Here is a 71,840-nt window from a genome sequence, read left to right as displayed (position 1 = left end):
CAAGAGAGTCTTTTGGCTGGAGACTTGAAATTCAGTCCTTGTGTGGGCCGAAGTAACTAGATGCTATCTTGAATTTATGCTCGATATGAGGCAGTGCTCAATCTGAAATGACGCTCAACTAGAAGTAGCACACGTTGCGAGGTTGATCGGCTTGTGGCTTATGTTGCCTTGGTTGGCTCGGCTTGCGGTGTTTGAAGGTGAGGGAGTCCTTTTTATAGAATAAGGGTTCACTCCTTAATACATGAATGATGGGTTATGAGTGATGCTGGCGGCGAGGCGGTTGCTCAGCTAGCAGCGATGCTCTCTAATAAAGGTAAGGGAGTCCCTTTTATAATGGGCTAAGTCCCCCAAGTATTTTTCATGAGGCCCAATATATGGTACATAATGTAGTCCCCCAAGTCTTTGGTCAATAAAGGCTATTGGCTGGAGACTTCAAATTGAATCCATGTATAGGCCGAAGTGGCGGTTGTTCGGAGGCGGTATTTGTATACCCTGCACTGAAGCTTTGTGGGTGAAGCTTTGCAAGCGAAGCTTTGAAGTTAGAGCTCTGTAAATGAAGCTTTTGAAGCTGGAGCTTTTGTAAATGAAGCTTTTGAAGCTAGAGCTCTGTAAATGAAGCTTTTGAAGCTGATTGACATGAGTGATGCTCATGGATGTTGTCATGAGTGATGCTCATGAATGTTAACATGAGTGATGCTCATGAATGTTGACATGAATGATGGTTATGAATGTTGATGTATGATTGTCATAAGTGATGCTCATGAATGTTTATGTATGAATGACATGAGCAATGCTCATGTATAATTTGGAGTACTAGGCGTACTTTTGATCACCTGGTTGGTGGCATGAAGGGGAGTACAGGTTGTACATTTCATCACCTGGTTGGTGGCATGAATGGCTAGTTGCCAAATTAAAGTACGGGTTGTACATCTCATCACCTGGTCGGTGGCATGAATGGCTAGTTGCCAAATGATATTAGAGTACGGGTTGTACATTTCATCATCTGGTTGGTGGTAATAGCGGCGGGTTGCCGAATAATTTTGGAGTACTGGGCATACTTTTGGTCACCTGGTTGGTGGTAATAGCGGCGGATTACCGAATAATTGTGGAGTACTGGGCGTACTTTTGATGACCTGATTGATGCTATTTTAGGCTTATGGGCCTTCGCTCTCCACAACATGCCAGCCCATTTATTTTGGGCTTTGCCTTTTTTTTTTTTTTTTTTTTTACCCTCTAATGGGGTTTATACATATTACCCTGTAATGGGGTTTATACAGATGTCTCCGAAAGATAAAAATAAATTACATCATTCTAAAATAAAGGTTTCGACAGTTATAGATCGTTGGTGTGTATTGCACCTACTGCGTACTGGGTTGCTTTTGTTGGTAGCGTTCGTTGGCTTGGACGGTTTTTGAGAGACTAGGAGTAACAGCTGCTGTCAGATCTGAATTCGAATAAGCTGGCTTGTTGGCCCATCATCATCACGGTTGTAGACTGCACCACCCCACTATGCACCCCATTAATATTATCTGCTTTTGCTTTTGTTTACTTTCTGCTTTGCTCTTTCTTTTTCTGCTTTACTTGATCTTTCTGCTTTGTTGTTGCTGTCTTTTAGAAAATGGCAGACAATAATAACATGGTTAATGATAGAAAATCCTTGTAGATCTTCCCTAAGAGCAAAAGCAGAGTCTTCCCCAGCAAAGACAATAATAAAAGTGGCAACAAATTCAGCTAAAGTGGCTCTGATGGAGTTAGAGTGGGTGGTCGACAGAATAAAAAATCCAATCCTGACTTTTTCGTTTCTGTACTCTTTTTTTTTTCTTCAATCTTTGTTTTAGTTGGTTGGGTTGCTGCGGAAGGATCCCAACACCTTGAGTGCCGCTGCCCTCAGAATGTACTGGTGGTACGCCACCGCAGCCAGTGTTCCCACAAATGGTCTGACCCAAAAGATCCAGTGGTCAGCCCAAATTTTATCGTTGTTATAGATCATAACGGCGTCGAAGCTCCTTGCTGGGTTGATTTGAGTTCCAGTAATGGGGATTGTTGCGAGGTGCACAATAAACACAGCAAAATCAAATGGGCAATGGAACCAAAACAGGCACGTGAGAGTCGCGTGCGCTCCTCTTGGGGTCGGTGGCTTTCGCGTCTCTGTCCCTTGCTGAAAAGTTTAAAGAAATCATGAGCAGTGATGTCCATGAAAGCCTCAGCAAACACATCACCTTCTCCATGGCAGTCAACCTCGAGCTTCTGGTCTCGGTTTTTTACTCGCATATGTCGTAATCACAGACGAAACGCATCGTTTTAACCGAATTGAATTCAAATCAATGAAAAACAAGACATAGAAAAGAGGATTGCGATCAGTGATTGAACAAATAGATCGGCGACCAACTTGCCATGTTAGATGAGAACTAGGTTGTCTCACAGAGCAAGGTAATGCTTCTTCTTGATTTTGGAAGCGGAGGAATGAGCCACACGCGGCGGCTGTACGGGCATGGAGGGTGACGAGGATGACAGGATAGTGTGGAGATCGGTGGCTGCTGCATTAAACACGTTAGCATTTTCTTATCGATATCCACCACTCCCTAGAAGCTGGAAATAAGCCTCACGAAGATCACGTCCAAGGAGAGACAGCGCCTAACTATTAGGAACAGCAACTCTACGCAATCTGCGATGTCTCTGCAACTTGAACAAGTGTCCGTGCTGCATTGTGATATGACCTAACATGCCTCGTGCAACTTTAACGGAGCAAATGGGACAAACGGTGGTTTTAGATTCGCAGGAGTGCTCGTCTTCGAGATAGGAGCACAAGGACACGATGTCGAAGTCCTCGTAGCAATACGGGCACGGGAAGTCGTGTCGGACCTCGTTTTCTACCTCGAAATCATCGATGCTTAATCGATCGAAGTGGGAGCTCTGGTGGGTACATTTACAGAGAGACAGAGAGATAGAAAGAGACTGAGTGAGAGGAGGTGGCTCCATGGGTTTTTTGGAAAAGTTTCTATGTGTTTTCCAGAGAGAGAGAGATGAGTGATAGTGTTTAAGGGATGAGTTTTGGAGCTTAGTGAATGTTTTTTCTGGAAAAATCCAGTGAGGTTTGTGGGTTTTTGCAAATTGACGGCGGAGGTGAAAAAATGAAAGAGAACCGACATAACTTTTTGTATCAATTCCCACAAATGGCACCAAATGTTGATGCACAAAACTGGAGGTCTTGGAACAATGTAAATCCGACCGTGAATCTGCATGAAATGTAAATAACACAAGATGTATCGTGGTTCATCCCAAGGTTTGGATTACGTCCACACTGATTGTATTTCTCTGAGAGTATTTGTGAGGGAGAGAGTGTGAGAGCTTTGCTCTAGAGAGGAGAGACCTAAGGTTGTGAGGGTGAGGAGGCCCTTTTATAGAATAAGGGCTCTTCCCCTAATTACATATTTGCCCCTTCCTTTATTACACAATTACATTTAAGTCCTCCGAGTATTTATACGATGTCTAAATACGAGACCCTAAGTATGGTATAAATAGATTACATTGCATTCCACTTAGGATTTGACATCTAATTTGGAGATGGTCAAAGAAAAAGGTGATGTTAAACAACTTTTAATTATTTTAGTGTGTGGGTCCCATTATTGTACTAATTATAGATTTTTGAAAAATTATTTTAATTGATTTCTTTTTAAAATAAGTCCTACAAATATCATTTATAACAAAAAGATATATCGGTTGGAAAAAGAAAATTCTGACATTGCCATGTCAGCCGTCAAATTAACATTTGACATTTATTTTTTGACATAATTGTAGAGTCCCCCGATGAATAAGTCCGCTAGATAAGTGACTGCCCGTAATGATAGTAAGCCATCATTCGACAGGTTATTTGTCAAGTTTGAAGTAATGTTACTTCAGTTTTCAAAAACATTATTTGAGCAGAACTTGATCTTTGAACGTGCGGAGTTTATCGGGAGTTGATAATAGTTTTTTGTATTCATGTAAAGGTTAGAGAAAATACCAAAAGAAAAATATTCTTCAAATGTACAAGCTGAAAAGACACTACGAAGAAAGGCCACTTGCCAAACAAACTTTATTCGTCATGTAAAACAGGGTTTCTTCGCCTAAGTTTGGGCAACGAAAACCGTCGGGCAAAGTTTGTCGCACAAAAGCTGTTACTTGAAGGTTTACTCGGAGAAATGTTGATTCTATCGGGCAACCATACTTTACTTGATGACAATGTTGACGAACTTTCGTCAAGCAAACCTACATTAACCAACGAGACCCAACGAACAAATTCTTGCGCAAAAATTAAACTTAAAAAAAATAAAGTTCAAACTTAGAATGTAGACACAACCCGGCGATAACTTTCATCGGCATAGATTATTTAGTATTAAAATATATTAAATTATGTTTAAACTTAATTAATTAATTTTAATTATATTAATATCATAATATTTTTTAAAAAAAAAACTTTTTTTTAACAAACGGGGGAAGGGTGGGCTTAACCTCACAATGTGCTAACAATAATGTGGTTCAAATTCACCTTTGATGAGAATAGAATTTAAGACCTCTCACTTACAAGTGAGGAATATCACTATACTGTAGTACTAAATGGCAATATTTTAAACAAATAAAAAAAAAACATTAAAAAAAAACTTTAGGTGATCATTAATAAAACCACAATGTTCGTACAATTACGTTGAAATTGTAAAACAAATTTATTCCCATGGAAAACTGCTTCCCTCATTCAACTGCTTCACCTCGGAAGACATCCATTCTAGAATTGATAAATTCTTGAAATAGCCACAAAGACAGTGCCACTCGTCCATCCTATGCCCAAATTTGCACACTGCCGTAGATGGTGGACATACTCAAATTCAAGTACTTGTAATAGAACAAACAGTTGTGGGCAAGGTTCACCAAAAAAAAAAAAAACAGTTGTGGGCAAGCCAAAGGTTGGGGTGAGTGTGCCGATCAAAGGCTTTTTGACGGTCAAGTTAGTAAGTAATATTAAGACTCAAGTAGTAAGCAAAAAAAATAAGTATGCAATAATTGTGTTCAAGAGTGTATTTATACCATTCAAGAAAAGGACATTTTAGGACAGTATAATCCTTATTAAACCGGAGAATCTCAGAGGATATCTTGGAAGTAGATATTGCATCCTCTTAGGAGTGTGATTACTTGTAGCGCACACCAATCCTTAGATTGTAAGGACTTTAAGATTATAGGAAACCCATTGATTTCTTGCTGGATTTTCCGCTAATGGAACAAGCATTCGATTGCAGAGAAGTCGTCAAACTTCGCCCACTAATTCCAAACAGAATGATGGTGACATCGCTGTTCTGTTTATTTAGCATCGCCCATTGAGTTCATGACCAAACTTCTAAGGTATGTGTATTCCGATCCGCCTCTCTCCGGCCATAGAAAATCATAGTCCCACAATTGCCCCTAACTATGTATCTAAAAGGATTTGTTCCCCTTGAGGATGGATAGTTATCCAAAGACCATTTCTTTCAGAGTAAGTCGAAATACGTACCGTTTTAATTCTTTTGACGCGTGGTGTTTTGACTTTGAACCTTGAGACCTTTGGACATTTTGGATTCAGACGTGCGGCCTTGAGAATTGTAGAGAGTATGCAGCAATGATGAGGGATGTCATTTATTTTGTGCACATTTAATAAAGGATGGTTATTTGCATCACAGAGCAACTTCAACCTTTGGGCACACGAATCTATATGTAAGACTCTTCGAATTCAACAGTTTCTAGTACTGCCTCTTTAAATAGCTAGTCTTGGCTTAGCCTTTTCAAATCTCTGAGTTTCCAACTTCGCCATGGAACTTTTCTATCCCTTTCATGCTTCAGTTCCCAAACTCAATTTCTACTTTGAACCTTCGGTGACTAGGATTTGTAGTCAAGAAACTTACCATATCCATATATATTGTTACCAAGCAAAATCAAATGAAGTATAGATCATCCATAACCTTTTAATGGCTAGCCTTGCTCCCCTTAATGAGTGTCGTAGCTACCATCCTTTTCTTTACTATTGGCAACATCCTTTTCGCAGTCTTAGCATACAAATTCAATTTCAAGAGGGTGTTGAGATTCTTTATTGGGTTCTTCTTCTTGGAGCCCTTTGGTTCTTCTTTGAGTAGAGCTTTCTGATTCGCTTGACGGCATATTGGTCATCATCATGGTTGATGATCCTTGTTAAGTCAGTCCAGTACCATCCTTAGGAAAATTTGCATGCTAGGGGTGAGGGTTTGTCTCCCCCAAAGAATTGTACTCCTCTTGCCCTATTCATGAGACTTTGATAATAAACATGTACCCATACGTCTTATTGGAATTTATAACTTTATTCAAGTCATAAAGTGTTTAAAACTTTTCATCATTTGCTTCCTAAGCATGGAATAATATTTTAATCCAATAAATCTTTGTGAAATTTAACCCTGGAGCAATGAGTAATAGAGTAAAACATGAACAAGTTTGCAGGCTCGGGAGAAAGATCAAAGCTCCCCTAGGTAACATTGATTTGGAAAAATATTACCTCATAAACTTGGTGTTCATAAGGATTTTCACTGCAATAATCAGAATACCACCTTACGTCCCAAACTAATGGGAGATGACTCAATCGTTAATTACATGCTAAGCTCAAGGTGGGAGATAAACCTCAACCACTAATAATGGAATAAAATTGTTTTCCATATGTTTTAGAGAACAAGTCTCAAATCTCAAATTGGGAGAAATCCATCGAATTCAAATTCATGTGAGAATTGTTAGTTTGTATCAACCATTTTTCATTTGTTTTTAATCGAGACTTGGTAAAATTACAAGAGAATTTATCTTAAATAGCAAAAGTTAGCCCTTAATTTCAAATATGTCAATTTTTATAAAAACTTTCAAATATATCCAAAAATCTCACTAAAATAGACACGAATACCCTCAAATCTAAAAACCAAAAAAACTAAAAAAACCAAAACCCTATTAGATGAGAAATTAGAGAATATGATGGAAAAACCCTAGACATAAGAAACGGTGGAGACCTGTGCATAAGAGAGTGAAGGCATCGCCTGCTAGTAGGAAATGATGGAGAATTGTGCAGCCCTAAAAGACGGTGAGTGTAGATGATCACAACTTAATATCTATACATTGTGGGTCTATCTTCTTCTCATAAACTTGTTACAAGGACATGGAATTTAGTTTGAAGTTGAACACATATAGTGATGATGACAATTCGTTGTTAACAAGTCCATGTTTATGAATTTTATTAGTGCAAGCTAAGCTTGATCAGGACAGTTTTTCAATGACGTATTTGTCAGCAGAATCAATCACCACCATAGTCCTCAATTTCATGGTCAACAACACTTGATTATAGCACAAGAATTCTTTTAGTTAACAACTAGTTATTCAAACAAATTGAGGGGTATTTTGTCTATTTAAGTGAGATTTTAGATATATTTGAAATTTTTTATAAAAATTGACATATTTGAATTTAAGGATTAATTTTTTTACTATATTTGATAAATTCTCTTATAAATCTCTATTCAGAGCACCAATTTACAGATCACCAAGTTTGATCATCAATCCACAAGATTATGTAACAAAACTTATTTTAGAGGGCATTTGAGTTATTCAAGGGACATTTTTGCTATATATGAAATTCTTTATAAAAATTAACATTTTTTAAATTATGGGTTAAATTTTGGCTATTAAGGATAAAAACTTGTCCCACAGTCGTGCTCTATTCCTAATTGCAATAGCATAAGTACATCCACAAAAAAATATTTTCTTGTTTGATTATGTAATTAATACTCGAGGAACTTTAACCCTCAATTATTTCAAATCAACGACCACTAGATTCTGATTCAATCAAATAATTTGGGCACTAGGATGTGCAATTAAATTTCTAAGAAAAGGCAAATGCAACTTTCTCATCAATGTCGGAGAAAAAAATACTCACGGTAGGTTGTATTTACCGAGTCCTACATATTCGTATTCTCATTTGGGTTATATAGAGGCTATAAACTATAGGCTTTATCAATTATATGTTAGAGTATGAGTATGATTCTTACATGTTTTGGGATAATTAACATTATCATAAAAGAAGTCTTAGTCATGTTGGCTGGAGTAATCCTATTGTGGGTAGGATATTGAGAACTCCTGTATTTGCACATGTATAGAACTCATATTCCTTATTGGATTGTAATAGGGCAATCGATATGCTTAGTATATATACATAAGCCATTGCTCTCACAAAGCTAACGCTCTCATCTTTGCACCAATAACCTATTTTTGGGAGAGCATTGAGATTTGCAGAGAGGAGAAGGGTTGTGTAAGTGCTGCGATGGCCTCTTCATCAAGCAGCATGTCTGCAGGTTAGTATTCTTTTATGTTCTGTCGATATTTTGTTTTCATCCTTGTTAATGTTGTGATTTGATCACTTGATTCAATGCGGTTCATAGGAAGAGACTGATCTAGGTTTTGATGTCTCTGAGTTATTCTAACATGTGGTATCAGAGCCAAAATAAATCTTGTGATTAAATTCAATTGGACAGAACACGAACTGCAATTGAGGAACTAATTTGCGTTGGCTTTTCTATATAATAAACGACGTCGTTTTTCTATATAATAAGCATTTTGACCGTTGGTATTCTGCAAAGAAAGGAATTCTTCAAGCAACACTTGGGTTTGCATTCAACTTATCGGTTTTTCGAATTAGATCCAAGTGATAATCTAGGAAACACATCTCTTTTGGATTCATGTTTCAATTTTTACATTCCGCTGCGTGATCTCTTGGATCGTGAATTTAAGGTAATTCTTGACAAGAGTTATTCGATCCTTGAGATTGATTAGTGAAGAATATAGTGTTCTCTAATTTATTCAATAGTAGTTCAAAATTGAAATTTTGAATTTATGCATGATTATTCTGCAGAGATTAACTGATTTATTTCGTTTATTGTTTTGATCTATTGGAATTGGAAAACACCATGGGTTGTGAATCTACAGAATACAACGTGTTCATCACTGTAGGGTTGTTTGATCTATATATGCTTTTCGAATTCATTGAAAAGTCTGTATATATGACTAAATTGATTCATTACAGTGATGTGCTTAGTAATTGTAGACTGAAATCAGGAACTTAAAGTTCTTTTTTGTGATTTCATTTTGACATGTCTGCAGTGCCTCTAAAGACTCTCAACCTTGCTAGTGTTCCCATTCTCACTGGGGGTAGTAACTACAAAAGATGGAGGTGTGAAATTGGCCTATTGCTTACTCTTAATGAGTTTGATATAGCATTAAATACGCCTAGACCATCACCATTGATCGACAAAAGTACCAAGACAGAGAAGGCTGAGTTTGAAAGGTGGACTAGGGCCAACAAAATTGCTTTATCCATCCTTGAAAGTGGGATGACAGATACTGTGAGAGGGGGAATCAAAAAGCATGATCTTGCTATTGATTATCTTCAGGCCATTGAGAATAAGTTTAAAGAATCTGAGAAGGCAGAGATCAGTCAATATATGTCTATCTTGACAACCTACAAGATTGAAGGTAATGCATCCATTAGAGATCACATCATGAAGATGTCGGATGCAGCAGAGAAACTCAATTCCATGGAGGTCAACATCCGTGAGAAACAACTGGTTTTTATGATACTGCAAGCTCTTCCAGTGAAGTATAGCCAATTGAAAGTGTCATACAACACTCAAGACAAGACTTGAACTGTGGATGAGTTAATTGCTCAATATGTGCAAGAGGAAACTTGGCAGAGGCAAGAGAAAATGAGAGAAACAGAAGATGTGAACCTAGTGCATGTTGGAAATCAGGAGACCACTATTGCTTCTTGTAAGGCATCTAAATTCTCGAATCATGCTGATAAGTCTGCTAAATCTGCAAAATACTCAAAACCCTCTAAATCTAACAAACTTAATGTGAAAGATGTGACTAAAGTTAGATGTCATCACTGCAAACTCAAGGGTCATTATAGAAAAGATTGTAAAACATTCAAGGATTGGCTAAGGAGTAAAGGAAGAACTAATGTCTATGTTTGTGTAGAATCAAATTTGATTGAAATTCCTGCTAATTCTTGGTGGTTTGACACAGGATGTTCAGTTCACATTACAAACACATTGCATGGATTTGAAAAACAAAAACAAACTTATAAAGACTCCTATAATGTTTTTGTGGGGAATGGGACAAAAGTAGGTGTTGAAGCAATTGGGGTTGTGAAACTTAAAATGAAATCAGGTTTGTTCTTCATTTGAAAGATGTTCTTTATGTTCCAGATATGAGAAGAAGTCTGATTTCTGCATCAAAATTGGTCAAACAAGGTTTCGGTTTTCTTTGTGATGATTCATGCGTAAAATTTTTTCAGAAAAACAAAATAAATTCCTTACTTTGGACAGCTATTTTGCATGATGAATTGTGGGAGATAGACTACATATTTGAAAAACCATCACTTGTTTTGAGTACTACTGCTAAACGAATGCATGAATCAGAGTCTTCATATAGTTTATGGCATAAAAGACTAGGTCACATTTCAAAAGAAAGAGTTTTACAATTAGCTAAGGCAAACTTGATTCCTGCACTTGATTTCAAAAATGCAAAAGAGTGTGTTGATTGTATGAAAGGAAAGTTAACAAATATCAGAAATTTTGAAGCAAAAATGAGTCAAAACCTTCTTGAGATTGTGCATACTGATGTTTGTGGTCATTTTCCTGTTAAAACCATATAGGAATAGCTATTTTGTGAATTTCATAGATGATTTCTCTAGATATGGTTCTACTTTTCTCATTAGTGAAAAATCAGCCGTACTTGACTGTTTTAAAATCTTTAAGACTGAAGTTGAGATGCAGTTGAATAGACAAATGAAAATTGTTAGATCAGATAGAGGGGGAGAGTATTTTGGCATGTACACTGAAGCTGGACAACAGAAGGGCCCTTTTGCAATATATCTCCAGCAACAAGGCATGTGGCGCAGTATACTACACCAGGGACACCACAGCAAAATGGTGTTTCAGAAAGAAGAAATAGAACTTTAATTGGGATGGTTCGAAGTATGATTTCAAGATCAAAACTGCCTAGTTTTCTCTGGGGTGAAGCACTCAAGACTGCCAACTATATTTTGAATCGAGTGCCCACTAGATCTGTGAAAGGAACACCTTTTGAAGTTTGGACAGGTAGAAGGCCTAGCTTTGGGCATTTCCATGTATGGGGATGCAAGTCAGAGGGCCGATTTTATAATCCGAATGAAAGGAAGTTAGATGCCAGAACCACAACTTGTTACTTTATTGGATATTCTGAGAAATCCAAGGGCTATAAATTCTATTGTCCACAGGCTAATTCACGAATTCAAAAGACTCATAATGCTGTGTTCATTGAAGACCAAGATGTTGCAGATATGGTAGCTGAAACTTTTGTATTTGAAGAAATTGACCAAACAACTAATAATGCTGCAATAAATGACTGTCTGCAGATTCCCATTTTCTCAAACACACCATCTACAATTAGAGATGAAGACACTGAGATGACTGAAAATGAGTTGCAGCCTGTTGCTGAGGATAATCTTGAATCTGTAACTGAAGAAATTCAAGAACTCAATCATCAACCTGTGAGACACTCAACAAGAGTGAAAAAACCGGCTTTTTCAAATGACTATGTATACCTCCAGGAGAATGAATTCGATCTAGGAGATATTGATGATCCACTGACCTATTCTCAGGCAATGACAAGTCCACAAGCTGTATTATGGAAGAAGAATTAGAATCCATGTCCAAGAACAATGTTTGGACTTTGGTGGAATCTGATTCTAAAACTAAACCAATAGGTTGCAAGTGGGTTTACAAAACCAAGAGAGATGCTCAAGGTAGAATTGAAAGGTACAAGGCTCGGCTGGTAGCAAAGGGCTTTACACAGAAGGAAGGGGTTGATTTTAGTGACACTTTTTCCCCAGTTTCTTCAAATGACTCTATGCGGATTATCATGGCATTAACAGCCTATTTTGATCTTGAATTACATCAAATGGATGTAAAAACAGCTTTCCTCAATGGTGAATTAGAAGAAACTATTCATATAAAGCAGCTACCTGGATTCATTGAAAGGGGGAAGGATAGTTTGGTCTGCAAGTTTAATAAGTCAATCTATGGACTTAAACAAGCTTCTAGACAATGGTATATTATATTTGATAAAGTTGTGACTGCACACGGGTTTACTGAGAACAAGCTTGATGACTGCATATACTCAAAGTTCAAAGGTACCAAATTCATTTTTCTGGTACTATATGTGGATGACATTTTGATAGCTAGTTCTAATTTGCAATTGTTGCATGAAACCAAGACTATGCTCAGTTCTAACTTCGAGATGAAAGACTTGAGGGAGGCTCATTATGTCATAGGGATTGAGATAATCAGAGACAGAGCAAAGAAGTTTCTGAGGCTATCACAAAAGGGATATATTGAGAGAGTTTTGATTCGGTTCAATATGGAAGATTGTAACTGTGCTGATGTACCTGTGAATAAAGGAGACAAATTCACTCAAGATCAATGTCCTAAATCCGAGTTGGAGAATAGAAAGATGAGTTCAAAACCGTATGCTTCTCTGGTGGGCAGTTTAATGTATGCCAACATATGTACTAGGCCGGATCTTGCTTTCATTGTTGGCTTGCTGGGCAGATTTCAATCTAATCCAGGTGAAGCACATTGGATGGCTACTAAGAAGGCATTAAGGTATTTACATAGAACAAAAGGCTTCATGTTAGTTTATGGTGGAGCAAATGAACTGGAAGTCGTTGGTTATACCGATTCTGATTTGGCTGGTGATCTGGATGAAAGAAAATCAATTGGTGGCTATGTTTTCATGTTTAATGAAGGTGCTATTTCATGGAGAAGTGCCAAGCAAACTATGATCTCTACCTCTACTATGGAAGCAGAGTTTGTGGCATGCTTTGAAGGCATGAAACATGCAGTCTGGATTAAGAATTTTGTCAGCGAGTTGAAGATTGTAGACTCAATACAGAGACCAGTGAAGATGTTCTGTGACAATAATTCTGCAGTGTTCTTCTCCAAGAACAACAAAAGGACTTCAGCCTCGAGGTTAATAGATGTGAAATTCTTGAAAGTCAGAAAGAAAGATAAGCAAGGTGCAATAGTGGTGGAACATTTAACTACTGATTTGATGATTGCCGATCCTTTAACAAAGGCATTGCCAAATAGAATTTTCAAGACTCATGTAACTCGGATGGGAGTATTGGAAGCTTTTGAAAAGTGGGAGTAATTGTTGCTGTATTCAACAGTATGTTAGAACTACTGAAAGATGACAGTAAAATGCTTTTCAAAAGGGAGGTTTTCTGCAAAAGTTTTCTGGAAGCTAAGTGTTTTAGTTAGTTTTCTTGTTTGTTTTGTTTGCAGTTTGTTATGGTTTTTATTCAGTGCAATTTTTCCAGATATTTCTGTGATTGATTGTTCTAGAGAATAGTTTTTCGATTCAATAAAAGCTTGTGAATCATTTTTAGTACTGATAAAGCTGTTGAATGTGTCATAACTGTGTTGTTCACTCTTTAGTGAGTGATTTTGAGTTAACAGTTCACTGATGGATATTTTGATATTGATTTTGGGCTATGTGAGTGGGAGTATACGTTTTTGGGTTTACTCTTGTATTGAGATGCATTGCTATAAGCATAAATTGGACATTGTGATTTGTAAGATGATTTTGTATTTTGTGTTACAAAGGAGATTACAAATTCATTGTTTTGGTTTGTGTAAGCTGGATGTATCTGTGCACTAGTGTAATGATAAAAGACTTGTGTGATCACCTTTTTGATATATTTGAGATAATTATCTGTTGTGATGAATCATACTCAAGTGGGAGAATGTTAGAGTATGAGTATGATTCTTACATGTTTTGGGATAATTAACATTATCATAAAAGAAGTCTTAGTCATGTTGGCTGGAGTAATCCTATTGTGGGTAGGATATTGAGAACTCCTGTATTTGCACATGTATAGAACTCATATTCCTTATTGGATTGTAATAGGACAATCGATATGCTTAGTATATATACATAAGCCACTGCTCTCACAAAGGTAACGCTCTCATCTTTGCACCAATAACCTATATATACAACCACATAATAAATTTTATTTCCAACACAGTAATAAACAAGGGCTTAAAATTCAAATAACTAATTTCACCACAACCAGGTCTAGAATTTCACTAGAGCGTAATATCCGCGCGTTGCCGCGGGAATTTGGAAAAGCGTCAACTGGAAAAGGAGGATTACATTCAGTTACAAAACATAGAAATTCCTGGTACAAAGATACAAAAAACATAAGAATAACTGAATTTCTTCTAATAACCCCATCTAATATACTTTGTGTTCCAGCTTTTGCATACAAAAAATGAGGAGATGCTGTTGTATGGGGATGCAAAAAATATTGTTGAGTTTTGGGCAAAAAAAGATATGTACAGGTTTTTAAACATGATTTAATATACATAAACATTCTTGATCGGAGTAGTGAAAGGTGTCTTCAGCCCTTGTTGTCATTGATAAGGCAACCTGAACAAAGAGGAATAGAACAGAACATATTTAGATAGGAATGCAGAAATGGATAATTATTTGAGATGTTTTATTTTAAATAAATGAAAGAGTAAACTGTCGGTTTACCCCTGAACTTTCACCTCACTTTCGATTTCTCCCCTGAACTTTTCCATTGGAAAATTAAGGACTCAAACTAATTTTTTTAGCTAATTTGCCCCCTACCGTTAGTTTTTCATATATTCCATCCATATTTCCGTTAAGTGAGATCATGTGCACAACATGTGAGGGTAGTTAAGTTATTTCACTCTTAAAAATGATTAAAAAACTAAAAATAATAAAAAAAGCAAAACTTTCCCTGTATTTTTTCGCGCTAATTCCTATCCTCGATTTTATTTTTCCCTCTCATTCCTATGCATGAGAAATGACATATGGTGTTATTATCTACCATTTTTATTTTCTCTAACAAATTAATAATTTGACAAATGCTAATGGTGCTATTGTCTCCAAAGCAGTGCATTAATATAAGAAACCCTAGTCTTTTTTATGGACATGTTTCTTATATTAATGCACTGCTTTGGAGACAATAACACCATAAGCATTTGTCAAATTATTAATTTGTTAGAGAAAATAAAAATGGTAGTACATGCTTCAAAAAAAAAGATTAACTTAGCTACTTATGAAGACAATAACACCATATGTTATTTCTCATGCATAGGAATGAGAGGGAAAATTAAAATTGAGGATAGGAATTAGCGGGAAAAAATAGAGGGAAAATTATTATTATTATTTATTTTCAGTTTTTAATCATTTTTAAATTGAAATGACTTAACTATCGTCACATGTTATGCACATGGTCTCACTTAACGGAAATATGGATGGAATATATGAAAAACTAACGGTAGGGGGCAAATTGGCTAAAAAAATTAGTTTGAGTAAGTTCATGAGGGAAATCGAAAGTGAGGTGAAAGTTCAGGGGGTAAACCGACAGTTTACCCTAAATGAAAAGCCAATTAAAACTGAATTAACATGTGGTTTTCATACGGAAAAAATGATGGCCTTTGTGTGATGCTTGCAAAGAATCTCTTTTTCATCCTGCATATACAAAAAGAAGATAGTGACTATGTTTAGCACTAATCAGAAAATTATAGATAAATAGCATTGTACATGTTTTTCAATCATAGCTTGAGATCAATGTCATTTGATTATTCTATTGCTGACTAAACAAATTAGAACACCACAGATAATAAGCATGTGTCCTCACGTACAAAACACCACTGCTATCGATGAAAGAAAAGTCGATTCACCAAGAAAACTCAACAATAAACAAAGCTGTTAAAACATTAGGAATAATGGAATTAAAACATGCATTAATCAATTAGTTCCCTGCTTTATTTAAATAGGAAATCCATATACAATTAGGAAGGAATGAAAGCAGGGAATACATACCCAAACCAACAGTAGCCTTCGAACTCCTGTTAAATCTCAGATTTATCAGCGGAGTAAACCAAACGCAAAATCCACTCTTAGCCGACAAAGCCTCAACAAACTGCCATAACTCTGCATAAAATCAAACTGTTAGGGTTTCGTTCAAATCAATGCAAATTCGAAATAACAACTCTCATATAAGGGTTGCTGAACTTACCTGAGTTAAATATAAAAAAAATACGATGATCTGAACAAAGATCGCACCCAGACTGCACCAAAAATTGGTCGGAAAGCCGATGACAATTGGGGAGAAACGATTTACAGAGATGCAAAACTTGTCTCAAAACAGAGAACCCAAACAAACTCTAAAGAAGCAGAAAAAGCAAAGGAAAATTTGAGGAAAGAAAGAGATAAAAATGAAACAAAAAGAGAGAAATCCTCTCGGCAGAAAGTTCCCGAATGATCAACACGTGGAAGACAGAAAGCAGAGCAAAACAAAAAAATAAAATAACCAAAGGCAACTTAGGCAAGGCAGAAGACAGCAGGGCTTCTCACAACTTTTAAGCTTTGTTTTTCATGCATTCAAAAAATTTTATAATTTTTTATTGTGTCATGTGCCACAAACTTGGATTAACTAATTTTTTAAAATATTTGTTGTCAATTTTGTTATCATCATTTTATCTTTCTTTGTGCCCACACTCTGCAAGAGACTTTGCATGCAGATTTTTTTTTCAATATTTGTTGTCATCATCATTTTATCTTTCTTTGTGTCTACACTCTGCAGGAGACATTGCATTCAAATTTTTTTTATAATATTTTATCCCCTTGTGTGCCACAAACAGTGTTCCATGCGAGCTACTGCAGGAGACTTGGCATGGAATGGGAACAGGTGGGTTTCTCACAATTTTTAATAATTATTTTGTCCATGCATTCAATATTTTTAGAATTTTTTATTGTGTTGAGCGCCACAAACCATGTGGCCTGGGTGAAGTCATATTTTTAAAATAAATTCTTGTCAGTTTTATAATTAATTATTTTATGTTTCTTTGTGCCATAACTCGAGGATCATAGACACGTAACCTGAAAAGGGAAAGGATGATCAACATGTGGCAATCATGGGCAAAACTGAGATTAGAGTAAACCTGGGAGGGTAGATTCGGAATGACACTGTTACCTTCACTGTTCATGAACAGTGTTTCACCCGTTTGGGTTTTAGTATATATACTAGCTAGTAATGCCCGTGCGTTGCTGCAGGATTACAAATTGATTTACTAGCAGTGTATAAACTTGAGTTAGCATTAGTGTAACATTAATTAATCTAAACAAAATTACCATAGTGGAGGAAATAATTTTATTTGCTATAGAAAAATTATAGTTTTGATACCTTACAAAGGTAACTTGTTTAAAAAGATTGAAAGCCAGCGGTTTTCAATCTTGAAATTCCACATCATCCTTTAAAAAATAGCGACCATCATTGGATAGAACTATTGTACCACCTAGAAGAAAGAAAAAACAATGAGTTACTAAGATATTCTTATACACAAAAAGAAAACACTTGAAATTGAATGAACAAAATATTCAAACATGGAAAGCACATCATGAGGGATAATCTATTGTTTTTGGCCAAGTGAGGAATGATATCCTGAGTACCGAGCGAAAGAAAAAATTAGTTAAATAGCGACCATCATTGGATAGAACTATTGTACCACCTAGAAGAAAGAAAAAACAATGAGTTACTAAGATATTCTTATACACAAAAAGAAAACACTTGAAATTGAATGAACAAAATATTCAAACATGGAAAGCACATCATGAGGGATAATCTATTGTTTTTGGCCAAGTGAGGAATGATATCCTGAGTACCGAGAGAAAGAAAAAATTAGTTTTACATTATGTTATGATACCTGTTGGGTTAGACCTAGTTTGGGAGTGAGGTGCTTAAAAAAAAAAGCACCTATGAAAAAAAGCTGTGAGGGTTTTAGGTGTTTGGTAAACTGAAAAAAAAAACTTATTTTGGAAGCTGCTATGAGAATAAGCTGAAATCAAAGGAAAAAGCTGAAGCTGCTATTTGCAGCTTTGGAAAACTGACTTTTTTTCAAAGCACATGGAGCTACAGTGCTCCTTTAATGAAAAGACCCACTATCAGACTGCTTTTTTTCCAAAAGCACTTTTACAAAAAAGTTTACCAAACGCTCTGCTGCTTTATTTCACAGCCGCTTATTCTCACAGCAGTTTTTTTTCAAAGCACAGCAATACCAAACCAGCCCTTAGTCTTGTATTTCACTTTATTTATAAAATCAACTACTGATATGGTTACAATGCTGGTAACATCACCCCTAGTATTGCGTGTCCATCTAATTTAACTTAAAGGTTTCTTGTTCAATTTTGGATATACATAATGCTTCAGTTTAAGGTTTACCATACAAAAAAATTGCGAGTCTAAATGGGTTTTATAAATAGATGATAAAACTGCAACTCAGTAGAATCGAAGACAATGAAAATTGTATATTATTTACCATAAACTGACATGCAAATTTAAATGCAAGACTGCAAATGAAGAGAATTTGTTTCATCATGTTCAGCAAGGAAATAAATAGCAATGAAAATAGTATGATTTGGTGACCCTTACCTTTTAACTTATTCCGACAATAAGGCATTAAAGGTTGACCAAACCAGATTCTGCAAGTAATGAGGTTGTATAAAAAAGCGAACAATTTTGGTCTCAAATTTTTTCTAGAATAATTGAAAAAAATAAGAAAATTAACAGGTAGGAGTGTTTAACGTTATTTAATTATATGGAATGACAATAGTGAAGACCTAAGAGCTGCATCACGTGTGACAGCAAAAGAAGCTGTATCTAGATTTGGGAAAAAAAATACATATAATTATAGAAATAAGTATATAGAATTTTCAAATGCTCTCACCTGCGAGGCTTTGAGTCGAATATAACTGGTAAGCCCATTCCATTGGGGAAAGTTACGACCGATCCTGATGGACTCATCACCCATCAGACAGAATCTGGCAGAAGTTTAAAAGCATTTGCTGCCCTTTACAGCAAAAGAAATGAATTACCATAAATCAAGAATCTATACCATGATACACAAACAGAGGAATCATAGCACCAAACCATTTGAATAAACAATATAAATAGATAAAGAGAGAAGAGATTGCAATACCTTCTCAGTGTGTATTACAAATGAAGCAAGGAGGATGGAGCTTCGATCTGAAACTGCTATAACATACGGGAGGGAGGGTTAGGAGCGAATCGCTAATTACCGCCTAATTTGACAGAATCTGGGCCAAATTGAGCTTGCCTATTCTCTGTAAATTTGCCAGAAAAAGCAGTAGTTAGGGTTTAAACTGAAATCACAAATTTAAAGCAGATAGAATGTACCTGAGGTTATGAGGAGGTCCTCGCTAATGCTGGATGGGGCATCAGCCCAAGTCCTCTTCCATATGGGGATTCATGAACCGGAGGGGACATCTTTGATAACCAAGCTCAAGGATGGGACATCTTTGATAATACCTTTAAAATGGAAGACAATTCAGTTGCGTTCCTTTGGTGCTTAACATGGAACAACAATGCCCGCGGACCGAAAAGAGCAGATTTCATACAAAAATACTAATAAATTTGAAGGAACCCAGAAACAAAAATTGCAGGAGAACTTAACTATTTAGCTTTACTCCTTAGGTCAGTTCATAAAACCCTAAATGGTCGAAAGCCATTTGTTTTCCACTTGTAATCTCAGCCTAGAACAAAACTTCATTCAGTCAAGGAAACACACTTTATCAAATTTATCACCAAAAACTGCAAAAAAAGTTTAAAATCTTTCCAGAAAGCATATACAATTGAAAACCATGAGCTGACCTGAAAGGAAACACACCGTCATCTCAAATTTAAACACCTCATAAAACCCATGAAAATTTTTCTGTTTAGCCAACAGTCTCTCAGCCAAACACATTTTATATTGAAGCTGAACCAAACATAACAAAACTGATAAGGCGGAAGGTAACATAATTTATATGAATTTAATTATTTGCTGAAAAAGATAACCACACATAAAAAATAGTTTTAAGGATGCAAACAGTCATTAAACTAAAGAATTAATAGGCGTGAAAGGCTTCATGCCCACAAAATTTGGATCAGCTTTAACAAATCTAACTATTTTGTCTAAAATGAGCTTCGTACAACATAAATATCTTTTAAATGTTAGTATTATCGAAAACATCAGGTGAAAACAAATAGAACACAGATTTTATATCCCAACTAATTATCTTTGCTTAACATGAATAATTCTCTTAGGACCAAAATAATTGCCTTAGGACCAACCACCTGTGTAAAAACCATAACCAATTTCACCAAACTGACCACAAACAGAACACATACACTACAAAGCAGAAAATAACTCAGAAAATTACATGGGTGTACAAATGTTTGCATGCTAGCAATCCACATACAAAACACAACGGTTGAACCACTAACAGCACAAAAACTGGAAAATTACAATTAAAATCAATGTTTCCCCACCTCTTCTGATCGTTACAAAAGGCAGAAAAATAACTCTGCTTTTAAGTTCTTCAATCATTTAGCTGAATAAAAGATTCTCTTCCATTAGTAATTTTAACCTAACAACAAAATTTCCTAAATTCTAATCACTCCTTTGTTTTCCTCCAAAAATGACAAACAAATCTAATCTAACACCCATCCAGTTTTGCTAAAGGCATTCTTTTCCTCCTCTGTCCCTGTTTTTCATTTTCCAATAAATATGGAATCAAACCCATCAACCATTTATCCAACTCAGTGCACAAAAACCCTATTAAAGCTAAAAATCATAACTGAAGCATTATCAAAATAGCTAAAAACATAAAGACTGGTGATATACACAGCAAAAGACAATTTCTTCCACCAAGAATTTCAATACAATCTTTTTTGATGATTTTACATTTTTCATAGTTTTTGCACATCCTGAAAAAACTTATAATTTTTAAACTTCATTTTACTATAATATATAAGTGTGGTAAAAAATGGGACGTCAAATGATTTGTTAACAAAAAAGACAGACACAAAGGTAAAAGAAATAGGGCAACCATTAGTAGGGAAGAAACTGATGTCCTCTTGAATCAACGACAAACAGTTCATATCTTCTCGAATTAACGAACATAAGTTCCATTTTTCGTTAATTCAAGGTAATATGAACAGAAATTATACCTTCGCAGTTTTTACATGCACGAATCCTATGCAATCAGCCAAATCGCTTGTGTCCTCTCAAAGATCTGTATATCCATTACAAACTAATCTTCAGTCTTGCAGAAAATGATATGCTGAGTACAAATTCCTATAAAGGTCATACCCAGTGCACAAGGCTCCCGCTTTACGCAGGGTCTGGGAGAGGTGAATGTCGGCTAGCCTTACCTCCATTTTTGGGAGATATACTATTAAAAAATACTAATAATTCCATCATTATCACTGTTCAAACTATATAATATGTGCAAGTTTATGCTACAACGGTAGAATAAGATGGTTGTATGAATGCATCTTTGTTCTTTCCTTTTTAATATGTTTGGATCTGACTGAAGAGATCACACTTTTATACAGATAAAATGGATGACAAAGCATCACTGTAAATATTCACAAACTTAACCATAGGATCCCTCATACATACTCATGTTATTTTAATATAAAAGTTTTTAGGAATCAAAGCTTATTAAAACATATTTTTGACGAAATACACTTAATATAGCATGACACAACAAAGAAGGTATAAATATCCTAATGAAACAGCTATTTATTCCGAATAGGTATTTTTATGGGCTATCACAATTTTGTTCAAAAGCAAAGTTTTTTGCTGGGTTCAATGCTTATCAATCACTTTTACTACTTATTAATTCTACAAAGCATGAATCCGAATTAAAAGACAGTTGACAAAATTCAGTACCTAAAACACTTGTGATTTCCCAACATCTACAAATGCAAATATTTTCCAAAATATCTATGCAAACACAAAATTCGAAACTAAATTCATAGAAAAAAAAAAAACATTTAAAAGCAAATCATATTGATAGTGTCAACCCAAAACAGCAAAGAAGAGTAATTGGGAAATATTGACCACTACCTCAGACGGATACCCGTTTTCAATATTCCTCTGGTTTTGATGCGTGCACAGATGGCACCCACAGTCTCAAGGGTGATGCGACCACAATTGCTTCTGTTTCTGGGTTTCAAGCCAGGACACCTCCGTTTCTAGATGCTTCGTATGCCTTAGTTTCTCTCCTTATATCTCAAAGCTAGTTACCTATTTGTTAAATGCTGCAAAACCAAAAAATTGGAAAAGCACAATTTGTCACCCAATCATATAACAGCCAAAAAAACAACGCTAAAATTTCCTACAAAGACAAAAAGAAATCAACAAAATTTAGCCAATTCTAATTTCAGCAAAGGGAAAGAAACCTAAAAACAACAGAAAGGAAACCTCAAAATCCAAGTAAAACGAAGAACAAAAATCACAAATCACATAACCAAAATTAATAAAACAATAAAAAAATTAAAAAAAAAGCAACATGCATAAACACAAAAATAATCAATGAAAGCAAGGAAATCCATTTGTAAAGGGGTTTTTTTCATTCTGAACCTTGAGAACTGGATCTTCTAAACACCAACGCGAGGAGCAAAACGAAGTCAGAAAAAATTGAGCCCATTAGCGAGAGCATGACAAAAATTAAGAGGATGCAGTCGAAATAGAGGCTTGATCGACAATGGTTTCTATGGTCTGACAGGTGCGCAGCCAACCGGAATCCGTGAGACACCAAAAAGTGACAGCAAGAGAATGCGAGTTCGAGAACGGTGGAAGAGAGGGCAGGTTCGAGAACAACAGAAGAAAGATATGAGAGAGTAGCGGAAACCAAGAGAAAAATCGAGAAGGTACGGTTGAAATGGAGGGTCGATCGATGATCGACGCGTGGACCGAATGGGCAAAATAGCCATTTGACTGTACAGAGGAGGAAACAGCAAGGCAAACAGAGGAAAAACCGAGGGGCAAAACTGTCCGCCCACTGGTCATCCACAGTACCACGTGGTTGGGTTTTAGTATATAGAGATTTCATATGTTGTATGAATTTAAATGAGTAATTCGATCGCCAATTAATTATTGTTGCACTGGTACTTCCTCTCTACGTTAGAAGAGATCCGAAAGTTGTCACTCTCATTGATTTAAAAATGAAACTTAACATGTGATAACGTTAGTCAAAACGTTTGAGCAAAATATTAGAAAAGAGAAAGACTGATCAACTACAAAAGTTAATTTATCTACAAAACAAAAACAATATACAATTGATTGCTACGAAAAAAGACCAGAAAAAGAGCTCCGCTCGAGGACAAGTAGAAACTCGACACTTCTTATTTATGAATATTCTTATTAGCCAAAAAAATCCAGTACAATTACGGAAATGTTTATCTGTAAAATATTTAACTGAAAAATAACATTTTGATACTATAAAAGCCGGTACATATCTAACATACCCTGTAAAATATGTGCAAATGAAGAAAATATTTTTACACAACTGGAAACGGCGGTCCAGTCCCACCTGTTTTATCTGCGTCGGTGATGCTGGAGTAGCAACAGAGGTCGTTGGACATTTCCCAGCTCCAGTCCAGCTTTCTGGACACAAACATTCGGGGCCATCGGTTTATCCTTACATAATGTTCCCTGATTTGTCCATTTTCAAAAATACTAGTAACAGTACAATAACAACACTCATGTCCGCCCCACACTTGATCACCATCATCTGCAGTTAGACTCCCATCAGGATGGAAATACCGGCGCATAGGAGGGCCTGTGCCGTTCCAATAAGGATCGAGATTTTGCCAGTATGTCGGAGCAGCCTGAGTGAAAGACAATAGTTTGATCAGATTTTGAGCTTTGTTGATGCACAAAATCAGCGAGGACTTTGGTACAACAGAAAGTGTCAGGTTTGTGACATTCGCTTGGTTGCTTCGATCACTAGTGAAGATAAGTACGTAAATGAATAAGGACAGGGAAGCAAACACAAGATGTACGTGGTTCACCCAGATCGGCTACGTCCACGGAGTAGAGGAGTTCTCATTAATTGTGAAGGGTTTACACAAATACATAGGTTCAAGCTCTGGTTTAGTGAGTTCTAGTGAATAGTTTAGTACAAAATGACATTAGAGATTATTGTGGGAGAATGATCCCTATTTATAGAAGAGAGTTTCTAGTTTTGTTCTAATATTGACACGTGTCGTGTTGTAATTGGCTTCTGATGTCGACACGTGTCGCGCTGTGATTGGCTTCTGATGTCGACACGTGTCGCATTGTGATTGGCCTTCTGGTTGAAGGGAAACTCTTCTGGGTCCTTGACGGTATAACGTTGACCGGTGCTCAGTAGTTTCGGGATTAGTCAAGTATGGTACAAACAGTGCTCCCCTAAGTTCCCGAGTGAGGGAAGCTCCTCGGTTGGGGACTTGCAAGATCCAAGCCGCTGAGTAATCACGAAACTTCTAAGTACCGAGGTGTGGTATCGTCTTCACTTGCCTTATCTTTCTCATAGGTAGATGTGGCATCTTCTCTGGAAGTACGCTTCCTCCATCCAGGGGTGGTATCTTTAACCGATGAAGATGCACAAGGTAATGTATCAATTTCACTTGAAGCTTACTTGTAGTTTCGGGCTTGGTCAAGTGCGATACAAACCCTATAGTAGGAGTCCCCCAAGTCGCCGAGCTAGGAGATCTGCCGAAAGAGGCGACAGACAAGGTAAGCAGTCAAACTTCCAAGCAAGCAACCCAGGATCAGAGGTTTGACTTCGGCTTCCGGTTGATTGTTCTTCTTCTCCTTGTCTCTCATTCAACTGCTAGGATAAGGAGAAGCAAATGGATAAGAGATGATATGAGATACTTTTGCTTTTGAAGAAGTAACTTTCCACAGGCTTATTCTTGAACTGTGCTGGAGGGTTTTCTGGTTCCCTCCAGAGTATAAGGCCGACTCAAGAATTTGAGGGTCAAAACAAGTCCATCAAATCTATAGTACGTTCGACCTTGATGATATAGGATACTTTTGCTGTTGACGGAATAGTGAATGTGGTATGGAAAGGTGTCGTGATGTAGTGATCTGTTTCAGCTCATCGTTGACCCTTATGCTTCAATCTTTTGCATGGCAGAAGTGGTGTGCAACCTTTGCATGTAAATGGTCCTTCAGGATATTCCTTCATAGTGACTCGTCCACGCTTGGCAACTTCAGTGTAAAGAGCCAATATCTGATCAACTGTCATGAGGTATTTGCCGGTGGAATTCGTGACTTTGACAGCAGTTGAGGATGAGTACTCGAGAGCAATGATAAGTAAGCAACCAGGCAAAGGTTCCAGGCAGTCAGTTCCAGATTGGAGGTTTGATTTCAGGTTCCGACTGACTGCTCTCTTTCTCTTTATCCTGCAGGTGTGGACAAGGACAAAGACAAAGACAAGGAGAAAGCATGATATGGGATACTCTTGCTTTCGACCCTGATGATATGAGATACTCTTGTTCTTGGTGTGGCTTATTTGCTGAGGTATTATCGGGGGGAAATAAAGCTGAGTATTTCGAGAGGTTATGTTGAGGGTGCCTTCTCGAACGCGAGAAATGGTTGAGCATTTTTGCAGGTTTGTCTGTCCGTGGAGGAGGGAGGTCGACATATATAGGAATTTCTCAATAGCAAGTAGTAATGCTATTCCTTTACCATTCTCGGTCACAGTAACGTAGTGGGAGCTGTCAGCTTCACGTGTTTTAACTTTGTCAGAACACTTTGAAAAAGATGTATGTGGTATCTGGAAAGCTGATGTTGCGTGTGAAGATTACAGACAAGCTTTATCTAAGGAAATCTGGCTCTCGAAGTTCTGAGAGCTGTGCCTCTTCGATTTTCGAACAAGCAATCCCGTCGGGGATCTAGCTCTCGAGATTCGGAAAGCGGTGCCGCTTCGGCTTTTAAGAGAGCAATTATGTTGGGAGTCTTTTCTCAAACGTGAGTAAAGGTTGGACGTCCTTGCCAGTCTGTCTTACCACAGAACACGGAGGTCGACACACATAGGGACTTTCCAGTTGTCAAGCAGTGATGCTGTTCATTTACCCTTGTGGGTAATAGTAGGGTAGCTGGAACTTCGAAATTCTCGTGCCTAAACTTTGTCAGAGATCTTTGGCAAAGATATATGTGGTACCCGAGGAGTTGATAGTGCATGTGGAGAGTGGTGATTGAACAGTAAGATTCACGTGCTTTCTACTTCACCAGAAATCTTCGACAGATTGCCCGTAATTTCCGCAAAGCTGAGTGTGCATGTGACAGGTACTGACGAGGCTGAAAAAGCAGGTGCTTCTTCGATTTCTGAGATCGGCCCTCGTGCCCTCTGAGCAGCCCAGCTTTTGAAAAAGCAAACGCCTCTTCGATTTCTGAAGCTCCGTCGATTGCAGATATTTATAGAGGCTGGCATTAAGTTCCACAGCACACTTGAATCTCCACCAGTAGAAGCTCCCTTCTTGCACTTCTAAAATTTTGATTTGTCTGACCTCTTCCTTCTTCAACACCCTTGAAAATGTCTGGCCCCTCCGACCGTCGTTTTGACTTGAACCTTGGAAAAGAGACAGCCACGCCTTCTCCAGACAACATATGGCGCCCATCCTTCATATCCCCTACTGGTCCTCTTACCGTTGGGGATTCTGTGATGAAGAATGATATGATCGCTGCGGTGGTGGCCAGGAACCTTTTTACTCCCAAAGATAACAGACTACTTTCCAAACGATCTGATGAGTTGGCTATTAAGGACTCTCTAGCTCTTAGTGTTCAGTGTGAAGGTTCTGTGTCTAATATGGCCCAACGCCTATTTGCTAGAACTCGCCAAGTTGAATCATTGGCTGCTGAAGTGATGAGTCTCAAACAGGAGATTAGAGGGCTCAAGCATGAGAATAAACAGTTGCACCGGCTCGCCCATGACTATGCTACAAACATGAAGAGGAAGCTTGACCAGATGAAGGAATCTGATGGTAAGGTTTTACTTGATCATTAGCGGTTTGTGGGTTTGTTCCAAAGACATTTATTGCCTTCATCTTCTGGGGCTGTACCTGGTAACGAAGCTTCAAATGATGAACCTCCAATGCCTCATCCTTCTGGGGTTTTGTCAAGTACTGAGGCTCCGGATAACCACCCTCCGGTGCTTTCTCTTTCTGGGGCTCTACCGACTGCTGACACTTCCCCTAAGCAATTTTTATGAAGGCTCCCTCTTGTTTGTTTATTTTGACTCATGTACATGTACATATTTGTATCTTATCGGAAGTATTAATAAATAAGCTTTGCTTCATTTCAACATATTGTGTTAAATACACCAAAGCCTTCTTCAGAAAGTTCTTTGAATTTTTTCTTTTGTTGAAACTTGTATTGTTGGAGCTTTGTGAGTGAAGCATGTAGTTTGAGGTAGTGTTCCCTTAATTTCCTGAGTGAGGAAAACTTCTCGGTTGGAGACTTGAAAAATCCAAGTCACTGAGTGGTTGTGAGACTTCCGAGTATCAAGGTGCAGTAGCATATGGTGGGAGTCCCCCAAGTCTTCAGGTGAGGAGAGTTGCCGAATGAGGTGTCCTGCTTGCTACTAATTTGTCAAAGTAACGAAGCCGTGTTTTGATGTCACACCTTCATATATGCCGTATCTAAAAATATTTCCAACTTTTGTGTGTTTGATGCTGCATGCTATTGACTAGACAAGATCAAGTGCAATTAGTAGCTTTTCTCTCTTTTTCATCTTTTCTTTGGTGGAATTGCTTTTCGTTTCCACTAATCAGCCTGAGTGGAAGCAAGATAACACCATTCTCTATAGCTCAGATCGCAAAGTCGTCTTCATGAAAGTTGTTCCTTATCTTGTGAACTACAACATGTCCAAATTTGAGATCCATCGGAGTAGTACAACTTCAGAAATTCAGGTATGATGAGTAACTGTTCATCAATTTTCTGTTAACCCGTCAGACTTGTTGTGAGCTTCTAAACTCCATTTTGTCTTGTTCAGCTCAACATACTTTCTTCATCAAAGTTGTTCCTCACCTTGTCAGCTACAACATATCCAAATTTGAGATCCATCGGAGCAGTACAAATCCAGAAATTCAGGTATGATGAGTGACTGTTCATCATTTTTCTGTCAACCTGTCAGACTTGTTGTGAGCTTCTAAAGTCCATTTTTTCTTGTTCATCTCAACATACTTTCTTCATCGAAGTTGTTCCTCACCTTGTCAGCTACAACATATCCAAATTTGAGATCCATCGGAGCAGTACAAATCCAGAAATTCAGGTATGATGAGTGACTGTTCATCATTTTTCTGTCAACCTGTCAGACTTGTTGTGAGCTTCTAAACTCCATTTTTGCTTGTTCAAATCAACATACTTTCTTCATCGAAGTTGTTCCTTATCATCTGTTTCATGACATATCAAAAATTCAGAATGAACTAACGGTTAAATATTTCCAGATCTTCAAAACATCACAGCAGTCTTTAAATTTGCGGGAATCCGACTGTCGTGTTTGGAGCCTCAACACTTTAATTTCCGTCGCTCAAACAGAAACGATTCCTTCTTGAAAGTTGTTCATCTGCTCAAGAACTATAGGGTGTCCAAAATTCAGCTCCACTGGAGAAGAGCAAAGGTTGCAGAAATTTGATAGATGAAAGGAGGCGGAAGAGGAAAAGAGGGAAAGAGGTTGCTTGGGTTGGTTTTGTAGTTAAACTTGGGATTTTGGCTTGTTGTTCGATTTATTATAATATGTTTGGAAACATATACATAATTGCTTGTTTGGTTATGACAGGGATGTTGTGGGTGTAGAACAAAACAAATGTTTGTGTTGACCCATGTTTTTGTACAGGTTCAAGGGAATCTTGGTTTTGTGAACAAAATTTGTTTATTTGTCACAAGGTTTTGTGTTTGGGAAATAGTTTAATAGGTAAGGTTTATTGACTATAGATTTTTGCTTGGGTATATAGCGTGACTAGTTGAAGCTATTTTTAGGATACAAAACTTGAATTAGTTTCGCACTATCTTGATGAAGAGTGTGCGAAGCTTTTATATGTTTTGGTGTTGAAATTTTGTATTGTAGGTGAAGCATTGGGGTTGAAGCTTGATAGGTGAAGCTTTATAGGTGAAGCTTTGGTGTTGAAGCTTTATAGGTGAAGCTTTGTGTTTGAAGCTTTATAGGTGAAGCTTTGGGGTTGAAGCTTTATAGGTGAAGCTTTGTGTTTGAAGCTTTATAGGTGAAGCTTTGTGTTTGAAGCTTTATAGGTGAAGCTTTGGTGTTGAAGCTTTATAGGTGAAGCTTTGTGTTGAAGCTTTATAGGTGAAGCTTTGGGGTTGAAACTTTATAGGTGAAGCTTTGTGTTGAAGCTTTATAGGTGAAGCTTTGGGGTTGAAGCTTTATAGGTGAAGCTTTAGTGTTGAAGCTTTATAGGTGAAGCTTTTGTTGGCACCATAAATTGATTGTGTTTCGCACTATCTTGATGAACATAGTGCGAAGCTTTTGTTGGCACCATAAATTGATTGTGCTTCGCACTATCTTGATGAACATAGTGCGAAGCTTTTGAGATTGATATTTGTCCTCCATTGATGAAGCTTTTGTGGGCACCATAAATTGATTGTGCTTCGCACTATCTTGATGAACATAGTGCGAAGCTGTTGAGATTGATATTTGTCCTCCATTGATGAAGCTTTTGTTGGCACCATAAATTGATTGTGCTTCGCACTATCTTGATGAACATAGTGCGAAGCTTTTGAGATTGATATTTGTCCTCCATTGATGAAGCTTTTGTGGGCACCATAAATTGATTGTGCTTCGCACTATCTTGATGAACATAGTGCGAAGCTTTTGAGATTGGGAGTTGAATCCCATTGATGAAGCTGCTGTGTTCGCCCTTCCCTTTTTTTTTTGTTTTTTTTTTTGTTGTTTTTTTTTTGTTGTTTTTTTTTTTTTTGTTGTTTTTTTTTTTTTTTGGTTGGAGGGGGGAACTGAAACATTTGAAATTTGAAACTCCCTAATGTTAGAAGTTTGAAGATTTTCCATGTGGGGCTTTCTCATGGTTTGAATTTGAATTTTGAATATTAATAGCCATGTTGAACTATATATAAGAAGGATAAGTTCTCATTCTTTACCTTACCTTCATTTACTCATCTTGTAGTGATTTTTGAAGACAGAGTGCTTTTTCCTTGAGAGGGATTCTAGCATTGCTTTGCTGCACCATCTTCAGGTTGGTAGTCTTCTCCACTACATTGGATGTTTTCCTTTTTGTTGAATTGTTGGAATGTTCATGTATTTTGTGAAGAACATAATGAACTGGTTGAGCTGTTCTTCATGCCCTGTGAGCTTCCTTATGTTTTGATCCTTCATGTAGTGATAAAGTTTGTTTCTGTTTGTTATAGATGTCGGAGTCTGGAAGTCTAAGTGATGAGGGCTCCCCTAGCTCGGGCTCTAGGTTTGAGCCTGCAATGTCAGGGTCTTCATGGCCTTTGTTAGAGTCTTGTACAAAAGAAACGTTGGATGATCCTCACAATTGTCAAACCTTAGCCCATATTGGTTCTTCCTCCATGTTAGTGGGTGAGGGGGTTGTTTGTGACGCCATACCCATATGTCGTTCTGATCCTCACAATTGTCAAACCTTAGCCGAGATTGGTTCTTCCTCCATACGAGTGGGTGAGGGGGTTGTTTGTGATGCCATACCCATATTTCGCTCTGAGTTCACAGCGGACCATTTAGAAAATAACTTGTTAGATAGCGAAAAGCAGCTTGAGGCCCTAAGGAAATCATGTAGTATCCCCCGTAGTGTAGGAATACGTTTGGTGCGTTGTGAAGAATTGCCTTCTGAGCCGCCCACGGGTCATGTTATGTTCTATACCCAGACATTAGTGACCTTGAGGGTAAATTTACCTTTGCATCCGTGGTTGCAACGGATGCTGTCTTTTATTGGTTATGCACCGGGGCAACTCAACCCTGGTTTCTGGGATACTTTGATCGGGTTTTATATTATATGGATGGAGTGTGGATTAGGTGAACCTTCCTTCCATCAGTGGCGCTACTGTTATAAGATGCGCCCGGTGAAAGCATGTACGGGTTATGCTGAATGTGCATGTCGGAGTGAGAGAGAGCGTGTTGTCTTTGATAAGAGAAAGTCGTACTGCACATGGAAGAAACGTTGGTGCTTTCTTTATAATGATTGGGAGCATGCTAAGGGTGTCACGCCTGAGCGACGTGTTCCTACTCATTTCCAGACTGTAGGTTGTAATGTATCCATTTTCTCATTATTTGCTATTGTTGTGATTTTCTCTTACTTCTAAGATTTTTCTTCATGCAGTGACACGAGGCACCATCAAACTCTCCGGACAGGAGCTAGCTGATGTAGAGAAAGTGCTGAGGGTGCCTAAAGAAGATAGACACTTGGGTAAGCTACGACCCTTGTTTCGAAAGTACGGTTTCCAGCCCTTAGTTTCCGAGTGCCAGAGACGAGCGAGTAAGTTGTATCCTCACTTGATCCTTGTTATTCCTTCTTTTTTTTTTTTTTTTTTATAGATATATAATGTGCTATTCCTTACTTTGATTTTCCTTGTTCAGTGGAGAAGGTGGGCAAGAAAGTGGAGACTAGCACCAAGAAAAGGAGAGTGCCCATGTTAGTTCCTTCAGAAGACATCCTGTTTCACAAGGAAGCTCGCAAGCACCGGGTGAGACCAATCATTAAAACTAAGTCTCGAGAAGAAGTCCTCAAGGTTGCTGCCTCGAAGAAAGCTGAAGCTGAGGCCATTGGATGTGCTGCTGCCATAGTTGCCGGGGAAGATAGGCGATTGATGCCTCCTCTTCCTACTATTAATCCCATCTTTCCTCCAGTTAGGGAACATATTGGGCAGGAAGGTGATCATAGTTCTAGCAGCAAGGGTAAAGATAAGGAAGAGGTTGGCAGTGTCCCTTGGAAGGATTTGAAGGTTGCCATGCGGCCAAAGGACTTTGGGTATATCAACAATTGCCTGGCAGGGCGTCGATTCACTTTCGATGAGCTCGGAGAGCCCTTAGCTAAAGATGAATCGGATTGCGACCGGATGTTGAAGCTGTCTTCATATGTGAGTGTTACTTTGTCATTCCCTTGTTTTCTCCTCTTTATTAGCATTATTTTAGTAGTGATGATCGTCTTGTCATGCAGGTCATGGCTGAGTATCACGACAGACTGCGAGAGGCTGAACGGTGCAAGGTGAAATTGAAAGAGAATAAGCAGCTTGTGAGTGATGCCAGGAAGACGAGCAAAGCTTTAGCTGAGGCCATCCAATTCAAGGATCAACATTTTGAGAGTTTGAAGAGGCGGAATGGTGAGAACTTGAGACTCAAGGTACAGTTGGAGGAGACTAAGAAACAGTTGGAGACAACTATGCTCGAGGTTTCCAAGGTTAAAGGGGAGTTGGATAGTGCCTTGGTTGAAGTTTCTGAGCTAAAGAATAGGATCCCGATTGAGAAGGAAGCTGCTGTGAATGAGTTCTTGGGTTCCCAGGCCTTTCTCCATGTCCTTAGACCTCGCTGTATCTGGGAAGTTCATTTTGAAAAAAGAAAGTGGATGGTTGTCCTTGATCGTTATGATGATGGAAGCGTTCTTCGAAAATACCGTGAAGAAATAGATGAACATCATCGAAAAGGTGAAACCTTCGACCTTGCAGTTTATTATAGCAGTGCAGATGAGTCTGGCGATGAGGCTATTGCTGATGAGCAGAGTCATCATGGTGATGACGAGTTTGGAGATGCATAAAATGGTGGTAGGACTCAGAGTGATATGATCAGGGGTTCAACCTCAGATGAGGATGACTAGACGTGCTTTCACTTTCTGCGTGTACTCTACCTGCACTAGTTTGTTGTTTGTATGGCATGTGCCATGTTATAAGCTTGAGGGTTGTTTTTGTTTTTGTTTTGTGTGTTTATGAGTGTTTGCATTATCAAGCAAGTGTTTGTATTATCAAGCTTCAAGTGTTCGTATTATCAAGTTTCAAGTGTTCGTATTATCAAGTTTCAAGTGTTTGCCCTATCATTGATGAATGTTTGGCTATGTTTGCATAGATCCTTTGTATAGTCTTGTTGACATATACTTAGATTTTATTTTGTATTGGAAACATATGCGTTGAAGCTTCAACACTTGAGTGTTTCATTGCTCAGAATGGAAAAGAGTTTAGGGCCGAGTTGGCTAAATCACCTCTTTATTGAATTCATACCAAATGGTCTTTGTTACATAGGATGCCGAACGGCTGTAGCTTAACACTTGTACAATGTGAGTCTATTTGTAATAGTACTTCAAGTGGTCAGCATTCCATGGATGGACAAGGGTCTTGCCGTCGGAGCTTCTGAGCTTGTAGGAGCCAGGGCGGCTGATGTCGACAATCTCGAACGGTCCGTCCCAGTTAGGACTGAGTGTTCCTTCACTCGGGACTCTATCACAGAGTAATCTTTTCTTCAGTACCCAATCTCCCACTTTGAAATAGCGAGGTTTGACCCTTGAGTCGTAGTAGTTGGAGATGCGCTGCTTGTAGGCGACATTCCTCAAGTGAGCCTGATTTCTGTGTTCCTCAACTAAATCCAGGTTGAGGGTGAGTTGCTTGTCGTTCTCACTCTGTATGTAATTCTGGATTCGGTATGTTGCTTGCTCAAGCTCAACTGGGACAACTGCTTCTGTACCAAAAGCAAGTGAGAACGGAGTTTCTCCTGTGGAAGTCCGATATGAAGTGCGGTATGACCAAAGAACTTGGGGTACGAATTCTGGCCAACAACCTTTAGCTTTGTCCAAGCTAGTTTTCAGAGTGCGCTTGATTATTTTGTTAACGGCCTCGACTTGTCCGTTAGACTGGGGATGGGCTGGAGAGGCAAAACATAAGTTGATGTTGAACTTAGAGCAGAACATCTTGAACTTCTTGTTGTCGAACTGCCGCCCATTGTCCGTGACTATCGCATTGGGAATGCCGAATCTGCAGATGATGTTCTTCCATACGAAGTCTTCTATTTTTCCCTCAGTAATGGTTGCCAAGGGTTCTACTTCAGCCCACTTTGTGAAGTAGTCAACTGCAACGATTGCATAGCGGACCTTGCCTTTCCCTGCAGGCATTGGGCCGATCAAATCAAGTCCCCATTGGGCGAAGGGCCAAGGGCTGATCATAGGAGTGAGCGGCTCGGGAGGGGAGTGAGGGATAGTTGCGTAGCGTTGACACTTATCACATGAGCGAGATATTCTGATGGCATCTTGGTGGAGTGTTGGCCAATAGTATCCTTGGCGAAAAGTCTTGTGTGCTAGGGATCGAGACCCAGCATGATCTCCGCAGACTCCTTCATGTATTTCCCGAATGACAATTTCTGCCTCCGCATGTGTAAGGCATCTTAGGTATGGCAGGGTAAAACCGCGCTTGTAGAGTTGGTCATTAATGATCAGGTAGCGGGCAGACTTGTATCGAATCTGCTTAGCTTGGACTTTGTCAATTGGGAGGGTGCCATGAGCAAGGAATTTATAAATTGGGGTGATCCAACTATCTCCTTGTTGTAAATTGCACACTTCCATGACCGTGGTGCTTGGTGCTGCCAACAATTCGACATGAATTTTTCTCCCAATCTTGTCTTCCACTGCCGAGGCGAGGCGAGCCAAAGCGTCTGCATGACTGTTTGCCACTCGAGGTACTTGGGTGATCTGGTAGTGGAAGTGCTTGAGCAAAAGTCGCGTTTGCACAAGATATGCTGCCATGGAGCTATCCTTAGCATCAAAGTTGTTCGTGACTTGGTTGACCACTAATTGGGAGTCACTGAAGATATCAATTCGTTTAACCCCGAGGTGATTGGCCAAACGTAAGCCTGCTAGAAGGGCTTCGTATTTGGCCTCATTGTTCGATGCCTTGAATTTGAAACGAAGAGCGTATTCCATCGCCACTTTGTCGGGGGTAGTGAGGACTAATCCTGCTCCGCAGCCCTGTTGGTTGGATGAGCCATCAACATACAGACTCCATGCTGGGGTTGTTGATTCTATCTTCTGAGCTTCCGATGGTAATGAAGCTACTGCTTCAGGTGTAGAAGCAATGTCAACAGGATATGTGAAGTCGGCTATGAAATCTGCTACAGCCTGACCTTTTTCGGCTGGTTTTGGTTGGTAGGAGATGCCAAACTCACCCAATGCTATCGCCCATTTGATCATTCGCCCAGACGTGTCAGGACTCTGGAGTATCTGTCGAAGAGGGTGATTGGTAAGCACGATGATGGCGTGTGCTTGGAAATAAGGGCGAAGTTTTCGAGCAGATATGACCAATGCTAAAGCTAATTTCTCAATGTTGGAGTATCGTGTCTCCGCATCTTGTAGGGCCTTGCTAGCGTAGTAGACGGGCCTTTCGACCCCACTGTCCTTTCGAATAAGAACAGAACTAACTGCTGAAGCCGAAACCGATAGATAGATAATGAGAGTGTCACCAACTTCTGGTTTGGAGAGCAGAGGGGCTTTACTCATGTACTCTTTGAGGTTCCTAAATGCCTTGGCACATTCCTCCGTCCATGTAATGTACTTCTTATTTCCCTTGAGTGCTTTGAAGAAAGGAGCACATCTGTCTGTGGCCTTAGAGATGAATCTAGTTAAGGCTGCCACCTTGCCAGTAAGGCTTTGGATGTCTTTTGAAGTTATTGGCTCTTTCATGTCGAGGATTGCTTTGATCTTTTCAGGGTTAGCTTCAATGCCTCGTTGGCTAATCATGAAGCCTAAGAATTTGCCAGAGCCTACGCCGAAGGCACATTTGTTGGGGTTCAACCTCATTCGATACCTCTTTAGAATGGTGAAAGTTTCAGATAGGTTAGTGATGTGTTGGTCAGCATGTTTGCTCTTGACTAACATATCATCAACGTAAACTTCCATGCTCTTCCCAATCTGTTCGGCGAACATTGAATTGACCAGTCTCTGATAAGTTACTCCTGCATTCTTTAGGCCGAAAGGCATGACTTTGTAGCAATATAGTCCCCTGTAAGTAGTGAAGGCTGTGTGTTCTTGGTCTGAGGGGTTCATGAGGATTTGGTTGTATCCTGAATAAGCGTCCATGAAGCTCAAGAGCTCACACCCTGCCGTAGAGTCTATAAGTCTATCAATGAGAGGAAGGGGGAAACTATCCTTCGGGCATCCTTTGTTTAGGTCGGTGTAGTCGACACACATCCTCCACAAGACCTTTTGAAGTAGGAGACTTTCCTTGGTCGGATTTTTCTTAACAAGGACAACATTTGCTACCCATGTTGGGTAATTGACTTCAAGGACGAAGCCTATGTCCTTGAGTTTTTCAACTTCTGCTTTCATCGCCTCGTATCGTTCAACATCATAAGATCTTCGCTTCTGTTTTACTGGTTTGGTCTTGGGATCAATACTCAAGTGGTGACAGATGATATCGGGAGAGATGCCCGGCATATCTTTATATGACCAAGCGAAGACCTCGGCGTTCTCTTGCAAAAAGGAGATCAGCGACAACCGAATGGGTGGTGACAAAGTGGTGCCTATCTTTACCATGCGGTCTGGATGGTCTTTGGAGATAGAGACATTCTCTAACTCTTCAGCGGGTTGTGCTTGCTGGGTGAATGAGTCATCTCGAGGGTCGTCGGGTTGACTGTTGCCATCCTGAAGACCCGAGTTGGATTCATCTGGACTGGTCTTTACGACTTGGTTATGTATAAAGAGAGTCTCCTTGGGGACAGGCAGGTGTTGTTGTTTGACCGAAGTGTTGTAACATGATCGAGCACTAAGTTGATCTCCCCTGATGTACCCATTGCCGAAAGAGGTTGGAAACTTCATCAACAACATATGTGTGGATACCATGGCCTTGAGATCGTTGATGCCTGTGCGCCTAAAGATGACATTGTATGCCGTCGGGCAGTTGACCACTAGGAAGTTAGTGGTAATAGTAGCTGTGTAGGGGCCTGTACCAATGGTGAAGGGTAAGTGTATACTCCCTAAAGGTTGCACGATATCGCCCGAGAAGCTTATCAGAGGAGAAATCGAGCGATCGAGCAAGTGTTCAGCTACATTAAGTGCCTTGAAAGCTTCAGCAAACATGATATTGACTGAAGCACCTGTGTCTATCAGGATTCGTTTCACATCAAAATTTGCTATGTGAGCTTCCACGATCAGCGGGTCATTGTGAGGGTAGATGATACCTCTTTCTTCCTCAGGGTAGAAACATATTGGATCTCAGTTAGGCTTTTGATACTTGCCTCATCTGATGTCTTCCACGTGAAACACTTGATGGCCAGGTCTCAAAGTTCGTTCACTGCTTTTCATGGCCCTATTGGAAGATTCAGACATGGGTGTGCCGCCGCTTATGGAATATATCACATTCACCTGACGTTGGTTACGGTTATCCCTTGGAGGGTGAATGAGGAACTGATCAATTTTTCCTTCACGTGCCAAAGCTTCAATATGGTCACGGAGGATAATGCACTTCTCACTATCATGGCCATTATACTCGTGGTAGCAGCAAAACATGCCCGTGTTCTTCGTGGACTTGTAATCTGGCTGTCTTGGCTTTGGCTTTGGTATCAGGTGAGCTATACTGGGGTAGATGGCAGCACATGTAGCATTCAAAGAGGTGTATGTCTCATACCTCGAGGTAGGGCCTGTCTTGACACGCGATTGGCCCACTGCGTTGACTGCCTGGGGCGGGCATTATTGTGACGATATCCTGAGTTATCACGATAATGCCCCTTATTCTTTTTATTAAAATGAGATTGGTGAGGATGGAAGTCTTTCCTTTTGCCCTGAGATTGATATGTCTGCTGACTTGGCGAAGCATTAAATGAGGCAGGGGGGTGTGCTGCTACCATTTGGAAGGTTGAGGTCTTTTCATTCGGTTGGATCTGGCCTCCACTCCCTACTTGCTAATAAGGGGTGACTGTAGGGGTTTCCCTTGATATGTCTTTGCCTCGGCGGAGGCATGGTTGTAAGCTTGTGTCATCACCTCAGAGTAAGTCTTCCAAGTGTTGGCATTGATCATGTACTTGAAGAAACAATCATGTAAGCCTGCCGTGAAAGCCTTGAGGGCAGTCTTGTCATCTACCTCAGCGCAGCGAGAATACTCATGGCTGAAGCGGCCATCGTACTTTCGTAATGACTCGTCCGGATTCTGGCGAATAGTGTACAAGTCATCTGCGGAATGCAAGCGATCGGTCTGGAAGATGTGTTGAGAGACAAATAGCTTCCTCAACTCTTCAAATGAGTCTACTGTCTCAGGTGGAAGACGGCAATACCAGTTTAAAGCTCCGCCAGAGAGGGTGGAGGGGAAGAGAAGGCACTGTTCTTCGTCGGTGTGTCCCCGGTATACCATGGTGGACTCAAAGAGGTTAAGGTGTTCAATCGGGTCTTCCCTTCTAGTATAGAGCTGTAAGTCAAGCTTCTTCTTTGTCTTCGCTTGGAGGGGAGTGTTGAGGATCCTTCTTGTGAGAGGGCCAGGCCTGGGTTGGTTCCAGTCAGGTATCTCGGCTTGACGTTCAGCCTTCAGCTTGTTTACTTCCTCAATAAGCTGCAGGACAAGGGGGTCCTGAGCGGAGTCGTGCACCACCGAAGTTTTCTTCTTTAAGTCCCCATCGCCTCTTGGAAATAGGAAAGTTTGATCAAGATAGCGTGATCTTTCTCTGGACTCGCCACACTGACTTCTAGAGTGAGTATGTCGGAATGTTTCCGAGTCCCCAGTACCTTCATATTCTTCTGGGACTTGTTGCCCATTCTCTAGATTGGCGGCTGGCCTGGGTAGTGGAAGAGGACCGAGTCTTTCAGAAACCCTTGGGTCATTGATCTTCGAGCTTATGTGGATGGATTCTCTCGACGTTGCCTTAGGAAGTCTCGACAATCGCGATAAACAACTTTTGATCCTTCCACTCCCTCTATGAGGAGGTGTTTTCCTCTACTTCTCCTGCTTCGGGTTGAAGCAGCTGGGTTGAGAGAAGTCTCATGTTGATTATCATATTGATGTGTAGCTCGATCCCTATCAGGGATGTCCGTGTCGGATATCGGCGACCTTCCGTGTTGGGGGGCATTCAGTTGATTGTTGACCTCAACAGGGGCGACGAGCTTATGTGTTTGAGCTTGCCTAGCCTCGTGAAGCATCTCGAAAAGTTATTCATATTGTTCCTGGAGGACTTCATTCTTCATCGTTATCTTGTTGTTCTGAACCTCTAGCTCATCGACTTTAGCTTGAAGAGTAACTCTATTTCCTTCCTGCTTTCGTTGCTTCATACTAGGTCCAGCGGGGGTGTCATTCTGTGTGTTGTGGCTTCTTTCGCTCCCCATGTCGGAGAGAGATGCTTAGCCAAAAGAAAGTGTACGAATGGTGGAAACCAGCTTGACAGAGCTGTAGAGAGTAGGAATAAGTGTGTTTCCCACAGACGGCGCCAAATGTTGATGCACAAAATCAGCGAGGACTTTGGTACAACAGAAAGTGTCAGGTTTGTGACATTCGCTTGGTTGCTTCGATCACTAGTGAAGATAAGTACGTAAATGAATAAGGACAGGGAAGCAAACACAAGATGTACGTGGTTCACCCAGATCGGCTACGTCCACGGAGTAGAGGAGTTCTCATTAATTGTGAAGGGTTTACACAAATACATAGATTCAAGCTCTGGTTTAGTGAGTTCTAGTGAATAGTTTAGTACAAAATGACATTAGAGATTATTGTGGGAGAATGATCCCTATTTATAGAAGAGAGTTTCTAGTTTTGTTCTAATATTGACACGTGTCGTGTTGTAATTGGCTTCTGATGTTGACACGTGTCGCGCTGTGATTGGCTTCTGATGTCGACACATGTCGCATTGTGATTGGCCTTCTGGTTGAAGGGAAACTCTTCTGGGTCCTTGACGGTATAACGTTGACCGGTGCTCAGTAGTTTCGGGATTAGTCAAGTATGGTACAAACAAGCTTAAATATGTCCCTCTCTAGTAAAATGTATTGTGAACGAACCTGCACGAAAGTTATCCATACCATAAAAAAGAAATACGCCTATTTCTCTTCAAAATTGTTGATACTTCTGTAACATATGCACTAACAGCAGGTGGCATCAAAGGAGATTGAGAAAACATTGCGCATTACATCTTTCAGTAATTTCCATGATCGACATAATAACACGAGAATCAATTTCAGCTATTAGTTAAATAAATGATGATTGGTGACATTACTTATAGTCGATGCACTAAAAATAGAGAGAGGGGGTGGGGGTGGGGGTGGGGGACATACCTTGTTAAAATGGAAATCCCAAACATGGTCACACAAATCATCCTTCATTATGCATGCCTGACGAACAAAACCAGGTCAGTCGGAAACTCGACAGACATATCTTTGTGTGTACATCACTATTGGTGTACGTGTGAAAGCAAAAGAGAGAGGGAAAGAGAGATATTGCAGGTAACTCACACGCTTGCCATCCACATAAGATAATGAATAAGCGGCCAACTTTGACAAGCCCTGAATTTGCAACAACCTAGGCATGTGTGCTTTTCCTAGCCACAATTCATCACACTATAACACATCATTTTAAAAGAAAAAAGAATCAGCATTCCTCATCACAGTTTCAAGTATCTCGAGTATCAATTGAAGCATCCTTTTAAATGGTGAAAGAAAATTATGCAGCAAGACTATGCTAATTTGAATAACTGAAATCATAAAGTGGAATTCACTAAGAAAAAGTTTCGCTCAAATCGTATAATCCAGGACCGAATTTTGCTTCTGCTGTCTAGCTTTAGCATGTTTACCATGTGTTCTACTTCTAGGTATCCTCACTTTGCTATTATACGTAAACTTGCAGTGTTCACATATTTTTCATATCGAATCACATATACCTGATTTTTGTTCAAGAATCAGAAAGCCGAGAGAGTGATTTCAAGGAGCTTTTAATTCCACAATAAAGAGCAGAAGCCATAAAAAACCTAAACCTGGAAACCCCTTATCCCTTCAAGTACTTAGGGGTGGTTTGGGAGTGAGGTGCTTAAAAAAAAAACACCCATGAAAAAAAGCTGTGAGGGTTTTAGGTGTTTGGTAAACTGAAAAAAAAAAGACTTATTTTGGAAACTGCTATGAGAATAAGCTGAAATCAAAGGAAAAAGCTGAAGCTGCTATTTGCAGCTTTGGAAAACTGGTTTTTTTTCAAAGCACACGGAGCTACAATGCTCCTTTAATGAAAGACCCACTATCATACTGCTTTTTTTTTAACAAAAGCACTTTTACAAAAAAGTTTACCAAATACTCTGCTGATTTATTTTATAGCCGCTTATTCTCACAGCACAGCCGCTTACAGCAGCTTGTTTTCAAAGCACAGCAATACCAAACCAACCCTTAATGTAGTTGGATCAATGTGGTCCTTTATTTAACAAATTCAGATTAGCTTCTACTTACTCCTCTCCAAATATGCATCATAAAGATATTTTTATATAGAATCGTACATTTCAGCCTCAGCCACCATATATAGAACCTTATGACGGTAGCATGCATGTTTTGAACACTTCCATAGTACGCGGGACTTTTATCACACACTGTATATATGTGTATAGGTTTATACTTCTATGCAGCAACACAATAATAGGAATAGGGATGTCAATTTGTAAACAGTGGATTATCATAATTCACAATACTCAATAATCTGGCATAGCCTTATAGCTAGATGCAACTTTACTCTTCATTTTCGTTTAAAAAGAAGTGAAGAGGATGCATAATCGAAGCCAAGCCACCTTTTTTTGAAATATCAGTTGAATGATAAAATTACAAATCTCAATTGCTGATTGCTGAATTGAGAGTTACAAAATAGCCAAATTCCCAACTTTTCCCTAAGAAGTCATAGTTTACAGTTTTAAACTCATACAAAAATCCAGCAGGAATTCAAACTTAAAACCAGAAAATAAAATAAAAAATAAGGGCATGAATATCGAATTTCGAAACCGGACAACAAAATCAAATTGCAATCCAAATTCAAAGGAATAATAGGAAGAAGGTAATATATTATGAAGATAGATGGAGAGAGAAATTATGAATGGACGGAGGACCTTGGAACTCCAAAGGCGGTCACTGGAAGCGACGCCGTGCCATGCATGCGAGACGAGGAGAGAGAGCACGCCACTGCGCGCGTCGAGGTTGTCCAGAATCATGGACATGATGTCCCTGCCAAACACCTTCAGTGGGTCCTTCAGTACAATTACCTCTTTCTTTTCTTCCTTTCCTTCTCTTTTAGCTGCCGTTGCTGCTTCATCTTCTGGGTCTCTTTCTCTCTTTCTATTGTTGTACTTGTTTTTTTGCTTTTCTTGCAACCTTTTCACATCGACCATTGAACTAGTGTGCCTGTCGGACTGTGTTCTGTGTGCGTGAGAGAGAGAGAGAGAGAGAGAGTGAGCGGAGTCTGGAGAGAGACTTCTAGCAGAGTACTTGGGTTTTTGTAGAGAAACTTACAGGAAACCATTTCTCGGTAAGTGTGATTTTTTTTTTTTTTTTTGTAACTCGTAGATTCGGTCGAACACGTACAAGGATTTAGACAGGCAGTGGCAGTCCCCTGGAGGGTCAACTTCTGCCCAAGTAGAAGGCGGCAAGTTTCTACTACCGGCTTTCCTACCAAAAAGCTAACCCAACCGAAGAAAACTCTGCGTCGAACTTTAGTCCCTTTGAGCGGAGAAACAGCCTCTGACGCCCCCACACCGTTGCGGCATCTTTCACGTGCATATGCTTGTGTTCTTATCTACTTTTTTGTCAGTTATGCATGGGAACTTGGGTCATTTTGTTTTCAGTTACTTTTTTTTTGCCCTTCTTCTTGTTGTTTGTTATTTATTAATTTGGCTTTGTCCTACAACCAATGCAAACAGAAAAGCGAGAAACTTTGTGTTGGAAGTTCAAATCAAATACATTAGCCGAAAGTAGTGGAACACTTTTTAAAAATTGTTGAAACACTTTTCAGAAAGTGATGAAACTATTTTTAGAAAAACTGCATGTGTGTGTGCATTAAAAGGTGGTGCATGGGTGAAAGGGTGTAAAGATGGTAAACACCACCATTGATTGCATGTGTGTGTGCATTTTTTTATTAAAAAGCACTTGAGTGGTTTGTAACTTTTGCATGTATTATTAAGCCTCTTGTAAGGCTTTAAAAAAATCCATCCGAATTCCCATTCCATCAGAATCTCATTTCCATTTCAGCTTGTAAGCAATTGAGTTTGTAAACTCTTATTAAATATATCAAAGTGTTTGCTTGTATGCCGTGCAGTTTATCTAACACAAAAAGTTTGCTTCTTCATTTATTTTTTTTTCTTTGTCCAATTGTATTGAGAGTGATAGTGAGAGGTGTGATAAAATTAGAAAACTTATCACCCAAATATTTTTGGTATTGAGTTAGTAAACTTTGAAATACCAACAATTGGTATCAGAGCTAGATTACCTTTCTGGCAAGTGTAGTAGCTATGGCATTTAACTTAGTGCAGCTCCAGGTTCCCACATTGAAGAAAGAAAATTATGAAAGATGGTGCATCCAGTTCAAAGCATTGTTTGGATCACAGGACCTATGGGAAGTTGTCAGTAATGGGTATGATGAACCCACTACTGACCAAGAAGCTACCTACACTGCAGATCAAAAGAATACTCTCAAGGACTTACGAAAGAATGACAATAAGGCATTGTATGTTCTATATCAAGGATTAGAAGATTCAACGTTCGAGAAGATTGCAGAAGCAACAACTAGCAAGCAAGTTTGGGACACTTTGAGCACAATTTACCAAGGAGTAGATCGTGTAAAAAGAGTTCGGCTTCAATCATAAGAGCAGATTTTGAGGCTGCTCATATGAAAAAATGAGAAAACATTTCAGATTACTACTCTCGACTACTTGTAATTGTGAATCAAATGAAAAGGAATGGCGAGAGGCTTGATGATGTTCGTGTCATGGAGAAAATCCTTCGGTCACTCACATCCAACTTTGAGCATGTTGTAACTGCCATTGAGGAATCCAAGAATTTGGAGACCATGAGTGCAGAGGAACTGCTAGGATCCCTCGTAGTTCATGAACAATGCATTCAGAAGAATGCAAGCCCCATAACGCTAGAGCAAGCTTTGGAGTCAAAGTTGAATATTGACAAACCAAATGGAGGTCGTGGACAGTGGAATTCACGTCGTGAAAGCTCATCCAACCATAGCCGAGGACGAGGCCGAGGAAGAGGTCGAGGCTATGCACAAAACCGAGGTTAATCTCAAGAGTGGAGATATACTCGAGGAAATGCGCATATCAGTGTCACGGTTGCAAGCAATATGGACATTATGCTAATGAATGTTCATATAAAAATGGTGAGCATGTCAACATGGCAGAATCAAGTGGAAATGCTGGTGAGGAATTTACAGTCATACTAGCAAACCATGATATCAGTAGCCAACAAGATGTTTGGTATTTGGACTCTGGTGTAAGCAACCACATGTGTGGAAAGAAAGAGTTTTTTGCCGAACTCAAAGATGGACCTTATGGATCTGTGAGTCTTGGTGACTCTTCGAAGTTGCCAGTTGAAGGCAAATGAAAGATCAAAATCATCCAGAAGGATGGTAGAGAATAATACATCTCCGATACCTACTACATACCAGGTATAAAGAGCAACATTCTAAGTATTGGTCAACTGCTCCAGAAAGGGTATGTTATACATATAGAGAATATGCTTCTCACTCACAGGAATGCAAGGAGAAAGCTTATTGCACGTGTTCAAATGTCAAAGAACCGAATGTTCCCGTTGAAGTTGAACACAAAGATTGGAAGCTGCAACATTGGTGTGATGGAAGATGAGTCATGGAAATGGCATCTTCGGTTTGGCCATCTTCATTTCAATGGCCTAAAGTTATTGTCAAGTGGAGAAATGGTTCGTGGTCTACCCCAGATTGAAGCCACACACCAAGTATGTGAAGGTTGTGTGCTTGGCAAACAAGCATGACTATCGTTCCCTATTGGTGATACATGGAGAGCAAAGGCACCACTGCAGTTAGTGCACACGGATATATGTGGTCCGTTGGATCCCAAGTCCTATGGAGGTAATAGGTATTTTATTACCTTCATTGATGATTTTAGTAGGAAGACTTGAGTTTATTTTTTCAAGGAGAAGTCGGCTGCCTTAAGAGTCTTCAAGAAGATTAAGGCATTCACAGAAGCTGAAAGCAACCATAAACTTGTGGCTGTGAGATTAGATAGAGGTGGAGAGTACACCTCCAATGCTTTCCAAGTATATTGCAAAGAGCAAGGAATTAGACATCAATTGACTACTGCCTATACCCCACAACAAAATGGGATAGCTGAAAGAAAGAATCGAACCATCCTTGACATGATAAGGTCAATGCTTAAAGAGAAGAATTTGCCAAAAGAATTGTGGGCAGAAGTTGTAGCTTGTTCGATTTATTTGTTGAATCGATGTCCAACAAAAAGTGTCAAGAAGATGACACCACAAGAGGCTTGGAGTGGATACAAGCCGAATGTTGCACACCTAAGAGTTTTTGGGTGTGTTGCATATGTTCAAGTTCCAGAAAAGAGAAGGAAGCTTGATGATCGAGGTGAAAAATGTGTGTTTGTGGGCTATAGTGAAGAGTCCAAGGCATATAAGCTTTACAACCCACTAACTGGCAAATTAGTGGTTAGTAGAGATGTCATCTTCAGTGAGGAAGAGGCATGGAAGTGGAACAACAAAAAAATCAATAAAGAGAAGATTGTTTCCACTGATTTTGAAGAACCAGAAGTTGTACCACTTGTTGAGCAACAGCATACTCAATCAATCACAACAACTCCATTGCACAGAACTGCAAGGAGTGGTCCTACCTCCAGTGAAGAAAGCAGCTCCTCAACTTCAGTGAGGCTAAGAAGTCTCACCGAGGTATATGGACAAGAAGAAGAAGAAGAAACCAACCTTTTCTACTTGTATGCAGACCATGAGCCTCTCTCATTCAATGAAGCTGTGGAAGAAAATCGTTGGAGAATCGCCATGGAGGAAGAAATCCATGCCATCGAGAAGAATGACACTTGGGAGTTAACACAGCTCCCACCAAATCAGAAGGCTATTGGTGCCAAGTGGGTGTATAAGATCAAACGCATTGCAGATGGGAGTGTGGATTGGTACAAATCAAGGCTTGTAGTGAAGGGCTACAAACAGAAGTATGGAATGGACTATGATGAAGTCTATGCTCCAGTTGCAAGACTTGACACGGTAAGATTGCTAATCTCTCTTGCCGCTCATCATAAATGGAAAGTTTATCAACTAGATGTCAAGTCAGCCATCCTTAATGGAGTACTTGAGGAAGAAGTGTACGTGGAACAACCAGAAGGCTTCCAAGTACAAGGAGAAGAAGAAAAGGTGTATCGTTTGAAGAAGGCTTTGTATGGCCTCAAGCAAGCACCACGAACTTGGAACTCAAGGATTGATAACTACCTTCACCAAAATGGATTTCAGAAATGTCCATATGAGCATTCAGTTTACATGAAGAAGGGTACAAAATGGAAGTTCTTAATTATTTGTCTCTATGTAGATGACTTCTTGTTTACAGGAAACAATGAAGCAATTTTCGTGAGTTCAAGCAATCCATGTTCAGTGAATTTGAGATGATTAACAATGGATTAATGTCATACTTTCTTGGCATAGAGGTGAAGCAAGAAAGTACCATATCTACATCTCTCAACAAAAGTACATGAGAGATATATTGGAGAAATTCAATATGGACAAGTGCAATATTGTCAACACTCCAGTTGCAACTGGATTGAAGTTGTGCAATGAAGGAGAAGGTGAGTTTGTAAACTCAACCGTGTACAAAAGCTTGGTTGGAAGCCTAAGGTACCTTACAATCACAAAACCTGATATAGTTTATGGCGTTGGACTCGTGAGTCAGTACATGGAAACACCAAGGGAGTCTCATTGGCTGGCCGCCAAGAGAATTTTGAGGCACATAAGAGGTACTCTAAAAATGGCCTGTTTTATAATTTTGGTCAAGATGCAAAATTATTTGGTTATTCAGATAGTGATTGGGGAGGTGACCAAGATGAAAGGAAAAGCACAACTGGCTATGTGTTTTTTCTAGGATCAACAGCTTTCTCATGGACTTCAAAGAAGCAATCAATTATTGCTTTGTCATCGTGTGAAGCCGAATACGTTGTTGTAGCCTCAACTGTATGTGAGGCAATTTGGTTAAGAAATCAGTTGAAGTTAGTATGTCATCCACAAGTGGAATCGACTGTGATTCATGTGGATAACATCTCAGCTATCAAGCTTGCTAGGAATCCAGTCCAACATGGAAAGAGCATGCATATTGATACCAGGTTCCATTTTCTAAGGGACCACGTGAAACAAAAGACAATTGAACTTGTCTATTGTCACACGAAGGAACAAGTAGCTGACATCTTCACAAAGCCACTGCCAGTTGAATCATTTTGGTGGCTGCGTGAAATGCTAGGCATGAAGGTATTTTGATTTGAGAGGGCATGTTGGAAGTTCAAATCAAATACAGTAGCCAAAAGTAGTGGACCACTTTTTAGAAATTGTTGGAACACTTTTCAGAAAGTGGTGAAACTATTTTTAGAAAAGTTGTATGTGTGTGTGCATCAAAAAGTGGTGCATGTGTGAAAGGGTGTAAAGATGGTAAACACCATCATTGATTGCATGTGTGTGTGTATTTTTTTATTAAAAAGCACTTGAGTGGTTTGTAACTTTTGCATGTATAATTAAGCCTCTTGTAAGGCTTTAAAAAAATCCATTCGAATTCCCATTCCATCAGAATCCCATTTCCATTTCAGCTTGTAAGCAATTGAGTTTGTAAACTCTTATTAAATATATCAAAGTGTTTGCTTGTTTGCTGTGCAGTTTGTCCAACACAACAAGTTTGATTCTTCATTTATTTTTTTTCTTTGTCCAATTGTATTGAGAGTGATAGTGAGAGGTGTGATAAAGTTAGAAAACTTATCACCCAAATATTTTTGGTATTGAGTTAGTAAACTTTGAAATACCAACACTTTGGCCTCGAAACTGTAAATTTTGGACAAAAAAATGAGGAAAATAAAGAGATTTCTCATGTATCAGTACACAGAACGCCGAACTGAGGTCGGTATGAAGTGAAAAAAAAAAGAGTACATCTTGCAGTGGGTAACGTTAATTAAATTAAATTTTGTAATTAAATGATGTAGTTGTTGATAATTAGAATATTAATTAAATGTGAATTATATCACATGTACAAATGTTATATGGTGTACTAATTAGTTTTCGACGTATGATGAGAAACCCTTTCTAAATAGTATACTCTTCATTTAGAAGTTTGTATATTATATTCATTGTGTATCTAAACTACGTATGAATATCCTTCTGATTGTCAACCATAATTTCATGAAGTTACTATTATAACTTTCTAATTAAAACTATAGAGAAATAAAAACTATGGGCAATTTTGTAATTATATGAACATAAATTTTACTGTTTTTATGTAAACCTCATAACTATGTACCCATAGCAGCCCTATTTAAAATTAAAAATTAAATAAAAAACCCCACTTCTCTCCTCATCTTTCTCTCTCTCCATCTCTCGCCAAAAAAATCTTCAACCCCTCTTCTCACGTTTTCTTGATTCTCAACCAATCCACTTTCTTAAACCCACCCAACATACACTATGATTTGTTTTTCCCCAAACTCCCATAGGTTATAAAAACAAACTTCAAGAAGTTACCATTATAACCCTCTAATTAAAACTGAACAGAAATCTATGGACAATTTAGTACTTACATAAACATGAATTTTATTGGTTTTTACGTGAACCTCATAACCACATACATATAGCAGCCCTATTTAAAGTTTTTGAAGAATGATAAGAATTGCATTAGTACTGAGTGTTCGAGGAAGGTGTCTGATGGTTGTCTTTGGCATGTATATGCATCAAGGTGTGAGATTAACATGGTCTAAAAAGACATTAGGTGCTAGTCGGGGGGCGGGCGGAGGCTTAGCGCCTAGGCGGGGCTTAGACACGCGTAAGCGGATTAGGCGGATTTAAGTAAATACAATATTAATTAAATATTTTTTTTATAATATATAAATAAACATTGAATATTAAAAAGTATATATATATATGTGTGTGTGTGTGTGTGTGTGTGTGTTTCTATCAAGTGAAAGTGATAGAAAAAATAATAAAACATTATCCAAATAATTATATAAATATATAACATATATACATATGTATATAATGTATGTAAATATTCCATGCTGTTTGAAATGATAAAAACCCCACGTAGACGTAGTGGGTGGTTTATTAAAGAATTAAAAACCAAATAATAACTCATCTGTGTTTCTGTCACGCCACCCAAGATTTCTAAAGCTCATGTCATTATCACAATTTGACCCATTGGAAAGCGAAATACTCTTCATTTTGAGCTTTTCTATTTCTTCTTCTTCCTTCAGTAATCAAAATGTCGAACTGGATCTCAAATCCAGATCGTGCAGCCATGGATTAATACGTTAAAAGTTAGAGTTTCTCTTTGTCTCTTCTCATTCTCTCTTTTCTCTTCCACAAACAATGAGCTGTAGAATTTTAATTGAGCCTCCGCTTCGAGATTGGGAGTCGCAGATCCTACGTAAGAGTTGCAGAGTTGCCTAGACAGCAATTTAGAACTGCCCAGACCGCCTAGAGCACCCAGCTAGCGACTAGGTGGCCGCCTAAATCATCCCCGCCTTACATGAATGTTTTGGCCTAAATTAGGTTGGGCTCCTCCACCCAACGCCTAGCGGCCACCTAGATCGTTTATTAGAACACTAGAAATTAATGAATCTTTACTATTTAGAAGTTGCATATTGTGCATACATGCAAGTGTATGGTTTAGAAGAAGAAAAATAAAGTTGTTGGCCGCCAATTTGTTGCTTCTTTCATTAAAAATAAGGTTCAGTCGAATCCACCCATTAAACCGAAAAAGATCATTTCAAACTTGAAACAGTTTTACAGATTAAACGTTGACTATGCTATTGCATATTTAGTAAACAAATGGCAGTTTTTTAGTTGAATGGTGATGATATTGATGCTTACAAGTTTTTACCTTGGTATGTTGAATCTACCCATTCAAGCAATCCTGGATCAATATTTGAGTTTAAAGTTATACCAGACACCATTAGATTTCTCCGTTTGTTCATTGCTTATGATGCATGGATTAAAGGCTTTTTTTTTTGTTGGGTAATGTTATTCATCAACGGTCCTTTTACAAGAGCAAATATAAAGGCACAATTCCAAGTTGTTGCGCACAGAATAGTAATGATAGTGAGTTAATAATTTTTGAATTAATATTCGTTTTTTCTTCTTTAAAAAAAAATTGTTGTGTATACATATGTTCATAAATAGTTTTTTTTATTAAAAAAAAGTTTTAGAAAAAGTTCAGATATAGTTTTAGAAACAGTTGACAAATGTATTAACTTGAATGTATGTATTGCTTTTGTTGTGTAGAAATTTTTTAGGTTACTTATGTTATTGTTGATTCAGAAACAATAACAAATAGGAGATGGTTCTTGACAATATTGTCTAGTATATTGAGGCCTTGAAGGAGGGTGATTGCTTTTATGTCTAACAGACACGATGGCATTTTGAAGTGCATTTCAGAATTATTCCTGGAATCCCCACATGCATAGTGTGTCATTCATTTGAAATAAAATGTGAGCGGTTTATTTCTAAAGAGTGTTGGCAAGGGACTAAAGAAGAAAATGATGAACCTTTTTACAAACTGTGCATATGCATGAACTCCATCTAAGTATGATATGTGCATGGCTAATTTCAAGGATAATGGGTAAGAAAATGTAAAATTGTTTTTGGTTCATTTGTTGAAAGAAAACTATGTCATTTCACATTTTCTTGGTAAAAGATGGGGATCAATGAGCAATGCACTATAAGATTCTTTTAATTCCATGGTGTTAAATAGTCAGTGTATGTAACTTACAGATCTTCTTGAAGACATTAGAGTTTGACTGATGGTTAGTGTGGGTTAGAAGAAAATTTTTGGCAGAATTTTTATACGATTCTATGTCCAAAGAAAGAAAATGAGCTAAAGTTCTTGAAGGAAGTCATGCATTGGAGGATTAGTCGTTCTAATGTAGATATTTTTGAAGTTAGGACGGAATGAAATCACTTTTATGTTTAATTCTATTTAATAGGGTGTTCATTCATTTAGCTGGGTTTAAGTTGGCCAGAGAATCTCAATGGCGATGCCACAATTGGCAATGTTTTCAGGTGTGGCCTAGTCGAGGTTCAACTGGAACCCTTGATTTCACGACGGAAAGGATTCCTGATGTCGGAATCATGAGAGGAATGGTTGAAGAACCAGCCTTGAGGTGTTCAAACTCATGATGACATCATGGAAGACGTTGACGAGGAGGAATTCCAATACAAAGGCAAAATTTGATGAAATTTCTTCAGGAAATTCATCAAAGTCATCAAGTTTGAAGATGGTGGCTTTAAATTTAATGACGAATGAGTCATCAAAGGTCTGCAAAAACGGTAGATGTTGATGTTAAAATCTAAAGTTTTTCAATTATTGTGTCTCGACTGGAGGTCGAGTTTCGAAGCTCGAATTTGTACGAGATTCTCCTGGAATTGTGGAAACAATTTCTTGAAGTCCAAGACGACTTTAGGTCGTCAAAGAAGTCAAGGATGTGTCACCAAGAAATCGGTGAGGTTGCAAGGAATCAACGAAGGTGATGAAACTAGAGAAAATGGTGTTGTTTAAAAGGTTTATGGGTTTTGCAGCTCAACTTGGATAGCTTCAAGCTGTGGCGCAGCGTAGCATTGCTACAATGACGTTGCTCACATGTAATTAGGTTTAAAATCTTAATTTTTGCTTCTATTTTGTTGTTGTTCTTTGTACTCACACAATTCACTATAGCAAAATTGAATAATAAAACATAATATTGCGTATGCATGAATAATAAGTATAATTGAGGACACCCCCTCCCTTTTAGTGTAGATAATATTGTTTATTCAAATAAAAAAAGTGTAATTGCGCAATATATGCAATATAGGAAATATATAAAACAAAAATAAATTTGGGGTTCATGCATCATGGTAAATGTTTTCATGCTATTAGGGCTTATAAAATATCAATTTCGTATTTTAGAAGAACCTATATTGGGGTTCATGCATCATGATAAATGTTTTCATGTATGGTAAATGTTTTCATGCTATTAGGGCTTATAAAATATCAAGTTCGTATTTTAGAAGAACTTGTATTGGATGGAAACGATGAAAGTCTTTGAACATTGGTTGTAGAAGATCTTTCTCCAAAATCCTTTAGTTCCTAAGCGCAGCAACGGGAGCCTGCTGATAACATATTGTAGTATCAATTTCATGAGGGAAGAAAGAGAGATATTGATTAGAGAAGAGAATGGAGAGAAGGGCTTGAGGAATTCATGAGTGATATTACTTATGCCTTGTGCCTTTATTTATACTAATTAGGGAGAGAGAAACCTACTCTCCAAGTTATACAAGTTGTATGATGAGTCATTTCATATTATATAGTTTACCCTATTCTTAGTATAATTTGTTAATTATTTTGGTAGAATTTTGATATTTTGCTTTATATGTTCAACATAGGACATTCAACTTCTTCTGGAGCGAAACGTAATCAAACGGACGATTTTTGGAGTGATTCAAATTGGAAGACGTTCGTTTCAAAATTTTAGCAATTTCTACCAAGCGGTTATTTTCTAGCGATTAAATAAAAAAGCAATGCGTGTTGCAGGAAAGTGACGTTTTTTAGCTTAAATGCAATTTTTGGAGCCCAAGATGATCTCAGATGGGTTCATGGGCTTCTGGAAAAGTGTTTAGAATGGTTCAAGCTTTAGATCTAGCTAATTTGGGCCTATTTTGGTGACACGCTCCGACCCTGATATTCCCCGAATACCAGGATAGACACGTGTTGGCCGACACCCGAGGGTGACGAAAGTCATTAATTGATACAAAAGCTATGAATAAGAAGTAATTAAGGGTTATGAATTTAAATACAATGAGTTAATAATTTAGGAACGTGTTCAGAGCCTACAACAAATTAGAGCTCTAAAAGAATTAATATAAAATTGAATAAATAAGAGGATGTGGGTCCTACACCAAGAGGACTCAAATATGCCAATGTGAAAGCGTTGACGTTGGGATCGTATGTCTCTATTCTAAATCCTGAAAGGGAGTGCAAAACAAGGGTGAGTGGACCAAGTTTATATACATACATAATACAAAGACAGTTATAAACATACTAACCCCCAAGGTTTTAATAATGAAAACTACTAGCGTAATAAATGATAGGTTTCTCTGAAAACCCTAGCATGCCATAAACATCTCAAAAGACATATCGCAGAAACCAAAACATCAATAGTCTCACAGATCGTCTCGTAAGTGCAGTGTGTTGCCAGTAAGATCACTGAATAATAATACTCCAGGCCCAATGCCTGCACCTAAGTCTTTGTGCCCGTAGCCAGAGATAACTCCCTTCCGGCCTAATGCCTGTCTCCGTGTCCCTTAGCCTTTCTCTAGGGATTATTTGTCCCGGCCTAACTGCCAACACCAGATCTTTGCCCCAGGCGGCATAGTGTCCACTAGGTATGCACAAATAGTTACGCCTCTCAAAATAACCATTTCATAGTATAAAGTCATCCATAAGAGGGGTTTCGAAAACATGTTTTAGCATCCTATCGTCATCCATCAGATAGTCTACCAATTCATGGTTTTTATAGAAAATACTATATATTAAAATATAGCTCAAAATAGGCCAACAATTAATTCCTCACCAAAAACACGAGACGAAAATCAACATATTCAATAATCATGCTTAACATAAAATCAGTTCATAAACTCGTAAGGCATGCAATCATTTATGCAATTAAACCATAAAATCATATAATTTTAGAAGAGGTCCACTCACATTACTTCGCCATCGAAAAGCCGCACAACTAGCAAATATGCAAAAGCCACAATAATTGCCCCTAAGCACAAAAAAGGTATATTTAGTCAAACTCTACTCAAACAATTTAATTTGGGAAAATGGACATCGGAAACGGATTCAAGACGTCGAAATTGGCCTAGGAGAGGTCTCGGACAAAAACTGAAAGTCAACCTGAAAGTCAAAGGCAACGGTCAACTGTCAACATTGACCAGGTCAAAGGTTAACCGGGTCAACAGGTCAGTCAATTGGGTCAGACTAGGTCAATGAGTTTTGGGCTTGGATCCGGATTAGGGCTTAGGTTCAAAAGCCCAAGGGTTTAGAGATTAGGCTTAAAGCCCTTATTAGAAAATAGCCCAAGGGGCCTTATTTGATTTAAAACAAATTAAATAAAAGAAAATGGATTTTGGGTTAGGCCAACTGCCAGAGGCTCTAAAGAACATGGCCCGAAGGCCTTTTGAGTTTTTAAATCAATTAAAATCAAAATAAAAAGAGACAGGTTAGTTTATTGGAATGGTTCACAACGGGCCTAAAGCCCGTGGGTTTTGAAAACGGCCTGAAGGCCTGATCTCACTGGGAACGAACACCGGAGCTTCTACAGCTCCGACCGACTGAAAACGAGGGTCCTAGACTCCGATCTAGGAACCAAACGAAAACACAAGGTGAGAGGAGAAGTTAACTACATTTGGTTTGCCTTAGAACGGTCAGAGGTGACCGGAAAATCCTTTGACACCCATGGTTTCGTCGGAAATGGGTGTGCCTTCCCCCGAGTTAATTTCGTTCTAAAACCTTGTAATTTAACGAGATAAACTTAATAAATCTCATCTAAACTTCACACTAGAACGAAAAGAAAGGTAAAATCGAACTTACCTAACCGGAAAATCGAAGGAATCTCACCGGAGAGTTCCGGGGTTCGCTGCCCTTATAGCCATGGGAAAGAGAGAGAGAGAGAGAGAGAGAGACGAGGTTTGATGATGATGATGGGTTTCCTCGAGCGGGTTGATAGGTGCTGCCACGTGGCAGCTCAATTGGGTAAAGGAATATGGACTAAATTGATAATTTCGTAAACATTTTAGGGAACAACAAAATTATACATATAATTAGGGGTCGGGGTGTTACATTTGGACCTGATATGAGTCCAAAATGTGGCTAGCAGAATTTTGGGCAAATTTACCAAGTCAATTTAGGATTATGTTTCCTAATTTATTTCAATTTACTTAGTTTCTTAGTCTTAGAGCTCGTTTGGATATGCTTTTGAAATGACTAAAAACGTTTTTGGTGAAAATATTTTTAGAACCAATCCTTAGTAAAAATGTAACTTAAAGTGCTTTTAGTCACTTTAAAAACACATCCAAACGAGCCATTATTCTAAGACCTTTACTAGGAGGATTTACTTAGAGTATTATAAATAAGCCTTTTGGTCGGCCCTAGCTTATTCTTTTTTATGGAATTTTTTGAGAGAAGATTTTGGGCAAAGCTTAGAGATTTCAAGACTTATACTTTCAAGGTTTTTTAATTCTTTTTCGATTTTCAATAAAGACTTTGCGATTTTTATTATGAATATGCGTAACTAATCCTCTTTGCTAGGGTGAGGCCATGAGCCTCAGCATGAATATATAATCTTTATTTAATTGCTTATGATATTTTGCATGCATGATTTGAATGATTAATCACTGTGTTTAAACTGTCTTTGTGTCTTAATGATTCGCGACCTTTAGGATGTTTAGATAAGTAATCGGATGCAATACGGTCGAAATGCCATTGGAGGATTGAGTATTGCTTCTTGTAATTGATAGTTGTAATTTCACCTAGGACGAATGCCATGTCTTCGGGGCTGCATGGTTTGCCAAGGGGTTTTCATAAAGCGTAATGAGTCATGCATGTTTATATTTGATTTGAATGCCACAGACGGATTGCATGTCTGATATATCTTCTAGCTTGAATGCCACAAGTAGGATATACTTTAGGAAAACCTAATCTTCAAAGTTGCATGTGTAATTCATAAGTAATTGGTAAAACTTTTTAGGATTGTTAAAGTGAGGGCGGAACCCTAGTACTTTCTCACTTTGAATTCTAAAAATTGTTTCTTTTTTCCTTCTTTAAAATTGCAGATTTTAGTTAACCTTTTTAATTAAATTCGGTTTACTTAATTTAGGTCATTAAATCACCTTTTTTCAAAACTCTGTTCTAAGTAATTAGTTGAGAATCAATTTCGCGCTAATCTATTCAAACTAATTCCCGTGAAGAAAGACCTTACTTGAGCCAACTATACTACGATAATCTTGTTTCTCTTGCAAGTATTTTAGATGTTTTTATCCTTATTTTGGCCGGTGGTAAAAATCCCTATCATTGTACAAGCAAAGATCCTCTTGATCTCATAAGATTCTTATACATGGTCTATTAGAATTTACAAAATTACACTCTTAATGAAATTAGGATTGCAACATAATTTATATGTACATACATTGTTATGGTAGACCATAATTTTCTATCGATTTGAATTTTCTATCATGGGAGTGGGGATTCTAATTTATCTTTTAAAAATTTTAATACCATAAATCATGAGTTTTATTTGAAATCTCATAAATGTATTAAAAATAAGATGACATAGAAATACATTAGATGACATAGAAATAATTAATACATATGCTAAGGGATACAAAAGTGAGGGACTTTGATAAAAAAAATACTGAAAACAAAAAATTTTTAATAAAAAATATTAGTGATTAGAGACAACAACTCATATCTCTCTTTTTAACTGGGTTGCTCTGTTTTTGCTTCCACATTTTACTTTTGAATTTCGGAACATGTGCTCTTTAGATGATTAGTGATTGTATGCTTTCGGTGTTTGGCTTTTGAGTCTTTGACAAAGAATCCAATAAATGCGTATTATAATTAACTAGTTAATTTATTTGAGCCTTTGAGGTCACAGCTTAATGGCACCCATGTTCATAGATTTTTGTGATCTGAAAAGTCGTTCACTAGTTGGGTTTTATTAGGCCATTTTGTTCAACTGGGCACCGACGGAAGGCTGAAGATAATATCTTTTTATTGGTGCCATGACATGCATGCACTAACAACCACATAAAAAATAGAAAAGGGATTTTAAACTTAGAAAAAACAAAAGATAACGTGGAGGACAAGCTATTGAATTCAACCCCTTTCTAGTTTAATCGAAATTGCAAAGCTCACTGACAGAGCCATTGAATAACCATAATATTTAATATTCAATTTTTTTCCTTTTTTCCAAAATATTCCCATACGTAAATTATATAATCATATATAGCAAGTCAAATTAGACACAAGCTCTCACACATTCATTTTTCTACCTCAGGATGTCTGAAGTGAAGCTACATGGAGCATGGCCTAGTCCTTTTAGTTGCAGGGTGATATGGGCTTTGAAGCTGAAAGGCATACCATATGATAACATAGAGGAAGATCTTCCCAACAACAAAAGTCCTCAACTTCTCAAGTACAATCCAGTTCACAAGAAAATCCCAGTGCTCGTCCATGGCGAAAAGCCGATCTGTGAGTCCATGGTCATCGTAGAATACATAGAAGAAACATGGCCACAGAAACCATTGTTGCCCACTGACCCTTATGAGAGAGCAACGGCTCGCTTCTGGGTTAAGTTTGCTGAAGACAAGGTACATCGATTGATTCAACAACTATATTTGATCTATATATTAGAGTACATGTGGGTTGTCACTTGACAAATACAGTGTGCGCTGCTCGCCTCGTTTGAATGTATCATCAACCAGTCAAAGCAAGGGGCATATTAATCTATAGATTTATATAGACTTACCTTTTCACTTTTCAATCAAATGAAAAATGTCAATCGCTTAACAACTGTGTATGTCTGAATAACATTGCTTCATAATATATAGTCTAAATTATCATATGATGAGACTATTTCGTGCATCAGACTAGCCACCAAAAAAACATTACGTAATTATACCTATATTGACAAACTTGTTTCTAATTCGAACAGGGCACTGCGATTTGGATGGTCTTCCGAACCACCGGCGAAGAGCAAGAGAAGGCCAAGAAAGATAGCTTGGAGATGCTGAGAACTATAGAAGATCACGCAGCTGGTACTCTTGGAAAAAAGAAGTTTTTCGGCGGAGACAACATTGGAATAGTGGACATTGCCTTTGGAGGAATTGCTCATTGGTTTGGAGTCATCGAAGACGTGGTTGAGGTGAGGTTATTCGAGGCCAAAGAATTTCCTCGTTTGTACGCATGGACTAACGACTTCAAACAAGTGCCTGCAATCAAAGAAAATCTTCCCGATCGTCATAAATTGTTGCTCCTCTTCAAGCAGATCAGGGAAAACTTGCTGGCATCTATTATGTGATACTTTGTTAGATATTCTTGTGTTGTTGTGCTTCAACCAATCTACGTGATAAATTGGTGCTCTTATCAAATTGTGACTATGGTCAATTAACTTTTCCAATCTTTTTTAAGTGGTGGATTGTCTTAGTAGATACGGTATTTCTCTTTAATTCGATGCATCTCTAATGCAAATCGTTACTTGTTATTTTGTTGTAGTTTAAACCAGTAATATTGTTTGTATTGAAATAATAATTAATAAAAATAAATCATTTCCACTTCTCACATGTGACTTTACCATTGCATACAAAATGTCTTCTAACGTGGGGGAGAAAGTTGATAAAGAATTCCTTGTGCTCAATGTTTTTATTTTTTATTTTTTATTAACAAAAGATAGTATTTATGCTAAAGAATGGGGTAATGGGCTAAGTCTAACATTTGATCAATTAACTTTTCTAACTTTATTACTAGCCCGTGGAAAGGATAAACTCACTCCCCTCATATTAAAAAAAAATTAAAAAAAATCACTTGACGCCACCCAAACAAAATACACCAAAATAAATAATAAAAAAGGAAACTGAAAGATAAACAAATTTTCTCATTTTCCCTTCGCGCCACGTAATATCATCATCAAGAGAGATGAGCAAAGCAGGGGAGATGTGCCAGAACCAAACAATTTCATAGAGCTCCCCTTCTCTCCGACCAGATCGGACTCTATGCCCGTATAAATATTAGGGCTTTATATGTACTTTCCAATTTCTCCCACAAAGTTTGGATTTTTACAGTTTTGACATTTGCAATTCGAAATTATCCGTCCGACCGTTTGAATTGCATAGAATTGCGCCTCATTCCTTGATTCCCCGATCCAGATAGGCTGTAATTTCTGGGGTGTTGTTGTCGGCACGTAGGGTTTTGGTTTCGTTAGGGGTTTGTGGGGGAGGCGGTGGTAGCGAGTTTGCATTTGATATGTTTGAAATTGTTTGAGTTTTTGGGGTATTGAATGGCTTCAGCTCAGGTATTGCCCAACTCGCGAAAGCAGGATCTTTTGGAAGCTGGCAAGCACCGGGTAATGCTTCTATTCGATTAAATATCAATTTTGGTAGAAAATGTTTGAGTGGAATTTTGCATATTTGTTCATGTTTGTGTCTACATATATGTAATATGCAAAAATGCGAAATGCCTAATGATTGATTCTTCGTGTCAAATTTTAATCCAATTGTCGGGGTTTAATGGTAACGGTCTGTAATCCATACTTTATAGCTGTCATAATGTAGTTTATTAGTTGCCCGCTGTTGGCATTCGATTACAAATGCACATTTTTGCGGTCCAGGAAACCGGTTTTATTCAGTTATTTTCTTAGAAACAGGACAGGAAAATGGGTCACATTTGAATGTTGATGTTTATGGGTGTCTATGTTTATTGAGAAACATATTTTCATTTTTTCAATCTCATAAGATTACAATCTAAAGGTATATATATATTTGTGTAGACTAACTAACTCATAACAAATAACAACTTTCCTTAACCTCTAAGTATTATCCCTTGATAGTGTATTTACAATATTATCCTTAATATCCCCCCTCAAACGAAACTTGGGAACCCGAAGTTGCAGTTTGTCCCGGAGAAACAAAAACCGTGCTGCAGCTAAAGATTTTGTACAGATATCTGCCACTTGGTCTTGGGAGCAGATGTAGTGAAGGGAGATGTGCTTGGCAACTACTTTTTCACGGATGTAATGATAATCAAGCTCAACATGCTTGGTCCGAGCATGAAAAACAGGATTCTTGGCAAGGGAAATAGCAGAGACGTTATCACACCAAAGCTGAGGAGAACAAGGCAGACAATAGCCAATGTCAGCAAGTAATTGACAAATCCAAGTGATCTCAGAGGCAGTGTTGGCAAGGGAGCGATACTCTGCCTCGGTAGAGGAACGAGCAACAGTGGGTTGCTTTTTAGCACTCCAACTAATGAGAGAATTACCCAGAAAAATGCAGTAACCACCAGTGGATCTCCTATCTAACTCACAACCAGCCCAGTCAGCATCGGAAAAGGCCTTGAGGGAGGGAACAGAGGAGCACTTCGAGAACCAGAGACCGTGATCAATGGTGCCCTTAAGATACCGGAGGATACGCTTGACAGCTTGGAAGTGAGAGACTTTGGGAGTGTGCATGAATTGGCAAACAAGGTTGACAGCGAAACTAAGATCCGGCCTTGTCCAGGTTAGGTACTGAAGAGCACCAACCAATGACCTGTACGCAGAAGCATTATCAAGAAGAGGAGAAGCATGATCAATCTTAGAGGTGCTCAGTGGTGTGTTGCAGGGTTTTGCACCAACCATGTTGGCTTTGTGAAGCAAATCCAGAATATATTTAGTTTGGGATAGAAAAATGCCAGTAGAAGAGCGCTTGACCTCAAGACCGAGAAAATAGTGTAAAGGACCAAGATCCTTAATAGGAAACAAACTGCTGAGCTGAGTGATCACATGTTGACAAGCAACAGAAGAGGGCCCTGTAACCAGAATGTCGTCCACATACACAAGAACAAAGACCAAGGCTTTGTCCTTTTTGACAAACAGAGAGTGGTCACTTTGAGAACCAACAAATCCAAGAGAAGCAAGGGCAGCATGGAGTTTATCATACCAAGCCCGGGGAGCCTGTTTCAGACCATATAGCGATTTATGAAGCTGGCACACATGATGGGGCTTGGTAGAGTCTGCAAAGCCGGGTGGTTGTTGCATAAACACAGATTCAGAAAGAGTGCCATGTAAGAATGCATTACTGACATCAAGTTGGTGCAGAAACCAATCAAATTGAGCAGCAAGGGTGAGTAAGAGGCGAATTGTCACAGGTTTAGCCACAGGGCTAAACGTTTCAGTGTAATCAAGACCTTCCTGTTGGTGAAAGCCCTTAGCAACCAACCGAGCCTTGTAGCGATCGATGGAGCCATCGGGTTTTTGTTTGATACGAAACACCCATTTGCAGCCTACTATATTCTGGGAAGAGTGATATGGAACCAGGGACCAGGTTTGAGTATGAAGCAGAGCATTGAATTCCTCCTGCATTGCTTGGCGCCAATGAGTGTGTTTAGAGGCCTGGAGATAGGTGGTAGGAATATAATCCAGAGACAAATGAGAGGGAAGAGGATGATTTGTGGCAGTAAAGGCTTTAGGTTTATAAATGCCTGACTTAGAACGAGTTTGCATAGGGTGAGTATTGAGGGAGGAAGATGGTAGTGGTGGTGGTGCAGGGGAAGGAGAGGAGGAGGATGGTCCAGAGGGTGATGAGGATGGCGGTGGTGCAGGGGGAGAAGGGAAGGATGATGAGCCAGAGAAAGAAGATGAGGAGGAGGAAGGAGGAAGAGAAGTAAAGGTTAAGGAAGATGGAATAGCAGAGGAAGAACTTGCAGGTTGGAATGGGGAAGGAGAAGAGGAAGAAGAAAGTTTAGAAAATGGAAACTTACTTTCATCAAAGAGAACATGCCGGGAGATATAAATGCGTCCTGTTGATGGATCAAGGCATTTGTACCCCTTATGATTAAGACTGTAACCCAAGAAAACACAGGGCTTGCTCTTAGCATCCAACTTAGAAGAAGCATACGGCTTTAACCACGGAAAGCAGAGGCAACCAAAAACTCTGAGGGTACCATAACAAGGGAATGTCTTGAAAATAGACTCCCACGGTGAGGGCCGAGAGAGAGTAGGTAACCTGTTGATGAGATAGATTGCAGCTGCAAAAACATCAACCCAATATAAGTGAGGAACTTTAGATGCTGCAAAAAGAGTCCGGGCAGTTTCCACAATATGCCTGTGTTTGCGTTCAGCACATCCATTTTGCTCGGGTGTGTGAGGACAAGATAACTGATGCTGGATGCCATGTTGTGCCAAAAAATTAGAGAAAAGAGTACTCATGTATTCACCACCAGAATCAGATCGCAAGGTAATAATTTTGGTGCACAGAGTATTTTCAACCAAAGATTTATATTTCATGAAGACTGAAAGTACATCAGATTTGTATCTCAGAGGGAAGAACCAACAGTAACGAGTAAAATCGTCCACAAAAATGACATAATACCGGAAACCATCCTGAGAAGCTATAGGTGAGGGTCCCCAAACATCGGTATGAATGAGTTCTAACGGTTTCGTGGTAGTACATGTAGTGGATACAAATGGTAACCTAGAACACTTTCCTAATGCACAGGCTGAGCAAAAAGAAGAGGTCTTTTGTTGGAACACAGAGATACAGGACTTAGAGGCAAGCTTATTTAAAATCTTGACTGAAGGATGGCCCAACCGTCCATGCCACAGAGTCCGGGAAGCTTTTGGAGTAGCAGTAAGAGCTGAATGCTTGACACCAGTGTGAGAGGAAGGATAAAACGGATAGAAGCCATGCTGAACAGGACTTTTAAAACGCATCCTCCCCGAAGAAAGATCCTTCACAGTAAAGTGAGAGGGATAAAGATGCATAGAGCATTGATTATCAATAAGAAATTGATTTGCAGAGAGGAGATTATGCTTCAGATCAGGCACAAATAAAACATTTTTGAGTGCAAAATTACTATGTGAAGTGGTAATGGAAGAAGAGCCAGTGTGAGTGATAGGCAAACCTTTGCCATCACCGATATATACTTGTTCAGGCCCTGTGTAGACTTCAGGATTCTGGAGAGTGGCATAGTTATTGGTCATATGAGAGGTAGCGCCAGAGTCGACAATCCATGGAGAGGAGGAGGTGGAGGTGTTGGCAACCAACGCAGTTTGGGATGACTTGCCAGTATAGTGAGGGTCCATGCGATGAGGACAGTCACAAGCCTCATGGTCAAATTGACGACATATTTGGCAAGAAAGCTTCCTGTTGGATGAAAAATTGGACCGAGGGCCTCGATTGAAACGCTGATTGTTGCCTCGATTGAAATTGGAGAATCGCGGATTGTTATTCTGCCTGAAATTGCCACGAGATTGATGATTGACTCGAGTAAAGTTGCGATCCAGTCCACGGTTTTGATTAGGAGAGGAGAACGACTGCTGAGCAACATAGCCGTGAGAGATAGAAGGAACAGGCAGAGGAAGAATACTAGTGGAGGTGTTGTAGGCCTGAAATGAAGGCACCGGTGGACTTTGCTTGCGATTTGTCAATTGGATCTCTTTGCTAAGAAGCAAACCATGGAGTTCATCCATGGTAGTTGAACCAAGACGAAATTGAATGGCATCCACAAACGAGTCAAATTCAGGAGGTAAACCATGTAAAATGACAGAAATCAGCTCTGAATCTTCAACTGGAGCACCAGCACTAGCAAGAGCATCAGCAATCTCCTCAGTGCGTTGAAGATATTGAGCGGCTGTGAGATCGCCTTTGGTGAGACTGCGAAGGCGAGATCGAAGTTCGTGGATGTGAGAATGCGAGGCAGCAGCAAGACGAGACTCCAATTTGGCCCATAGTTCTCGAGCCGAGGAAACGCCAACAGTATAAGGAATTAGGGATTCCGAGAGAGTCGAATTGAGCCAGATGAGAATATTCTGATCATTCTCAAACCAAGCAACATACGCCGGATTAAGACTGCGATTGCCGGAGGAGTCGATGAGAAAGTGAGGCGGCGCCGGCGAAGAACCATCAATCAAACCGGTGAGGTTGTAGCGACGAAAAATTGGAGCAAAGAGAGCACTCCATGTCAGGTAATTGGTAGTGGTAAGCTTGATCGGAACCATAGATCCAATGTTCTGTATGGTAATTGATGTAGAATTCAAGGAATTAGGGTTTGAAGCTTCCGACGGGGGAAGAATTGGAGAATCCGATGCCGTAGAGGAAGAGACGGCAGGAGCCATGAGCAGAGATGCAGAGAAGAAAAGCAAGCGAAGAAAATCAAGAACAACAAGATCGGAGATCAAGCTCAACAAGATCTGAGATCAAGATCGGAGTAGCAGAGAAGCGGGAAGATTTGGGATCGAAGAGAGAAGTCGGTAGACAAGGGCTCTGATACCATATTGAGAAACATATTTTCATTTTTTCAATCTCATAAGATTACAATCTAAAGGTATATATATATTTGTGTAGACTAACTAACTCATAACAAATAACAACTTTCCTTAACCTCTAAGTATTATCCCTTGATAGTGTATTTACAATATTATCCTTAATAATGTTGAACCCTTGTATCTTGTTTTGAGATAGCAGGAACAAACTGATTTGGCAGTACATTAGTTGCGTGAAATAATAGACAAAGAAGGACAACAGATTGGTTGTGAATTTGCATATAGGACTAGGTTGTCGTGGTTATTTCGTAAGCATTCTTCATATATGGACTCCTTATGGTAAGAAAAAGGAAGAGGAAGAAGAGCAGCACAATTTATTTATTGTGTCAATGATTGGCCATACTTTGACAATGTTTTGTTTTGTTTTTTCAAAAAGAAGTTATTTAAGCATTGAGGTCCCTTGTTAGACGGATCAAATTTTAGTTCTGGGTCCCTATGGTCACTTTTGCTTAGTTTAGAAATTCGAATGTAACAAATTTTTAGTCAATTCGGTGAAAAATTGCTTACTGAATATTTTTTATTTGATTGTCGAATTTCACACATTTGGTTTTTCCTCTGCTTTTGCAGCTAGAGGAGGTTCAGAAGAAAAAAGCAGCAGAGAGAGCTAAGAAGGCTTCATCCACTAGCCAAATCAATGCCTCTGAAGTTAGGACAAATGAGAAACAATCTCTAGAAACTGAACTTGTACGAGTTACAGTCTCTGATGGTGCTGGTACATCTGATGGGCCTAGTAGTGCTTTTAGTGAAACTTCTTCTGTATTATTGAACAATTATAACAAAACGATTGATTATTATCCTGTCAGAAAAAATCTCACCTCAGAACTCTGTCAGCGCATTGCTACCAAGTGAGGCCAGGTTTGTCAGCACGGCATCTGGTGGCCCTACACCATCTTCACTTTATGAAGGTAATTGTACATTTTTGGATTTTGATTTTCAGTGTTCTGATATAATAATTACTGTGTATTTGTGAAGAATTTCCTTGAATCTTCTAGTTGGAGGAATAAACTTATTGTGTTATGTTTTGAGATGTCATGGCAGACTTGGTTGCACCCAGTACCAGCATAAGTGGGTTAGCTTCTGAAGTTGGTAAAAACATCTGTGGTAGTAATGAGGACTTTAGTGATTCTCCAACTTTTGAATTTGGGAAAGGAAAGCTTAGCAGCTTTGGCAGTAACTTTTCTAATGGGCAGAGTGCACCAGTCCAAACATATGAATCTATGGGTTTTGGATCTGATTCCAGATGTTCCTCCAATCATGCATCATTGTATTCAGTTACAGCTGAAACTAATTCTCGGAGATCTTGTCCATCCTTCCTTGATTATCTTAATGTATCTAAAACTTGTTCAGGCACTGTTTCTCAACAAGCTGAACCGGAAGAGTCATTTATGTCCAACAATTTAAAATCAATTGGCATGAATATTCTATGTTCATCGCCTTTCCACAAGCCATCTATGGATGATGATACTGTGAGACCCTTTTCAAAGTTTGAAACTGGTGCACCTCATGCATTTGAGCCTTCTGTGAAGTCTTCACTTTCTCCTAATGCTTCGATGGACCAGCAGAGAGCAATAGTTGAGGGGAATAGCATACAGAGAAAACATGAATTTTATTCTCCTAATCAGAATGAGGATTTTTCTGCTTTGGAACAGGTATAGTGTGTCCTTATTTTTCAGCTGGTGAAGTTTTACATATCTGTCCAGCGATGCTGCTCCTTTTTCATATCGGATATTTGTTATTAAGGCCTCTGTTCGACACATACCATGACAAAACCAGTCCATTGAGTTTTTATGAGCATCCTTTTTTTTTTATGGCAAATTGGCAATTTAGGTTGATTACTAAAAAACATCACAAGTAATAAGGGGTATTGATGACATAGTTGTGACTTTGGAGGGGGTAGTGACAGGATGGCAATAGCTATATGCCTATAATGGAGATATGTAGATGATAACAAAATATACAAATACAACATGGTGATACTAGGATATATATGGTATTTAATTGACCAAGGTGGCGTGTGCTCCTTGTAAAAGTCTCAAAGTTTGACTTCTTTTTGAGAATTTGAATACAATAATTAACTTTAACTCAGCAGAGAAAGATACATATACTAAGCCAAGGCCTATACACCTGATCTGTCCCTTTTTTGTCAGTGAAGTGATAGAATTGAAAGTATTAGATGCCAAGTTTGTTTAGTGTATCTACGAAGTAGTTTTTATTTTCCCTATTAATACTTCAGTTATAAATTGTGAGCTGCAATTGTCATATGGCTTTGTCATTGATCATAGGCAGTGGCGGAAGCATGATTTGAACTTACTGTGGTCATGCTAAAGAAGTAGATGTCGTAACATTTTGTTATTTAAATATATAATTCATGATTGGTTCTTATAATTTGAACTCATCGTTGTATTCTATCCTTATCATTAGTGTAATTATTGCGTATACAACCAAATTATAACCTTACATTGATCATACTGTATAATAGTAGATTTTTTTTCCACTTAAGCAGCCACAACCTTTAATTTGACTGCCATAAGCAAATACACCAATTTTTGTGAAAGATTATTCAACAATCATTTCAATTGATTGAACTCACTATGATATACTGTTGATTAATAGAGTGTTTTGATAAATAATGAAAATCAAAACCATGCAGACATAAACTTAAACTGAACCTAAAACTTAAACTGAACTATTGGAAGTTCTTATTGGGTATTGGGATCAAAAAGTGTGTGGATTAATATAGAGTTGTTGGGGTCATGTGAACTCATTGACCCCCCCCCCCTCCCCTCCCCCCCTTCCCTCCGCTACTGATCATAGGTTGTAGTACTTCAAAATAAAAAGAACTAATTGATCTAACCTTGTGTAAGTTTGTTTAAATAGTGATGTCGCCCTTGTATGCTCATTGCTTTGGAATACTTTTGTTGACGTGTTTTTTTATTTACCTTGTCATTATGCAGCATATTGAAGATTTGACACAAGACAAGTTCTCTTTGCAACATGTACTCGAGGCTTCACATGCTTTAGCAGAGTCATTGGCTGCTGAAAATTCTTCTTTGACAGAGAGTTATAACCAACAGGTTTTTCTGCACTACATGATGTTGCACCATTACATTTGTGTAACTTTTTCTTTGCTTATGCATTGTGAATTAAACATAGCTTTTGTGTTTGCATTGGTAGGATATGCATCTTTGTATTAATTTCTGTTTGCCTTTTTATCCTATTATGAAGACAGTTGTGCAAACCTCATTCGATATGATTTCCCCCTGCGTTTCCTTGACAAAGTCATTCATAGTCCAACAGCCCTTGGCTTCATTCCAACTGTTTTCTATTTTCTTTCTCTCCAGAGAAGCATTGTCGATCAACTAAAATCTGACTTGGAAAATATACAGGAGGAAATCAATCACCAGCTGGTAAGAGTCAAGCATCCCCCTTCTCCTGATAATTTTAGAATTCATTTAAATCAGAAGTGACCTTACTAGTTTATTAGTCATCTATTATAAGTGGAACTTGACTCGTCTTCAATTTATGTTGTAGTAGTTTTAATTTCTTGCTGTGAATAGGTGGAACTTGATGCAGTCAGAAATGAATATGCAAATGCACAGTTAGAATGTAATGCAGCCGATGAACATTCCAAGCTATTGGCATCCGAAGTTATTGGATTAGAGAAGAAGGTAGTGATTTTTCTTGGTATGCTGGATTTTAGGTACTGCCTTTAGGAAGAACTTATAATTCTGCTTTTTATGGGGAGAAAACTTTTCAAAACTTTTCTTATTTTATTTCTCCTTCTCTTATTTTATTTCTCTTCTGTCTGAATAAAGGGACATACGGGATTGGCAAATTGTAGTGGAGATGATAGGCAGAAACTCTCACGATATTTTTTTTCCCTTGGATGTGAGATATGAAACTATTGATGTTCGCACTTTTGACAAACAGAAAAGTTTATCCTTGTTTGATTATATGTGTGTGTGTATGCACATAATGATATGAGTTAGGTAATGAAATTGCTCATCGTTGATAGTGCTTTTTAAAATAAAATATAAAAAAAAAAATTCAATTTTTTTATGTTAACTTTTGTAGGCACTAAGACTAAGGTCCAGTGAGCTAAAGCTGGAGACTCAAATGGAGAACGCACAAGCTGAAATCTCTTCATACAAGTACGTTATCGTTTTAGTATGCAGTAAACTAAGAATTGTGCACATATTCTGAATCACTTGTTTTGATTTTTTATCACTCCCCCATTCCCGTCTCTTTTATGGAGAATGTTATACTTGTCTTGGAAATTTAAAATAAAATGGAAATTAAATTTGAAAATTCGACAGTTGCCCTGAATGTGACAAGTTACTGAGTTGTGAGCTATAGAATGTGGTATATGTGTTATAAGATTATGGATTAAGTTGTGAACATTTCTTTCATTCTTGATCACTGGGCTTGTGGCTTTTAATAGAATGTTGTGCCATCATAATATGCAAGGACATGCTCACATGCTCAAGGAGTCGAGATGGCAAGTGCCTGAAGTAGGACTTGTTCGAATCTGATTCAAGGTCTCTTCCTCTTATGGCGGGATCTTATCAATGTGCTTTTGGACCGAAGTGCTTCTGGTTATCTAGCAAACTATTGTTTATTGTCACATTATAAGTATGGTATTGTATTTGATGGGATTCATTTTCAATTAACTGCGCAATTTTATCTCTGGTATATGCCTCCCCACCCCTTTCTCCCTCCTTCCTTTGCATATAATTATCGTGCTGCGTGGCTACATTTTTATTTCTAGATTTATTTCCAATGGCTCTGAAGAGAACTATTAATGAGTCTGCAGGAAAAAGATGGCCAGCCTAGAAAAAGATCGTTCAGATTTGCAGTCAACTATCAATGCTCTTCAGGAAGGTAAGTGTGCTTATATGAGCCATAATAGAATCATACATATTTTTTATCATGTATTATATATAAAAAGACGGAAGATGGAGAATTTTTTGGATTAATTTTTAACTCAGTTCTCTGTGTGGAATCTTTACCTTTTAGTGGATTTGCAAGAGGGACAAATTGCTTCGGGCATGCTTCTTTAATTTTCTGGTCTAGACTTAGTGATCATGTATTCCGCTGTGTTTTTTTAATTAGGTTTAAGATTTTTATTTTTTTATTATTTTTTTGTTATTATTATAATAAAACCAATGTTTTAAAAGGCTCGTCTCAGGATGCGCCTAGGCGTTCTCTGAGGCTAGGAGTGAGGGTTGCCCCCTTTGTTTTGAGGGAGTGGGTGGAAGGCATCATCGGAGCTGCCTAGGCGCACCTCAGGGTTTTTTTTTCCTCTCTTCCTGATAAGCTCATATTTATATATATTTTACATCAAATTCACTTGTCTTTTCTTAGTTAGTTCCTTATATGTTTGAGCTATTTACTTTGTTTTTGTGTTTTGTAGGATTTGTCAAGCAAATAAAAGAAAAATAGCACAAGTGGGATTTTAAGTAACAAATTCGTCAAAACTGCCTGTGCAGGTCAGCTGACTTTGGAAGCAAGTTGCGAAATGCTCTAGAAAATAGACATCCGTAGCTTTCCAAGCATATAAGGCTCATTCTCTAATTCATTCTGAGCTGTTCGCAACTTGCTTCCAAAGTCAGCTGACCTGCACAGGCAGTTTTGACGAATTTGTTACTTAAAATCCCACTTGTGCTATTTTTCTTTTATTTGCTTGACAAATCCTACAAAACACAAAAACAAAGTAAATAGCTCAAACATATAAGGAACTAACTAAGAAAAGACAAGTGAATTTGATGTAAAATATATATAAATATGAGCTTATCAAATACCCCCACACTTAGTTTTTGCTAGTCCTCGAGCAAAACGAAGAAAATATGAAAAAGTAGCAACATGAAAAACAATAGCTTCCCCCTATGTGACCCTCATAGAATTTCATTCAAGAAAACAAATCATCAAGAACCTTAGCTAGCATCAAACAAGCTAATCCAAGCTCATCTTCCTTATTCAAATGCTAGCACTAACTTTTTAATCATCCATGAAGTGTAGTGTGTGTAATAGCCATGCTAATGCAATTTCAAGTTTTTTTTTTTAAAACACCACATGCTAACTAGTGATCTTCTCACGGGACATACACTCAATCACACATATGTTTAGTTTAACGTGTTTCGCTCAAAGAATCAGATGTGAAAGATCTACCATAAGCTTGCATAAAGATCTCATCTCTACAATCATAATTGCAAAACTTAAATCAAGAGGACTTTTATTGGTTGTAATGAGGCTTAGGAAGAGGGTTATAGAAATGAAAGGATAGGAAAACACAAGTTCCAAACTACATTGCAAGCAATTCTCTTGTTGAGATTTACAAGAACTCAAGCTCTCCAACCATTCTACTAATACCTCCAACCACACCTCTAAATTGAAACTTAAAAAAAAAAACTTTTTATTTTCTTTGTATACAATTTTCTTTTTTTTTCTTTTTTCTTCTTCTTTTTTTTTTTTTTTTTTTTTTGGAACTAATTTTGCACATAACTAAATACAAACATGAAATACCCCCACACTTATTCTTTTTCCAAACTCCTTCAAAGTACTTCACAAACATTACTCATAAGACAATCTCACATTGCTCACTAGCTAGCTTGGAAAGGGTAAGGAAAAATGTTTAAGGTATAAGGGTAGACATATCTGGTGATAAGAAATAAAAGGCTCAACATATACGGCTCAAATTGGCAATCTAATAATATCATTTTTCTTTAGGAAACATGCTTATTTAGGCCATGGTGATAAACCTAATGCCTCTATCCTTTTCAAGTTCATGCAATCAAATGACAAATATTTCGAAAGATCATTACGCAAGTTCTAGAGATGTAATTCACATAAGTTCATCACACATGAAAGAATATGAGTGTATGAAAAATGCACACTTTCAATAGGCTCAAAAACTCACATAAGTTGTATATGGTCATTATATTCACATGTGAAGCTTTAAGTCATACTTTAGTTTCACATCAATAAGGCTATGTGCATTTGGTTTTTCAAAGATGATTAAACATGTACAAGGCTAACAAGAGAATAAGGAATTTCACACAACACATGCTTACTAAATTCTTGATCACCGTGGTTCAAATTCAATCCAATTATATCATTGGGTCGGGAAACTAACAAAAATCTACTTCAAAACGATAAAGAAAATAAGACAATATTTTTGGATTTTCAAATTTTCTGAATGTTTTTTTTTTTTTGGTTTTTTTTTAAAGAAAACAAATCAATCCAGTTCTTAGTCGAAGGTACGAAAATTTTCAATTTGGTCATTTTTTCAATCATTACCCCCAAACCTAAACTAGACATTGTCCCCAATGTCAAAAAAACACATTAATGCATAAAATAAAATAAAAAGAAACAAAATAAAGCATTTGGACTGAAAACTTCCCTAATTTGTAGTAAAATCAAGTGATGACCCCCAAATTGCAATTCTGCAATAAACTCCAAAGGTGGATATAACCATATGTTCCTACAAAAAAAAAAAAAAAAATAATTCAGTTCAACATGCAAGAAAATTAAGAAAAGAAAATGAAAAATGGAAAATGACAGAAAAAGACAATGGAAAGAAATATTGGGTTGCCTCCCAATAAGCGCTTGCTTTTACGTCCGCA

The 71,840-nt window shown here is 38.4% G+C and overlaps 3 protein-coding genes and 1 long non-coding RNA gene across 9 annotated transcripts; 2 read left to right on the top strand and 2 right to left on the bottom strand.

Moving 5' to 3' along the window:
- Nucleotides 1-8,326: 8,326 nt before the first annotated feature.
- On the top strand, nucleotides 8,327-9,704 carry LOC139190864 (uncharacterized). Its single transcript, XM_070811352.1, has 2 exons — nucleotides 8,327-8,357; nucleotides 9,163-9,704. The coding sequence occupies exons 1-2, from the start codon at nucleotides 8,327-8,329 to the stop codon at nucleotides 9,702-9,704; spliced, it is 573 nt and encodes a 190-aa protein (XP_070667453.1).
- A 4,489-nt stretch (nucleotides 9,705-14,193) lies between these two features.
- On the bottom strand, nucleotides 14,194-22,941 carry LOC103419150 (uncharacterized). 4 transcript variants are annotated; one of them, XR_011574959.1, is made up of 13 exons: nucleotides 22,572-22,941; nucleotides 22,056-22,249; nucleotides 21,152-21,216; nucleotides 19,811-19,916; nucleotides 19,614-19,703; nucleotides 19,337-19,468; nucleotides 19,119-19,263; nucleotides 18,867-18,989; nucleotides 18,572-18,621; nucleotides 16,160-17,651; nucleotides 15,964-16,074; nucleotides 15,559-15,609; nucleotides 14,194-14,535 (listed from the first exon to the last, which is right to left on the bottom strand). It is a non-coding gene; the product is annotated as an uncharacterized lncRNA (long non-coding RNA). The 4 variants fall into 4 exon arrangements; XR_011574960.1 differs by lacking the exon at nucleotides 19,811-19,916 and having other exon boundaries at nucleotides 22,572-22,940; XR_011574958.1 differs by lacking the exons at nucleotides 19,614-19,703; nucleotides 19,811-19,916 and having other exon boundaries at nucleotides 15,964-16,063; nucleotides 22,572-22,939.
- A 431-nt stretch (nucleotides 22,942-23,372) lies between these two features.
- Nucleotides 23,373-42,675, bottom strand: LOC139190627 (uncharacterized). 3 transcript variants are annotated; one of them, XR_011574955.1, is made up of 5 exons: nucleotides 41,983-42,675; nucleotides 40,361-40,465; nucleotides 40,184-40,240; nucleotides 39,911-40,041; nucleotides 23,373-23,821 (listed from the first exon to the last, which is right to left on the bottom strand). XR_011574955.1 is itself a non-coding variant. In XM_070811012.1 (4 exons), the coding sequence occupies exons 1-4, from the start codon at nucleotides 42,259-42,261 to the stop codon at nucleotides 39,845-39,847; spliced, it is 507 nt and encodes a 168-aa protein (XP_070667113.1). In that variant the 5' UTR covers nucleotides 42,262-42,675; the 3' UTR covers nucleotides 39,484-39,844. The 3 variants fall into 3 exon arrangements, 1 of the variants encoding a protein (XP_070667113.1); XR_011574956.1 differs by having other exon boundaries at nucleotides 39,932-40,041; XM_070811012.1 differs by lacking the exons at nucleotides 23,373-23,821; nucleotides 39,911-40,041 and adding an exon at nucleotides 39,484-39,910.
- Nucleotides 42,676-57,151: 14,476 nt separating this feature from the next.
- LOC103453529 (probable glutathione S-transferase) lies at nucleotides 57,152-58,481 on the top strand. Its single transcript, XM_008393065.4, has 2 exons — nucleotides 57,152-57,511; nucleotides 57,856-58,481. The coding sequence occupies exons 1-2, from the start codon at nucleotides 57,200-57,202 to the stop codon at nucleotides 58,219-58,221; spliced, it is 678 nt and encodes a 225-aa protein (XP_008391287.3). The 5' UTR covers nucleotides 57,152-57,199; the 3' UTR covers nucleotides 58,222-58,481.
- The last annotated feature ends 13,359 nt before the right edge of the window (nucleotides 58,482-71,840 follow it).

This window comes from Malus domestica, chromosome 13 (genome assembly GCF_042453785.1).
Source record: "Malus domestica chromosome 13, GDT2T_hap1".
NCBI lineage: Eukaryota > Viridiplantae > Streptophyta > Magnoliopsida > Rosales > Rosaceae > Malus > Malus domestica.
This window is presented reverse-complemented; position numbering and strand designations above follow the sequence as displayed.

What these genes read in the sequence shown, in the direction of transcription:
- LOC139190864 (XM_070811352.1), top strand. Translation starts at nt 8,327, where the DNA reads ATGGCCTCTTCATCAAGCAGCATGTCTGCAG. An exon ending in ATCAAGCAGCATGTCTGCAG is followed by an intron (nt 8,358 to 9,162) that starts GTTAGTATTCTT and finishes ACATGTCTGCAG; the next exon opens with TGCCTCTAAAGACTCTCAAC.
- LOC139190627 (XM_070811012.1), bottom strand. Translation starts at nt 42,261, where the DNA reads ATGGTCGATGTGAAAAGGTTGCAAGAAAAGCAAAAAAACAAGTACAAC. An exon ending in CTTATGTGGATGGCAAGCGT is followed by an intron (nt 40,241 to 40,360) that starts GTGAGTTACCTG and finishes TTTGTTCGTCAG; the next exon opens with GCATGCATAATGAAGGATGA. An exon ending in GGGATTTCCATTTTAACAAG is followed by an intron (nt 39,911 to 40,183) that starts GTATGTCCCCCA and finishes ACTTTCGTGCAG; the next exon opens with GTTCGTTCACAATACATTTT.
- LOC103453529 (XM_008393065.4), top strand. Translation starts at nt 57,200, where the DNA reads ATGTCTGAAGTGAAGCTACATGGAGCATGGCCTAGTCCTTTTAGTTGC. An exon ending in TTAAGTTTGCTGAAGACAAG is followed by an intron (nt 57,512 to 57,855) that starts GTACATCGATTG and finishes TAATTCGAACAG; the next exon opens with GGCACTGCGATTTGGATGGT.